The 62,689-nt window shown below is 45.8% G+C and overlaps 1 protein-coding gene and 2 pseudogenes across 1 annotated transcript; 2 read left to right on the forward strand and 1 right to left on the reverse strand.

Annotated features, from left to right (window-relative positions):
- The first annotated feature begins 6,119 nt into the window (after positions 1–6,119).
- On the forward strand, positions 6,120–7,082 carry LOC127033169 (putative olfactory receptor 2B8; annotated as a pseudogene).
- A 23,836-nt stretch (positions 7,083–30,918) lies between these two features.
- Positions 30,919–31,881, reverse strand: LOC127033170 (olfactory receptor 2G3-like; annotated as a pseudogene).
- A 21,815-nt stretch (positions 31,882–53,696) lies between these two features.
- LOC127032843 (putative olfactory receptor 2B3) lies at positions 53,697–54,632 on the forward strand. Its single transcript, XM_050920446.1, has one exon. The coding sequence runs from the start codon at positions 53,697–53,699 to the stop codon at positions 54,630–54,632; it is 936 nt and encodes a 311-aa protein (XP_050776403.1).
- Positions 54,633–62,689: the final 8,057 nt, after the last annotated feature.

A 62,689-nucleotide genomic window follows, 5' to 3' on the forward strand; every position in this document is an offset into this window, starting at 1 on the left:
GACTGGTGATTGGTTCTGCTTTGAGCAGGGGGTTGGACTAGATGGCCTCCTGAGGTCCCTTCCAATCCTGATATTCTATGAATTGCTATCCTCCCTGAAAGGGGCTTTTGAAAACTTTGGGTTATGTTTAGTTCTCAGAACAAGCCAATGGCAGATTCAAACTGATGTATGTCTTGTGTTGAAATTCTTTTTCCACTGGTGCATCTGATTCAATACATTTCCAGACTTTGGCATAAATTTTCTGGTGGTTTGCCCATTGGATTGATCTGGCTGAGGTCTCTATCCTCAAAACCCTGAACGAGGTTTGACTGCTTAGTGTTGTATAAGTGACAGGATCGTGCTAACACCTGTGATCTCTACTGCTGCTCATGAGGATCGCTTGAGTTTGTCTCCCTTTGAATTTATTTAGATTCCCTTCTTAATCTTAAGCAGAAAACTTTTTAATGGCCCCACAAGGGGACACATCAGAGACCATGTCACAAATAGCACATTTTTAATAAGTCCCAATTGCTGGATCCCCCAGCTGGAGCCAGGAGCCAAGACTCTAACAATGCCCAGCATGTCACATTCTGAAGCCTAATGAGGACACTTGCTCTGTGAGGGACAGTTGGCACCAGCCCCAGACTTTCCTCTGTCGCAGACAGGGGCTGAATACCTTGGCATCAGATCCTTGGCCAGCCAGACTGATATTACATATCCTTCTGCATCAGGTCATTGTCCAGTTACTCCAGTACCACGTACTCTTCTTTACCAGGTAACTGTCCAGGTATTCCAGTACCCCATGCCCTTCTGAAAAAAGGTCATTGTCAAGTTTCTGTAGTGTGTAGTGCATGTCTATTCATCAGGTGTAAATGCAGGTATCGGAAGGTTGAAAAGTTTTGTTCTATGTTGTTGGACACTGACGCAATTATTTTCCAGGTTCTGGGTATAAACCAGTGTTCAGCTGTTAATTACCAGCATCCTGGCCTGACCCAGCTATTCTCACACAGCTGTCAACCCTGGTCCCTGAGACTCCGAAAACATCACCAGCTGAGTGCCAGCCCCTTGGGGATGATGCAGGGAGGAAACTCTTCCCATATTCTCTAGTTCTGACAACCATAAAGGTTTGTCTCCCTCCCTGCACACAGCCCTTAGAAGTCTGGGACGGAGATCCTGAGCTGTGTGGGAGAAGACACCTGCAGTCTCAGAGACATGGGGTCCTTCCTGGCCATGCTTTGGACCTCAGTCGACCCAGACACATAGAGATACTATCCCCATAAGCTTGGAGACACAAGGACAGCTGTAGAGGGATCTGGCTAGCCAGCCATCCTTCTAGCCATCCACCATACATTTCTGCATCTATCCAGATCTCTCCTCTTCTGACCATCTATCTCTTTCTTTATTGTTCATCCTTCTCTCTGCCTTTCTCTGTCCTTCTACCAATTCACCTCTGACTTCCTCTCTTTCTCCACATCCATCCTTCTCTCTACCTGACTCCCCCTCTCTATTTCCATCCACCCATGCCTAGCCTCCATCAGCCCACACACACTCAGTAACTCTCTCTCTCATCTCTGGCTTTTCTAATGTTCCCAGCACTGCAGTCGCTGGGTTCTCAGGAGCCCCTTCCCACTGAGACAGGCTTTGGGCATCCCCACCCAGCTCGGGTTTCCAGAGCCAGAGGTGAGTGTGCTGCCCACACAGCAGGTGGACAGAGTTAGCTGATTTCCTTACCTCTCTCCTCTCTAACCCCTTAGACATTCAGCCCCTCGGCCTGGGGTGCCTCATCTCTGGGCTCCACAAGCACAGAGCGGGTTTCAGTGAAGGGGAGCAGGGATTGCAGCTAAGACTCTGCCCTGGTATGGGAGCATATGAACAGCCCGGAGCTGTTCAGGCAGGAGTAGTCTGGGGAGAGCAGATCCGGAGGTGAATGGAGGTGAGTCGGGGAAGAGGGGGCATGAAATAGGCAGAGCAAGGGAGTGGGGAAGGGAACAGCACAATGAATGGAGACAGACAGGCAGGCAGGCTGACCAGGGGAATCATGATGATTAGGATGGATGGATGTCTACTGCCACATCTCCAAAATTAGAGTCGTTATCAGCATAGGCTTATCAATGGCACAGACGCTGTGGTCCCAAGCTGAATTGGCTGGACAGAGTCTTGGTGTGAGTCCAGCAGGTGCATGGATCTCCAGTGATGGATCTCATTGGAGTATCAGGAGCAGTTCTCTTTTTAACCAACCCTCTGTCCCCCCTTACTTCCCTCCTAAAGTTTTCTTTCTCCCTCAGTCTCTCTCTGGAGCAGATCCTCAGTGGGTACCAACAAGTTATATTACAGTTGAACGTAGAAGCTCCCACAGAGATGGGGTAGCCACCGTGACAGGCACTGCATGGATACACAGTGAGAGACAGTCCCTGACCCAGCTGAGATCAGCAGGATGACCAGATGTCCCGATTTTACAGGGATGGTCCTGATTTTAGGGTCTTTTTCTTATATAGGCTTCTATTACTCCCCACTCCATGTCCCAATTTTTCACACTCGCTGTCTAGTCACCCTAGAGATCAAGGGCCTGTTCTTTTGGATGCTGCACAGATTCATAGTAAATGAGGGACACACAATCCATGCCCCAATCTAAGTAGGAAAGACAGATAAATGGAGGGCAAAAAGGAAGATTATTGTTCTCACTTTAGAGATGGGACCCCAGACTGAGAGAGTTGAAGTCACTATCCCAAAATCACCTAGTGACTCTGTTGCAGGGGGGCAACAGTTGGGGTTCGTTTGCCCGGTGTGCGTATCCCCAATGACCACACTGGAGTGACGAAGCAAGTCTCTTTATTTGAATCAAATAAGGCACAGGGAGAAATCAATCTCAAATCCTGCGCAAATCACTATCCTCTTCCCCACCTTATATACCCCACTTGTTTACAAAGATGTTCACAGGTGCCACAATTGATCATTTACAATTCATTAAGTACCGGATCCTTTAATTAAGCTATATCCTTTACCCACACTACAGAGCCCCCTTTTGCTCAATTACATTTTATACCATAAACAAAAGAACAAAAGAAAATGATAAACGATTACATGTACTCATGCTAGCTTCAAAGGAACATATTAATTAATCTAAGGGGCAATTCGAGGGTGATGGCAGGCATGAGAATGTAAACTTTTAACTCCACGCCATATTGCCAGTTATTCGGGGCCTGCCCCCCCCAACAACTCTGTGTCAATGCTGTGTACTGAAGCCAGGTCTCCAGAGTCCTCAGCCAGGACTTACCCCCTGGACCATTCTTGAGGATAAGATCCTCCCCTCCCCTCTCACTCAATCACCTTAATGTCTTCTAGACTCTTCTCATGTCATCATTCCATTCGTATTCCCATAACTCCATGGCCATCACTACATTGTGTGGGACTGCAAGTAAATTGGTCAGAATGAAATTGCCAGAGTCACTTTTGTACACTGTTTTTCCGTCAATCCCGCAGCCACTCCCCAGCTCATCCCAGATTTTTTTTAAACAATAGCCAACGACCCAGCGAGTTTAAGTAATGCCTCTCAACTGTGCTGCTGGGGAGTCTGTTTCCTTTCAACTCATTTTCACTCCTTCTCTTCATCTTTCTGGCCACAAGCCAAATAGCATTGCTCTCTGACAACCATCACCAACTGTATCTTCCTCCCTCTCTTCTTTCTCACTCAGATTTCTCTCCCCCTCTTCTTCATTCCAAGTCTCACATGCATGGATGTACTTATTTGGAGGTATAAAAGCCTCAGTAGGTGCCCATCGTCCTGTCAGGGAGTCCAAAGTATTTGTAACATTCTTAGCCCTTTTGGGTGACACTGATAGAGTTAGAGGAAGGAAGAAGAGAGATGAAAGAACAGGAAAGAAGATGAAAGTTAGGATGAGGAGAAAGTTGAAAATGTGCAAGGTGGGTTGGAGAAGAGACTGAATGAGGATGTGATGAATGCAAGCTACATACAGTGTTTGGTATTGTATTGACCACGGTCTTTGAAATGCAGACAGACAAGGTGGGTGAGCTGATATCTTTCATTGGAGCAACTTCTGATGGTGAGACAGACAAGGTTTTGAGCTTACACAGAGCAGGGAAAGGTGCTCCGAGTATCACAGCTAAGTACAAAGAGGAACAGAAGCCTAAATAGTTAACACATATTTCAAGGGATCGTTCAAGGTAAAGTTGCCAGTGAACTTGTCTTCCATTATAGAGGGGAATGGGCAGGGGGGACAATATGGAGGAGGAGGCTCAGTGGGTCACAGATTTTTATAATAAGGCATATATCCAGTCTCTCTGTTCAATCCGTGATTTTAGTGTCTATCAACATTATGAATTTAGAACACATACATGATGGGATCCACATCCGGAGCCCCTCCTTCTGGCATTCAAACAATCCCTCAAGCTCACTATGCTCCGCATCATAAGCAAGCTCCCCACAGAGCAGGACACATCAATTCAGAGTGGTACCAGACCCTGCCAGAACAACAGACACAAAACCCACAGCCATATTTCCATTTCTATGATGATCAACACCATCCACAACATGGCTTTTAAGATCCATTACTCTAAAACACCCCAATCACAACATGTGGTATATCTCCTCCAGTGCACTAAGTGCCCCAACAACAAATATGTGGGGCACTAAACCAGACAATCGCTATACTCCTGAATGAACTCACACAGGAAAATGATAAGAAGACAAAAACACTCTATCATTGGTGGGTGAAAACTTGACACAAAGCGATCACTGTATTAGTGATTTATCAATCCTCATCCTCAAAGAAAACCTGCACAAAATCTTCAAAAGACCAGCCTAGGAGCTTAAATTCATAACTTTGCTGGACACTGAAAATCATGGACTGAACAGAGACAAAATCTATATCCCACTAACCCCACCCCCATCAGCTTAGTTTTTCCCCTCCTTTCTCCTCTATGACTGGAAGCATGTTACAGACCATTTCACCATGAATGGTCCATTGAAATATGTTTTAAGTACTTGTACTGAAAAATCTGCTTCACTTTGCATTTAGCTATGACACTCTGAGAGCATTTCCCAGACCTGCAGAAATGCTCTGTGTGAGCTCAAAAGCTTCTCTCTTTCACCAATGGAAGCTTGTCTGTTACCCTAGATTTGATGGATGTGTGTACCCCAGAATTCAATCAAGGTAATTGCAACCATATTATGTGCATTGAGAAACCGTGAATTAATAAAATGGAACACCACATAGTTAAGAGTTAATTGGAAAACAGGCTTTCAGAGGCAAGGTGAAAACTAGCTGGGAGTTTCTGCTAATCAGAATGAGAGGAGGAGAAAGAAAAGGTCAACAAGGGAGATTGAAACCTTGGTGGATGGAAGACCTGGAGTCTGAGAAACTCTGATAGATATTTACTGAAAGTTAGGAAAAGTGATGATTTTGTAAAGTTTATTGTGACCTGCGTGTTTTGTAGAAGTTAGTCATAAAAGATCATTGAATACAGTGGATTCTGGAGCAGTCCTCTGAAGCCATATAGAGAGATATTTTTCTGGACATCTTTTCTCCCTGGTAGGTGAACAACTGGCCACTGACAACCTGCTGCTAATTACTCAATACCGTTTCAGTTTTTAGGTAAATATCTGGGATGCTCTAAATCTATTGCTTATGTCTGTGTGCACTTAAATCTAATAAACTGCAGGTTTAGATAGTGTCCTCTTACTTGTATTAATATTTTATCAGGCAGAATTGCTGTGTTCCCACTGTTTTATCCCTGACACCACCTGGAGGGAAACAGTTAAGTTGCCCCTGCTATGGGTTCTGAAAACCATTGGTAACAGGTCCAATAAAAGATATTACCTCATCCGCTTTATCTCTCCAATATCCTGGGACTGACCCGACTACAACAACCCTGCAGACAGACAGATGAGAGATTTCCCTGACCTTTACATAAATGTATGCAGTGCTGCAGGTGGGTCATTCCCAGGTTATTAGAGATTCCTGCCTTTCCCTTATCCATTCACTTAACACTAACCTGTCTCCTAGGACTCAAGGCTACCATTCCTAAAATACCCACTGTCAATCCCAGCACTAGCACCTAGTATTCAAATCTCCTTGCTGTGGGATATTTTTCACCCTTATTCTTTCTGGCCCCTACAGGTGATGTATGGTAAAGGGTCACAGGAAGATGGAAACCAAAGCTCCTTGGGTGAATTCATCCTGCTAGGTGTATCTGACCAGCCACAGTTGGAGCTGCTACTCTTTGTGCTCATTTTAACCTCCTACACCATGACCTTGCTTGGAAACACCACCATCATTCTGGTCTCATGGCTAGACCCCCATCTCCACACATCCATGTATTTCTTCCTCAGCAACCTCTCTTTCCTGGACCTCGGCTACACCACTAGTTTTGGCCCCCTGTTGCTGCTGAATTTCTGAAGAACCCACAAATCCATCTCTTGGGCTGGTTGCTTCGCCCAGCTCTACATCTCCCTCTCGCTGGGTTTAATAGACTGCCTTCTGCTGGCCATCATGGCCTATGACCACTTTGCCGCCATCTGCTACCCGCTGCACTACACAGCCATCATGAGCCACTGCTTCTGCCTGCAGCTGGCGGCCACCGCCTGGTTGTGCAGCTTCGGCAACTCCATTCTGCATACCATTAGCACCATGAGGCTGCCCCGGTGTGGGCGGAACCAAATCGAGCACCTCTTCTGCGAGATACCAGTACTACTCAAACTGGCATGTGTCGACACCTCTGCCAATGAGGCCGAGGTCCTTGCCAGCTCAGTGATTTTCCTGCTGGTTCCACTGGGCTTCATCCTGATGTCCTATGGCTACATAGGCACCACCGTGCTGAAGATTCCCTCAGCGAAAGGCAGGCTCAAGGCCTTCAACACCTGTGCCTCCCACCTGGCTGTGGTGTCGCTCTTTTATGGCGCGGGCATTTCCACATATCTACAGCCTCAATCCAGCAACTCCCAGCACAGGGGCAAGTTGGTATCCCTCTTCTACACCATGGTGATCCCTATGCTCAACCCCCTCATCTACATGCTGAGGAACAAGGAGATGCACAGGGCGCTGCAGAGGGCACTGAGGAGAAACATGACCACCCAGGGGGTCTGAGCTGGGAGAGCAATTGGCACAAAACCATCTCTACCTCTCATGGCTACCGTAACCTCTTCTGTACCCATGTGGAGCCTTCTGCTCTCTCCACAGCCCCGACCCTCTCCACCCACACAAACCCTCTTGCCTCTCCCACTCTGCAGAGCAAGTCTGCCCTAATCTGCACCACAATCTGCCTTCTGTTTCCCACTCCACGCAAACCAACTCTCACCCACACAACACTTCTGCCCTCTGCTTTGCAATTCAACCAAGGGCTATCCTTGGTGGACCTCCAGGAACAATCCCTCTTCTGCCCAAAGAGATTATTCTTATTCCTTTCTGTTGTGGTAGCAAAGAGGCTCCAACTGAGATCAGGGCTGTGCCAAGCAGAGCACAGACACTGAATAAGTTACAGTTCCTTCCCCAGCTGATATCAGGGCCCCATTGTTTTGGGCACTCCACTGACACACAGTGGTAGGCAGTACCTTCTCCACCAGAGACCAGGGACCCATTGTGCTGATCACTGCACAAACACAAAGCAAGGGATGGCCCCTACTCCAGCTGAGATCAGGGCCATCTTCTATGGGACCAGAAGATATCTCAGTTCAGTGGCTTCTCAATGAAAGTAGTGCACATCTGGATAGAAGGCTGGATTATGTCAGTGAAGGCAACTCTACAGGTTTTGAGAGTATCTGAAGAAGACATTGTGGATTTTGTGGAAGAGCATCTCAAATTCCAGGCCAAATCCACAGTGAAGTTCATGGCAACATCTTACAAGCCAGACATAGAGAAGACATTTCAGCTGTATGCAGACAAAGCGGAATCAGACTCAAAGAATTCTATGAGCTGACACAGAATCCAGGTGGGACCATTCAGGTCTACTCATATGAGCTCCAGGAGAGAATGAGCCAGGTGAAACACTGGAACCCACGACATGTTTGGGACATGAATATGGTCCTGAAAGCATAGTTAGCCCTAGGGCCCCAGGATCACTCCCTCCATTATGAAATGAAGAAGAGGTCTAAAGAAGAGTCCAGTAAGAATTTCCATGAACTCGTGCAAGCTGCCATTACATGGTCTGAATTAGAGCAAGTTCCTGTGGAAGAGATGGTCAAGCCCAATTCCCCTACACAAAGTGAAGGCGTAGGTAATGCATCTAACAGGGGATAGGCTTTTCCCCAAACACAGTTAACACTGGAAAGTTTAAATGAAACTGACCAGCAAACAGGAGGTGATGGTGAAAACAATGATTGAGAAAATGAAAGATAAAATCTCCCTTAGTATGCCAAAGGATCCCAAAGATTCCCACTGAAGGATATCCAGGGCAGTTACATTTGCTACACTTGTGAAGGGCCAGGGCGTACTAGTTGAGAATGTCCACTGAGAAAGAGTCCAGAGCCACAGGTACTCAAAACCAAAGGGGCATCAGGAATGAGTGGCTCATCTACAGCAGAAGGCCAAGCACTGGCAGAAGGATTCCTAGACCTGTCTTTGGTGAAAAATCAATCTGCATACAGCGCTGAGAGGAGCTCAGACAGTGCCAGCATATCTATCGACTTGTGTGAGCGAGCATTTGGAGACTAACTGCTGAAGTACTTATAGCCGAGGTGAAGATCCGCTGTTTGTTTGATACTGGCTCAGAAATCACCACTATTACTGAGTTGCATTTTCAAAAATATTTGAAAGATAAGGAACCAATCATGCACCAAATACACAGTTTGTATATGTAACAGGAGCTGATGAAATGGCAACCCCAGAGGTGAGATGCCTTGAAACAGATATAGAGTCTATTGAGTGAGTCTTTTTCTACCAGTAGGGTGGTAGGTGGCTTTGATCTTGGTCCATATGGACCCTCCATTAGAGCTGTTTGAGAATTTTTTAACGCAAAATTCTCTTGCCAGAATATGCTGACTCATCCAACCTAAACATTTTGGGGTGGGGTGTTAGTGGGTGACAACATTTTTTAGAAAAGTAAAAAAGCTTCAAAATTGTGGAAACCTCTCATTTGGACATTTAGTAAATGGAAATGTCCATCTTTATGGTTCGACACAAATTAAAGCTAACTAGAGATTTTTAAAAAATCAAAACATTTTGAAGCTGTCAAAACAAAACAAAACATTTCAATTGACCCAAACTAATTTTTTTTTTTAATTTTTGGTTCAGGCAGATTTTCAAGATTTCAACTCTTCATGCTGATTTCAGATGGGAAATGGTTTAAAATTTCAAAACAACTTCACAAGATGTGAACAGCCTTTCCTACCCATCTCTGCTCTTCATTATTCGAGTGCCCTGCTCAGGATGGCATTTGTCTGTGAGTTATGTGAGTGGAGCAGACAATGAATTCCTGAACAAATATCCCTCACTTTAGTAAACTCTTGCTACATCATCTACTGGCCAACTTGGTAACTAGAGGGCCAGAGCTCTGTGAGTGTAATCACTTATCTCCAAACACAGTATTAGTATTTATTATTTGTGTTAAGCTGACAGTGCCGAGGTGCGCAGTCATAGACCAGGTCCCCACTGTGCCAGGTGCTGAACAACACAGAACAAAGAGACAGTCACTGCCCCAAGGAGCTGACGATCTAAGTATAAGACAAGAGACAACAGCTAGATACAGACAGATGCAGGAGCACAAAGTAACAATGAGACAGGATTGGTCATCAAGGTTAGCAGTGGTCTCAGCACACCAGCAGCTGGTTCTCTGCATCGTGGAAGTACTTAGGAGACCAGACCCCTTTGTGCTAGGCACTGTACAAACACAGAACAAAATGACAATCACAAGGTATCAGGCTGAATGCAGGAGGTCAGGCTGGATTTACCTTGTAGTCTTTTCTGTCAATAAAGGCTATGAATCTATTACTACAATTTTTAAAGGTGGGATGAGGGAAGATTGGCTGGCCTAGGTTGCAGAGTTGAGAATGGAATATAGGGTCTTTCCCTTTTCTGGGGGTGCTGACTCTAATCCAGCTCCAGCACAGATGAACTGGGAAATGTGTTATGAGACCTGCCCTTATTGGCAGTGCCAGCTCCAATCAGGCCGTTAGGCAGGCATAAGGCTGTGTGTGTGAATGGAATATGGGGCTTTTTTATTTTTTATAGCAAATAAAAGACAGAGGGAGCTGAATATAACTCTGAAGTTAGGAATTGTAGAAAATTGATGAGGAAAACAAAGGGACACAAGCAGACTTAAAGACAATAAGAATAAGGTATTTAAAATATGTTGGGTGGTAGGAAGAATCCTAACAATGGTATTGGTTCATTACTAGATGGAAATGGTAAGCTTATCAATAATAATACAGAAAAGACAGAGTTGTTCAATAAATGTTTCTGCTCTGTATTTGGGGGAAAAACAGGTGATATAACCTCATCATATGGTGATAACATATATCTATTCATTTCCATCTGTGTGTACCTGCAGCCCTCATCCCAGGACCAGGACAAAATGGTCTCTCTCTTCGACAGCCTGATTACCCCCATACTCAACCCCCTGATCAACATGCTGAGGAACAAGGAGATGCACAGAGCTCTGCAGAGAGTGCTGAGGAGGAGCCCAACCACTCATAGGACCAAAGCTGGTGCAGTAGTTGGTCATGGAACCATCTGTGCCTCTTTTGGGTTCTGTAGCATCTTCCCTGCCCATATGGACTCTTCTACCCTCTGCCCGTTTCCACCCTTCACAGCTGCCTTTGCCCTCTCCTATCTCAAAGAAAAACTTACCCTCCCCGAGCCATACAAGTCCCCTGCCCTCTTTCAACCCATACAACCCACCATGTCTACACCTGAACCTGGGGCATGTCTACACCTAAAACTCTGCATCAGTGCACCTGTGCTGCTGTAGAGCTTTCATCGGAGAAGCGCTCTACACTAATGCAAGAGAAGTCTCCCTTCAGCATAGTTAATCTACCTCCCTGAGAGGCAGTAGCTATGTCGGCAGGAGAACCTGTCCTGCTGACATAGCGTGGTCTACCCAGGGGGGTTAGGTTGATATAACTACTTTGCTCAGGGGGTGGATTTTTATACCAATATAGGTCTGTAGTGTACACCAGATCTTGGAGTTCTGAGATTGCACCAGGATATCAGATTTCATTAAAAAATATTTTCTCTCTGTCTCACCCCTTATGGTTGGTTAGTACAGCTGGAAAGTTGACACCAGAATGACGTAAAGACTCAGAAAGCAGAAGGAAAAGCAAATTTATTATTTAAAACAAACCTTCTGCTTTTAAGCCAATGTCCTGATTTTTAAAGCCTGACACACCCTTTTGGAATGCTTTGGACTGGCAAGACTGCACACTCCCTATCAAGAAAGGAAGACACAATAGCCCTTCCTCCACTCATGTCTCTGCTTCTCTGGAGGGTTGGAAACTCCATTTACTGAACCACATGTCATGTGTTTGTCTGGGACCCACCAGCCTAATTGTTGATTTTGAACTGCTTTGACTATGGGATATCTCCAAGGTTAATGGAAAGAGGCCTGTTGATTTCAAGGGGCTTCAGATTGGCTCCCAAAAGGCATGTGACAATGTCTATGGTTTGGGAAAGCGACAGATGATTTTGAATGATGAAAATGAGATATCGTAAAGGCACCAGATTTTCAGAAGGCAAGTGCCCAGGGCTTCCTGAAGAGCGACTATTTAAAAACCATGAGTCATGCTCCAAAAATCATGAGATCATCTTTAAAAACATGAGATTTCATTACATTATAACTGTTGGGTTCTTTTTCTTTGCTTTCAAATTTCTAATATTTAGATCGCCCTTGGGTCACATTATATGGTTTTGCTCCATCTCAATGGGGGCTAAAAATGTGTCTTATTAAAATTATTTTTTAATTGTAACCACATTCTTCTAGGAGCTGCACCTTTCAGGAGAAGATCTAGCACTGCCAGACTTTCATTGGCAACACTCTGGTACCCAAACTTGCAAGTCACTTTTCTAAATCTTAGTCTGTGCATCTCTCTAGTGACCTGAACCCATAATTACAACAGTCTGTTACTGAAGCACATCCAAGGGAGTTCCTCTTTTGGTTCAATCTTCACTTTATGCTCTCATGTCTCTTGGTTCAATTGAGGGGGGATATGCTTGCTCTTTATAAATATATCAGAGGGATTAATATTAGGGAGGGAGAAGAATTATTTAAGTTTAGTACCAGTGTAGATACAAGAACGAATGGGTATAAACTGGACACTAGGAAGTTTAGACTTGAAATTAGACGAAGGTTTCTAACCGTTAGAGGAGTGAAGTTCTGGAACAGCCTTCCAAGGTTAGTAGAGGGGGCAAAAGACATATCTGGCTTTAAGAATAAGCTTGATAGGTTTGTGGAAGGGATGGTATGATGGGATAGCTTAATTTTGGCAATTGATCTTTGATTATCAGCAGATAAGTATGCCATGTGGGCGGTGATGGGATGTTGGATGGGATGGGATCTGAGTTACTGCAGAGAATTCTTTCCTGAGTGCTGCCTGGTGAGTCTTGCCCACATGCTCAGGGTTTAGCTGATTGCCATATTTGGGGTCGGGAAGGAATTTTCCTCCAGGGCAGATTGGCAGAGGCCCTGGAGGTTTTTCGCCTTCCCCTGCAGCGTGGGGCATGGGTCACTTGCTGGTGGATTCTCTGCAGCTTAAGGTCTTCAAACCACAATTTGAAGACTTCAATAACTCGGACATAGGTTAGGGGTTTGTTATAGAAGTGGATGGGTAGGGTTCTGTGGCCTGCTTTGTGCAGGAGGTCAGACTAGATAATCACATTGGTACCTTCTGACCTTAAAGTCTATGAGTCTATGACTTTTTCACTGACTTTGCTCTGTAGCTCCTGACCACACCTCTCCAATTTGAAGGCTAAGTGTCTGAGTTAATAAATATGCGTAACCCACACACTTTCTGGGTATGATGTTCTGTTCCATCTAGTGGCACCGAGACATAAGAGAAAGAGAGAGAGACAGATAATGAATCCGCTAAACAGTCTTAGCTAAGTGTTATTTGGCTTTTAGCTCACGCAGTAGAGGCTCATACACTAAGCTCCACCCCTGCTCTACCCCAAGATCCAACCTTCCTTCTGCCTCTTCCTGCCCTGTCTTTGCCCCCTTTCCCAAGGCCCTGCCCTCACTCCATATCTTCCCATCCTGATCTGCTCCCCCTCAAAGCTCCTGCTCTGCGGTCGCTCACTAGTCTCCATCCTTCCCCAAACCCAGAGGTGGGCAAACTTTTTGGCCCCAGGGCCACATCGGTGTTTCACAACTGTATAGAGGGCCAGGTAAGGAAGGCCTGCCTCCCCAAACATTCTGGTCCCCGCCCTCTGTCCGCCCCTCCCACTTCTCTCCCACTGACTTTTCCTCTCAGAACCTCCAACCATCCAACCCCCCTGGTCCCTGTTCCCTGACTGCCCTCCTGACTCCTAACCACTGCCCTCCTGACTACTATCCACATCCCTACCCCCTGACAGGCCCCTCGACAGGCCTGCTGGGATTCCCACTCCCCACCCTCCCTGTTCCCCATCCCCTTACCAGCAGAAGGAGCTCACACTCGCAACACCCAGCCAGACCCAGCCGTGTTCCCCATGCCGTCCAGTGGGAGCGGTGGGCCAGAGTGCGACCCAAACGGTGGCGTGGCTGCAGGGGAGGGGGAATAGCGGGGGGCGGGGATTGTCAGGGACTAGGATCCCCAGCTGGGAACTCATGGCCAGGCAGTACGGTCTCATGGCCCATATGGGGCACACAGGCGGTAGTTTGCTTAATATACTAAAGAAATTGGATATGTGCAGCAAATTCACACCTAAATGTTGTTTAGGCAGATTGCTGAGATTCTTGAGGGCAAACTACACTTGTTTTTAGCTTAAAACCCCACTTATTCCTTTCACAGGCTAGACAACCCTCTAGCCTGGGATCAGCCTACTCCCCTAGTTCAGTCTTTTTGTTTCTCCAGGTGTTTCCAGCAGTCTTCTTTCTTGGGCAGGGAGTCAGTGAAGAATGAACTATGATGATGTCACTCCCTTGCCTTAAATAGCTTTAACATATGGCGTGAACCCTTTGTATCCCAGTTTGATTCCCACACCCGGTCAGTGTAAAACCAAAAGCATTATCATGGACTCCAATGCCAGGTTAATTGGTCACATGTCCCTGAAGGGCCACCACATCCATGACTCAGAGGCTGTTTGCAGCATCCCCAGAATGGCTTCCCAGTGGGAGATTAGCATCTTCTGAGACCTATTGTTCTCTCTAATGACCCTTCCCCCAGGCAGCCATGTAGACTTTTGGCCTTCTGTCTAGTGGGCGTTCCCCAGGTCTAAACACACTTCTAATAGATGCATAGACAATATTCCTGATTTCAGATACCAAAATGATACATGCTTACAAGAAGGATAATCATATTCAGTAGATCATAACCTTTCCAAAGATATCTCACCTGCCTTATCCTGCACAAAATACATCATAGTTATGCCATGTTCATATCATAATAATATTCCTATGAAGAATATGGAGAGTAATGCAACATTGAGCTCCCACTATTTTTATCCATGGATGTTGCCGAACCCCAGAGCACCCTGGAGTCAGAGAGAGGAAATGGGTGAGGTAATATATTTTATTGGACCAACTTCTGTTGGTGAGAGACACAAGCTGTTGATCTACATGAGGCAATTGGTCCATTAGTAGATAGATAGTTAGATAGATAGACAGACATCATCTGGGGTTTCATAGAATCATAGAATATTAGAGTTGGAGGAGACCTGAGGAGGTCATCTAGTCCAATTCTCTGCTCAAAGCAGAAACAACACCAAGTAAATCATCCCAGCCAGGGCTTTGTCAAGCCAGGCTTTAAAAACTTCTAGGGATGAAGATTCCACCACCTCCCTAGGTAACCCCTCCCAGTACTTTGCCACCCTCCTAGTGAAATAGTGTTTCCTAATATCCAACCTAGACTTCCCTCACTGCAACTTGTGACAATTGCTTCTTGTTTTGTCATCTTCTACCACTGAGAACAGCCAAGCTCCATCCTCTTTGGAACCCCCCTTCAGGTAGTTGAAGGCTGCTATCAAATCCTTCCTCATGCTTCTCTTCTGCAGACTAAATAACCACAGTTCCCTCAGCCTTTCTTCGTAAGTCATGTGCCCCAGCCCCCTAACCATTTTTGTTGCCCTCCACTGGACTCTCTCCAATTTGTCCTGTAGAGGAAAATTTACAAAGAGCCTGAGGCTTAGATCAAGTTAGTAGGCCTGAAGTATGAGCTGAGCTTGCTTCTGTGTGTAAGGGGCATGAGGAGGCAAAAGTGGGATGGAAAGTCCCCAAAACAGAACAATGGCCTTCTGTTTACAAGGGGTACGAGGAGGCGAAGTGGAAAGTCCCCAAACACAATTTGCCATAGCCAAGCTTGTTTTTCTATAATCACAACGGAAGCATTAGAAAAGTTAAACAACAGAAGAGCTAGATAGGGAATAACAATAACAGGAAAAGCCAAATAAGGGAGATGATCGTTTCTTTCTGCTTTTAATCTTTATTAAATTTTGCAATTATATTACAAATAAAGTAATCAACATGAAATGTATGTGTAATTTGTCTGTGGTTTTAAGCTTTAAAAGGCTTGTGTTTTTATTTAATCGGGGGCAGCTAGTGAGCGCTGTTACCCTCCGGCGCTTGTAACAATAAAGGAGCCTCAGGCTTATCTGATTCAAACTCAATGTGTGGTTGATTTTCCACAACAGTCCAGATCCCTTCTGTAGTGGTGGACCAAAACTGGATGCAATACGCCATGTGTGGCCTCACCTGCTGAAAAGAGGGTAATAATAACTCGATCTACTGGCAATGCTTCTACTAATACAGCCTGATATGTCATTTGAACTTCTTGGCAACAAGGGCACACTGCTGACTCATATCCAGCTTCTCATCCACTGTAATCCTCAGCTTCTTTTCTGCAGAACTGCTGCTTAGCCGGTTGGTCCCCAGCCTGTAGTGATTCATGGGATTCTTCCTTCCTAAGCGCAGGACTCTGCACTTGTTCTTGTTGAACCACATCAGATTTTTTTTGGCCCAATCCTCCAATTTGCCTAGGTCACTCTGGATCCTATCCCTACATCCAGTTTATCTACTTCTCCTCCACGCTTAGTGTCATCTGCTGAGGGTGCAATTTATCCTATCATCCAGAGGATGCAGGGACCTGCAGCCCGAGCCCCGTGCCCATGACTTCCTGGCAAAACATAAACTTCTGGTAGATCAGTGTACTAAAACAAATATATCTGCACACCAAAAGGACATTGCAAAACATTCAGGCAATACTTTCCAGCTATGGCAGGTTATAATGACTGGATTCGCAACACCTTTGATGATAACACTTTCTCAATGCAAATATTGAGCACTGAGGAAAAAGAGAAATTGAATGAGATCTCCTGTGATTAAGAACTGAAAAGGAGTTTCGGTAATCTCTCATCGATCAACTTTTGGCTGAGTTCAAGAAACGAGTACCCCCTGCAGGCCAAAAAAGCTACTAAAGTGTTGTCACCATTTTCAACAACATACTTATGCGAGAAAACATTTTCCTCTTATGCACATCGGAAAACAAAACACAGAAGAATAAGTTTAAGCTTTGTTGTAGTGGAGTTTTGTTTACCTGGACTGCTCATGACCCGAATGCTTGTGGGAGGAACTCTTTACTTCAGTTGGCATCTTAACTACCTTCATGCTGTTTCACATCTGGTATTCCTTGATGAAATATGTAGGAGGCTTAACTGAAGTGATATGAGCTACAAACGTGAAATCTTGGAAGAGTGTTCTCTTTTTCATAATGTAATAAACTTAATAATGTAATGATAAATAATAATAAGGGTTCACGAGATTTGATATTTTCATGAAAGGGGTTTGCGCATTGTTAAAGTTTGGGAACCACTGATTTAGACAGACAGGCAGTCACTTAGTTTATTTTTAAGTCTAGAAAGTGGCCAGGTATTTGCCCAGAACAGACACCTAAATGGAAGAGAATGCTAGAATATAGACATGTCTCAGCCAGTCCCCTTGACCTGGGGCTGGATTAGACCTTGAGTCCCCAGAGGACAAAAGGCCCCATATCCCATTGCTAAATCACAGCTGACCTCATGGTTTTGAAAATGTCTGAGCATGAGTGTCATGGTATAATTCCCCACTCTGAACCTTAGCGTCCAAAAGATGGGGTACCAGCATGAATTCCTCTAAGCTCAATTACCAGCTTAGTACTTGTAGCGCTGCCACCAACCAGGAATTCCAGTGCCTGGCACACTCTGGTCCCCCGAAAACCTTGCCCAGGGACCCCCAAGACCCAGTCCTTCTGGATCTTAACACAAGGAAAGTAAACCCTTTCCCTCACTGTTGCCTCTCCCAGGCTTCCCCTCCCTGGGTTACCCTGGAAGATTACTGTGATTCAAACTCCTTGAATCGTAAAACAGAAAGGAAAATTCACCTTCCCCCTCCTTCTCTCTCCCCCTCCCAGGCTCTCCCTGAGAGAGAAAGTAATCCTAACACAGAGAGAAAATTTACCTTTCCCTCCTCCTTCCCTCCTTTCTCCCCACCAATTCCCTGGTGAATCCAGACCCCTTTCCTGGGAGCTCACACCAGAATAAAAAACAATCAGGCTCTTAAATAAGAAAAGCTTTTAATTAATGAAAGAAAAACAGTAAAAATTATCTTTGTAAATTTAAGATGGAATATGTTACAGGGTCTTTCAGCTATAGACACTGGGAATACCCTCCCTGCCTAAGTATACAAGTACAAAGTAAAATCCTTTCAGCCAAATACACATTTGAACTCCTTCCAGCCAAATACACATTTGCAAATAAAGAAAGCAAACATAAGCCTAACTCGCCTTATCTACCTAGTACTTACTATTCTGGACATATAAGAGACTGTATCAGAGAGATTGGAGAGAAATCTGGTTGCACGTCTGGTCCCTCTGAGAACCCAGAGAGAACAACAACCAAACACTAACGGCACACACAAAAACTTCCCTCCCTCAAGATTTGAAAGTATCCTGTCCCCTGATTGGTCCTCTGGTCAGGTGACAGCCAGGCTCACTGAACTTGTTAACCCTTTACAGTCAAAAGAGACATGAAGTACTCGTGTTCTATTAACCCTTAACTATCTCTTTATGACAATGAGGAAATTCAGCACCCATGACTGATGGTTTTATCCCTGATTTACACTGGAGATGAGAGAGGGAAAGATCAGTGGCACTGAACAGCATGGACATGTTTTTTGCAGAGGTGTCATAACCTAAGGTGTACATGAAACACAGGCTGACAGGGTGTAGTACGAAATTTCCCAGCTGTCCACTCGGAGTGTATTGACGCTTCCTTTGAGGCTGGGCCACTGTTGGAGAGGGGGGCTAGATGTACTCGGGTGGGATCCAGCCTGGGGACTGGTATGTTCCTGGTAGATGTCTTTGTGCTGCGTTTCTCCCTAGCATGTGGAACGCACCTTGAGGTTGGATTCCTCTTGACATATTTTGTTTCACTTCTCAGTCTGGCACAGAAAAAAATGTCAATGGCCTGTCTGGCCCCGCTGTGAGCTCATCAAGGTTGTTCACAAAGAGCAAACATCTTTAATAAGACCTAGATTTTTCCAGACAGGAGTGGAAGCCGATGTGCTAACAATGCCTGATGTGCTGCATCCTGACGCCTAATGCAGAGACATGGGGCAACAACACCCTGCGTCCGGGTCCTAACTCCTCATGGGGCGCATGGAACCAGGCAGCTCCCAGACCTTTCTCTGTTGCAGGCAGGAGCTGGGTCTGTTTGCACAGAGCTGCCATGGAACTCATTGAGGTGACACAGTGGAGATTCCAGGGCTCAGCAGCTAAGGGCTGGGACAGGAAGGAGTGATGCCTGATTGAGATCACAGAAATGAGCCATTGGGGCAAGTGTCCTGCCCTCTGCCTGTGCCAGACAAATCACTGGCCAGTTATTGCAGAACCCCATACCCCTTTGACCCAGATCACTGGTTAGTTCCCCATGCACACCGTGCCCAAATCACTGAACAGTTGAAAAGAATGAGGAGTCTGCTGGCACCTTAAAGACTAAAGATTTATTTGAGCATAAGTTTTTGTGGGTAAAAAACCCACTTCTTCAGATGCCTGGAGTAAAAATTACAGATACAGGCATAAATATATATTGGCACATGAAGAGAAGGAAGTTACGTTACAAATGGAGAACCAAGTTGAAGGTCTATTCAGTCAGGGTGGATGTGGTCCACTCCCAATAATTGATGAGGAGGTGTCAATACCAAGAGAGGGAAAATTGTTTTTGTAGTGAACCAGCCACTCCCAGTCTCTGTTCAAGCCCAAATTAATGGTGTTAAGTTTGCAAATGAATTGCAGCTCTTCAGTTTCTCTTTGAAGTCTGTTTTTGAAGTTTTTTTTACTGAATAAAGGCTACTTTTATACCTGTTATTGAATGTCCAGGGAGATTGAAGTGTTCTCCCACTGGCTTTTGTATGTTACCATTCCTTATGTCTGATTTGTGTTAATTTATTCTTTTATATAGAGACTGTCCAGTTCAGGGCCACCCAGAGAATTCAGGGGACCTGGGGCAAAGAAATTTTGGGGGCCCCTACTGTAAAAAAAATTGCAGTACTATATTCTCCTGGGGGCCCTTGCAGGGCCCAGGGCAAATTACCCCACTTGCTCCCATCCACGGGCACCCCTGGGAAAAATAAAACCTTCCACATCTCAGCACAAACCCAGTTTTGAGAAAACTTCTTTGTAATTTATCACTGGTTCTCAGCATCAGCTAGTGCTAAAAGACACTAAAGCTCATTAAAAGGGTTGGACAAATATTTTCTATCAAGACTTTTTCTGGATCGAAAACTAGGGGTTTTTTAAAAGCAGAAAAAAATCACGGACAATGTCTGCTTTCCTTCAAAATTTGTTGTGGTTTTCTTAATTGGAAAGCTGAAATTAGTCTTCCAAAACCTGAACGTGGTTTGAGGTTTCAAAAGTGTGTGGCCAAATATTTGCCTCTTGCTGTATTTGATTGTTTAAAGAAACAATAAAAAAATTCTGCTTAAAAAAAATCCAAAACTTTTGAACCACCTCAGCTTGTAACTAAACACCTGAGCCCATCCAGGCAGAGATTTTTCCAGGTTTCTGATACTCTGCTGGCTTCATCATATCAGTCTCCATAACTTTGACAAACAGAGGCTAGGGACACCATTCCTTACCCATCCTGGCTAATAGCCATTAATGGACTTAATCTCCATGAGTTTATCTGTTTCCTAGAGACTGGGTCCATGAGATCCCTCACAAACTGAAGACGGTTATTGTAGGTTTGTCTTTAGTACAGCTTATGTACATAGTCCACAAACTGAGCATTTGAACTTGTTCCAGAATCTGGGATGAGCCTACGTTGTGAAAACTGAAATGCTAAAAATAGCACATACATGTGAATGGACACAGGGTGCTAAAATTAAATTAACCCAGGGGTTCTCAAACTGGGGGTTGGGACCCCTCAGGGGGTCACTAGGTTATTACTGGGGGTCTTGAGCTGTCAGCCTCCACCTCAAACCCCGCTTTGCCTCCAGCATTTATAATAGTGTGAAATATATAAAAAAGTGTTTTCAATTTATAAGGGGGAAGGGGTCGCACTCAGAGGTTTGCTATGTGAATGGGTCACCAGGACAAAAGTTTGTGAACCACTGAATTAACCCCTCTGAAGTCTCAGGGAATGCGAGGGGTGGAGGTCTCCCTTGGTATGGTTGGAAAGGATATTGCTCTTCTCATGTGACTCCTCCCCTCAGTAGCTAATTTTAAATGAAGCTACCTTCCCATGACTTGACTCTCCCTATGGCAGTGAAATTACATATAGACTATAATTTGGCATTTGAGAAGTGAAATGGATGGTAGCCCTAATGGAAAAGCTAACAACTTGGCTCTTCTGCAAGCCCCAAACTTCTGAATGAGCTTTAGGGTAGGGAAGGCTGTTATTCCCAAACAGCCTGGCCCTGCCCCCATCCGACCCCCACCCACTTCCTGCCCCTCGACTGCCCACCCCCCTCAGAATCCCTGACCCATCCTGCTCCTTGTCCCCTCAGCGTTACCCAGAGACAGCACCCCCCCAACCACCACCCCAGGACCCCTCCCCTGCTCCCTGTCCCCTATCCACCCCTCAGATTAGTCCTGACAGACCCCCCAGAATGCCCACGATCCAACCCCCCTGTTCCCTGTCCCCTGACCACCCCCCCAACCTCTGCCCCCTCCCTTCCCTGGGACTCCCTGCCCCTTAGCCAAGCCCCTTGATCCCAGCCTCTTACCCTCGGCTCTCTCCTCATCCAGAGCCTCAGCGCGTCGCTGAACAGCTGAAGCGTGTCTCCAGTGGGGCCTGAGCTCCATCCCGCTCCGAGCCTCGTGATAAGGGGGCAGGGCTGTGAGCTCCACGCCTAGCGGAAGTAGTTGAGCTCAGCCTGGAGCTCGCATCCCCGTCTCCTCACCATGCGGGTATGAGCGGGGTGGGGCTCAGGGGCCCCGCCGGAGCCACGCTGCAGCGGTGTCCGGGGACGCTGTTCGATGCGCTGAGGCTCTAGGGGAGGGGCAGAGGTGGGGGTAAGGGGCTGGGGCGGGAGCCTCAGCTGTTCTCTTGGGGGCCCATGTGGACCCCGGGGTCCAGGGCAAATTGCCCCTCTTGGTCCTCCCTCTCAGCAGCCCTGGTCCAGTTTGGATAATGTACATGGCAGAGAGGCATTGCTGGCACATGATGGCATCTATCACATAAGTGGACGTGCAGGTGAATGAGCCCCTGATGGTGTGGCTGGGTCCTATGAGTACATATTGGGTTGCTAGAGTAGATATGGGGACAGAGATGGCAACAGGGTTTGTTATAGGGATTGGTCTCTGGGTTAGAGTTTCTGTGATGTGGTGTGTAGTTGCTGGTGAGTATTTGCTTCAGGATGGAGGCCTGTCTGTAAGCAAGGACTGGCCTGTCTCCCAAGGCCTGTAGAGTGAGGGATCATTTTCCGGGATAGGTTGTAGGTCATTGATGATGTGCTTCAGAGATCTGAGCTGGGGGCTGTGTGGGATGGGCAGTGGTGATCTGTTATTTTCCTTGTTGGGCCTGTCCTGTAGTAGGTGCAAGAGTCTAGTGGCCAGTTTGGTGGGGGGGGGGGACCCTGGGGCTCCATAAACCTCTCCAGCCGAGTTCCAGCTCCTTGGGGAGGTTTCACGGAGGCACAACCCACCTCCAGGTCTGAAATGCATAAGGGCACTGCCTGCTCCCTCCCCCCACCTATGGCCCTGTGCAATCAGGGATAACTATCGTGATCTGCACAAGGAGGAGCCTCCTACAATCACAGAGACACGGGGCCCTTCTCAGCTGTGCTTCAGAACTAGGGAAGCCCACATACAGTGTGATACTATTCTCAGGAGCCCAGAGACCCCAGGGCTGGGGTAGGATGGGGAGCAGGGACACAGGCTGGGGATCTTACCTCCTTCCATCCATTCTTCCAGCCATCCACTGTACTTCTATCCAGCTCTCTGCATCTCTCACCCACTCGCTATCTGTCTGTTCATCCATCTCTCTTTCTCTCCCTCTATATCCTTCAATCCATCTACCTTTCCCCTCCTCCATCCTGTGATCCATCCATCCCTCTGATCTTATATCCCCTCTTTATTGTTCTTTTTGATCCATCCCTCTGTCTGCCTTTCTTTCTGTCATAACAATTCACCTCTCTCTCTCTCTCCCTTTCTCATCCATCCACTCTCTCTCAATTTCTCTCTCTCTCTCCTTCCCATCTCTGGGATTTCTTTCATTCTATCACTGTAAACTCTGGGCTTCTAGGAGACCCTACCGGTTGAGAGAGGCTCAGGGTATCCCTCCCAGCCGGAGGCAACCTGCCCTCCAGGTGCTTCAGTCACACACCGACTGAGCTTGGTCCCTGGGATGAGGGGTATTCTGTGACCATGTGACTCTGGCTCTTAACATCCAGTTTGCTCCATTCCTCTCCTTTTGAGACCTGCCCCACGACCTCAGAAGAGTGTGGGGCAGCACCTACAGCCTCAGGACTTCCAGAGCCAGATGCAGATGGTGCTGACCCACAGCAGGGGGCAACATCAGCTGGCCTCCCTGACCCCGGAGACTCTTAGACATTCAGTTTCATAGCTCAGGGCTGCTTCATCCCATGCATTGGGGGCTCAGCTCATGGGAGAAGGGACTCCAGACTCTACCCTGGTGTCCAAGCATGTGAGCATCAAGCAGCAGGGATCTGGGGAGAGCAGAGCTTGAGGTGAATGGACGTGTTATTACTGGGGAGGGTCGAGGACCTGGGGAGCATGTGGGATGGTTAGCTTTGTTAGCTCTGTTCTATGGGTATGATAAAACTACCCTAACTCCCAGGGTGATGTGAGGATAAACCCATTAGAGATTGTTAGATGCACAGACAGTGTGGTGCTGAGGACCAGACAACTACCATAGATTGGTAGATTTGGTTAGGGTTGGAATCTGTCTTATCCGGGGCCCCTAATCCACAAATATATGCAGGGATATCTTTGGTTAGGGTTGTAAAGTGCTGTGTAAACCTATTGTCCCTTGAGAGGCCCTGTTCCTGCAAAGATTTATGCATATGCTTAGCTAAAGTCCCACTGCCATCAATTGGATGTGGTTTGGTAAAGGAGATTAAGACATGTAGGCAGCATAGGTCCAATTTATAAAGGGATTTACGTGGCTATAGATGTAGATGGATGCTGGGGGCCTAACTCTTACTGGAATCAGTGGGAGTTAGAAAATCCTTTGGAAAATTCTACTTGGTGCCTATCTCATATTTTGCCTTATCTGAGCTCATAATCCTCCTGAAAATCAGTGAAATTTGGGTGCATTGTTCCTTAAAGTTCTGTTGGAAACCCTAGTTCTGATTGCTGGCAGGATCAGGGTCTAAATTATTATTAGTGGTAGAGGGATTTTCTTATTCCCTCTCTGCATGTTTAGACTATTGTCCTTGTCAGTCGCACATAGTACACACAAAATATAGATTCATGTTTACAGTGGCAGTAGAATTATAGAATCATAGACATGTAGGACTAGAGGGTACTGACAGATGTGATATGGTCCATACCCCTATATAGAGACAGGAATAAGATTCCCTAGACCATACCTGACCAGTATTTGTCCAATCTGCTCTTAAAAAACTCCCAGGATGGTATGACATTCCGTGATGCAATCCAGACTAGCGAGGGGTTGTGTCACCCCTGCATTGCAACCTTGGCTGCCTCACAATGTTTTCCTGTTGTAGATTCCAACATGGGTCGCTCATGGATCAGCATGCGGGTCACACCCTGAGTGTCCGTGTGTAGCCACAGCCTGTTCCTACAACTCTTACCCTAGCAGCTTGTCCGCAAACACCAGCCACACTCTGGCTTCTACCAGCCTGGGTTACTATTTGTGGGGTGACCCCAACACATTCCTAGTCCAGAATTCTCCCCCACCTCCAAGATGTGTGTTCTGCACTGCCCAGATGTCTCCTGGACAGTTCAGATATTTTAGGTCTGTTAGGGGATAAGTATCCAGCAGTTTGCTACTTTAAATTCAGTTACTCACACAATTCAGTTTAAACACAGCAATTGCTGTCTACTTACCTTCCATTGTCTGACAACTGCAGAGGTGTTAACTGCCCACTTCATGTTTATTGCCCACTTCATTTTAAATGGACTCCTGCAACATGTTTAACCATCTGTCCTATCTTGTATTTAACTTGAACACTCTGGTTACCCTCTTCAGAGCTCTGTGAAGCTTGAAAGTTTGTCCCTTCCAGCCACATAAGTTGGGCCAATAAACAATATTATCTCATCTATCTTGTCTCTCAACTTTGTTTCTTGGCATCCAGATGTGTCACAGGGTGGACTGAGCCCTTTATGAGGGAACTACTCCCACTCACCTGTGGCTCATTAACAGCCTTGACAAGGCCTGACAGTGGACATGTGTTCCTGATAAAGAGCCAGCAGGGAAGGGAACAGGAGGTGGAAGCTGTGAAGTTGAGCTCCAGCTCAGAAGGGCTGGGAGTGGTGGCTTTATGAAGTGGTGACTGGGACAGAAGAAGAGCTTTTGTTTTCCCACTGACTGGGTGTGGGAATCAAACTTGGAGACAAAGGGTTCGCGCAATATGTTAATACTATTTAAGGCAGGGGAGTGACATCATCATAGTTCATTCTTCACTGACCCCCTGCCCAAGAAAGAAGACTGCTGGAAACACCTGGAGAGACAAAAAGACTGAACTAAGGGAGCAAGGCTGCACCCAGACTAGAGATTTGTCTAGCCTGTGAAAGGAATAAGTGGGGTTTTAAGCTAAAAACAAGTGAAGCTTGCCTTCAAGAATCTCTGCAATCTGCCTAAACAACATTTAGGTGTGAATTTGCTACACATATCCAGTTTCTTTAGTTTATTAAACTTAGATTGCGTGTTTGTTTTATTTGCTAGGTAATCTGCTTTGATCTGTTTGCTTTTCCTTATAATCACTTAAAATCCATCTTTTGTCATTAAGAAACGTGTTTAGTTCTGTCTAAGACCAGTGTGTGGAAAACATTACTTGGGGGCAATAACTGTTGCATACCTTCTTCCACATTGACAGCAGGGGCAAATTTCATAAATTTACACTGTACAGATCTCTGTGTAGCACAAGATGGTATAATTTTGGGTTTACTCTCGGGGGGCGGGGGGGGTGCACTTGCGTACTGGGCAGTTCCTTAGCTGAGCCTTCCCATGCAGAGTTGATTTCAGCGTCTGTGTGTTTCTGCAGCTGCGTGTCTCCCTACCTCTATGTGTACTGGTAAAGTGAAGTCTGAATCCTGAAGGAGGGCTTGGCAGCCTGCACAGCGGTACAGTGTAAAGAGAACCCAGGCTGGTGGGTAAGACTGACTCAGTGGTACCCCAGTTTCAAGTGGTCCCCCACAGGGGAAGGGAAACCCACATTCAGCACCCACAAGCCACAGCTGTTTGGTGCTGCAGCCAATCAACCAGTTTGGCCATGCCCTAGATCACCTAATCAGGGCTGCCTCCAAACAGCTGATTGGAGATGCCATCAAACAGCTGGTAGGCGGCACCATCAAACAACTGTTTGGCAGCTCAGGGAGGGGTTAGGGCAGACGTGGGCAAATTACAGCCTACCTGCCACATCCGCCCCATGGGACCATCCTGCCTGTCTCCTGAACTCCCAGCCGGGGATCCTAGTCCCCGCTCTCCCCTCGCTGTTTCCCTTCCCCCTCAGCCACACCACCATGTGGGCTGCGCGCTGTGCACTGGTCTGCTGCTCCTGCTGGTCAGTGTGGGGAGTGCAGCTGGCTCTGGCTGGGTATTTCGGCTGTGAGCTTCTTTTCCTGGTAAGGGGGTCGGGAGGGGGGCAATGTATAAGGGAGCGGGCGGTTATGAGGAGCAGTCAGGGAATGGGGAACAGGGAAGGTTGGGAGTGGGAGTTCCAGCAGGCCCTCCATACAGTTGCACAACCTCGATGTGGCCTTTGGGCTAAAAAGTTTGCCCACCCCTAGATTATGGGGAGGATGGAGACCAGTGAGCGACAACAGAGCAGGAGCTTTGATGGGGAGCAGATCAGGGTGGGAAAAGATGGAGTGAGAGTGGGATCTTGGGGGAGGGGTAAGAGACAGAGCAGGAAGAGAAAGAAGGAATGTTGGGCCTTGGGGCAGAGCACGGGTGGAGCTTAGTGTATGAGCCTTTACTGTGTGAGCTAAAAGTCAAATGGCACTTAGCTATGAGATGGGACAGAACATAATACCCAGAAAGCGTGTGGGTTATGCATATTTATTAACTCAGACACTCAGCCTTCACGTTGGAGAGGTCACTCAGTCTTTGTGTTGGAGAGGTGTGATCAGCAGCTACAGAGCAAAGTCAGTGAAAATGCGAATTCAACCAAGAGACATGAGAGCATAAAGTGAAGACTGAACCAAAACAGGAACTCCCTCGGATGTGCTTCAGTAACAGACTGTTGTAATTATGGGTTCAGGTCACTAGAGAGATGCACGGACCAAGATTTACAAAAATGACTCACAATTTTGGGTACCAGAGTGTTGCCAATGAAAGTCTGGCAGTGCTAGGTCTTCTCCTGAAAGGTGCAGCTCGTAGAAGAATGTGGTTACAATTAAAAAATAATTTTAAAAAGAAACATTTCTAGCCCCCATTGAGATGGAGCAAAACCATGTAATGTGACCCAAGGGCAATCTAAATATTAGAAATTTGAAGGCAAAGAAAAAAAAACTAACAGTTATAATTTACTGAAATCTCATGTTTTTAAAGATGATCTCATTATTTTTGTAGCATGACTCATGGTTTTAAAATAGTCGCTTTTCAGGAAGCCCTGGGCACCTGCCTTCGGAAAATCAGGTGCCTTTAAGGTATCTCATTTTCATCAACCAAAATCACTTGTCACTTTCTCAAACCTTAGCCATTGTTATATGCACTTTGGGGGCTGATATGATGCCCCTTGAAATCAACAGCTATCTTTCCATTAACCTTGGACAAATCCCATAGCCAAAGTGGTTCAAAATCAACAATTAGGCTGGTGGGTCCCAGATGAACACATGACATGTGGTCCAGTAAATGGAGTTTCCAACCCTCTAGAGGAGCAGAGATATGAGTGGAAGAAGGGATATTGTGTCTTCTTCTCTCGGTAGGGAGTGTTCAGTCTTGCCAGCCCAGAGCATTCCAAAAGAATATATCAGGCCCTAAAAATCAGGACATTGGCTTATAAGCAGAAGATTTGTTTTAAATAATAAATTTGCTTTTTCCCCTTTTCCTTCTCCTTTCTGAGTCTTTCAGTCATTCTGGTGTCATCTTTCCAGCTGTACTAACCAACCATAAGGGGTGAGACGGAGAGAAACTTTTTTAATGAAAGCTGACATCCTGGTGCAGTCTCAGAACTCCAAGATCTGTTCTACACTACAGGCCTATATTGGTATAAAAATCCAACCCCCTGACCAAAGTAGTTATATCAACCTAACCTCCCTGTGTAGACCGCGCTATGTCAGCAGGACAGGTTCTCCTGCCACATAGCTACTGCTTCTCAGGGTGGTGGATTAACTATGCTGAAGGGAGACTTCTCTTACATTAGTGTAGGGCGCTTCTCCCATCAAAGCTCTACAGCAGCGCAGGTGCACTGATGCAGAGTTTTAGTGTAGACATGCCCCAGGAGCTGGTGAGTTGCATGGGTTGAAAGAGGGCAGGGGACTTGTATGGCTTGGGGAGGGCAGGTTTTTCTTTGAGGTGGGAGAGGGCAAAGGCAGTTGTGAAGGGTGGAAGCGGGCAGAGGATAGAAAATTCCATATGGGCAGGGAAGATGCTACAGAACCCAAAAGAGGTACAGATGATTTCATGCCCAACTACTGCACCAGCTTGGATCCCCTGGGTGGTCGGGCTCCTCCACAGCACTTTCTGCAGAGCTCTGTGCACCTCCTTGTTCCTCAGCATGTTGATCAGGGGGTTGAGTATGGGGGTAACCAGGGTGTAGACGAGAGAGACCATTTTGCCCAGGTCCTGGGATGGGGGCTACAGGTACATGTAGATGGACTGGAAAGAGTGTAATCACCATATGATGAGACTATATCTCCTGTTTTTTCCCCAAATACAGAGCAGAAACATTTAATGAACAACTCTGTCTTTTCTGCATTATTATTGAGAAGCCTACCATTTCCATCTAGTAATGAACCAATACCATTGTCAGGATACTTCCTGCCCACCAACATATTTTAAATACCTTTTTCTTATTGTCTTTAAGTTCGCTTGTGTCCTTTGGCTTCCCTGATCAATTTTCTACAATTCCTAATTTCAGACTTATATTCTTTACTGTCAGCTTCCCGTCTTTTATTTGTTATAAAAAATAAAAAAGCCACATATTCCATTCCCACACACAGCCCTATGCCTGCCCAAGGGCACAATTGGAAGCCTGCACTAATGATTAGGTAAGGTCCCATAACACATTCCCCAGTCCATCTGTGCTGGAGCTGGATTAGAGCAAGCACCCCCATAGAAGGGAAAGATCCCATATTCCATTCCTAGTGCTCCACCCTAGGTCAGCCAATCCCCCTTCTCTCTCTCACACACACACCCTTAAAATTGTAGTAATAGATTCATAGTCTTTAAGGACAGAAAGGATGACAAGGTCCATCCAGCCTGACCTCCTGCATCCCACTTGATACCTTGTGATTGTCATTTTGTTCTGTGTTTGTATAGTGCCTAGCACAAAGGGGTCTGGTCTCCTAAGTACTTGCACAATGCAGAGAACCAGCTGCTGGTGTGCTGAGACCACTGCTAACCTTGATGACCAATCCTGTCTCATTGTTACTTTGTGCTCCTGCATCTGTCTGTATCTAGCTGTTGTCTCTTGTCTTATACTTAGATCGTCAGGTCCTTGGGGCAGTGACTGTCTCTTTGTTCTGTGTTGTTCAGCATCTGGCACAGTGGGGACCTGGTCTATGACTGGGCATCTCGGTGCTGTCAGCTTAACACAAATAATAAATACTAATATTGTGTGTGGAGATAAGTGATTACACTCACAGAGCTCTGGCCCTCTAGTTACCAAGTTGGCCAGTAGATGATGTAGCAAGAATTTACTAGAGTGAGGGATATTTGGGCAGGAATTCATTGTCTGCTCTGCTCACATAACTCATGGACTAATGCCATCTTGAGAGGGGCACTCAAATGATGGAAAACAGAGATGTGTAGGAAAGGCTGTTCACATCTTGTGAAATTGTGTTTTGAGATTTTATATCTTTTCCCATCTGGAATCAGCATGAAGGGTTGAAATCTTGAAAATTTGTATGAACTAATAATTTAAAAAAAAATTAATTTGGGTCAATTGAAATGTTTTGTTTTGTTCTGACAATTTCAAAATGTTTTGATTTTTTAAAAATCTCTAGTTACCTTTCATTTGTGTTGAACCATAAAGATGGAAATTTCCAGTTACTAACTGTCCAAATGGGAGGTTTCCACAGTTTTGAAACTTCTTTATTTTCTCAATAAATTTTGTCACTCACCGACACCCCACCCCAAAATGTTCAGGTTGGATGAATCAGCATATGCTGACAAGAGAATTTTGAGTTGAAAAATTCCCAACCAGCTGTAATGGAGGCTCCACATGGACCAAGATCAAAGCCACCTACCACCCTACTGATAGAGAAAGACTCACTCTATAGACTCTGTAACTGCTTCAAGGCATCCCACCTCTGGTTGCCATTTCATCACCTGTTGTTACATGTACAAACTGTGTATTTGGTGTATGAATGAGTCCTTATCTTTCAAATATTTTTGAAAATGCAACTCAGTAATAGTGGTGATTTCTGAGCCAGTATCAAACAAACAACTGATCTGCACCTCGGCTATAAGTACTTCAGCAGTTAGTCTCCAAATGCTATCTCACACAAGTCGATAGATATGCTGGCACTGTCTGAGCTCCTCTCAGCACTGTATGCAGACTCTTTGTCCACCAAGATCAGGACTAGGAATCCTTCTGCCACTGCTTGGCCTTCTACTGTAGATGGGCCACTCATTCCGTGCCCTGCTTGGCACAGCCCTGATCTCAGTTGCAGCCTCTTTGACACCACAACAGAAAGGAATAAGAATAATCTCTTTGGGCAGGAGAACAGGGATTGTTCCTGGAGGTCCACCAAGGACAGTCCTTGGTTGACTTCCAAAGCGGAGGGCAGGGGTGTTATGTGAGTGAGAGACGGTTTACGTGGAGTGGGAAAGGGAAGGAAGGTTGTGGGACAGATTAGGTCAGGCTTGTTCTGCAGAATGGGAGAGACCAGAGGGTTTGTGTGGGTGGAGAGGGCCGGGGTAGTGGAGAGAGCAGAAGGTTTCACATGGGCACAGAAGAGGTCAAAATAGTCATGAGAGGTAGAGATGGTTTTGTGCCAATTGCTCTCCCAGCTCAGACCCCCTGGGTGGCCATGTTTCTCCTCAGTGCCCTCTGCAGCTCCCTGTGCACGTCCTTGTTCCTCAGTGTGTAGATGAAGGGGTTCAGCATGGGGGTCACCATGGTGTAGAAGAGGGATACCATCTTGCCCAGGTGCTGGGAGTAGCTTGATGAGGCTGTAGATACATGGAAATGCCCGTGCCATAAAATAACGACACCACGACTAGGTGGGAGGCACAGGTGTTGAAGGCCTTGAGCCTGCCCTTCGCAGAGTGAATCTTCAGCACTGTGATGCTGATGTAGCCATAGGAAATCAGGATGAAGCCCAGTGGAACCAGCAGGAAAATCACTGCGCTGACGAGGAGCTTGGCCTCATTGGCAGAGGTTTCGACACATGCTAGTTTGAGCAGGGCTGGCACCTCGCAGAAGAGGTTATTGATTTGGTTCTGCCCACACTGGGGCAGCCTCGGGTCAGGATGGTCTGCAGGAGGGAGTTGCCGAAGCTGCACAACCAGTCGGTGGCTGCCAGCTGCAGGCAGAGGTGGTGGCTCATGATGGCTGTGTAGCGCAGCGGCTGGCAGACAGCGGTATAGCGGTCATAGGCCATGACAGCCAGCAGGAGGCACTTGGTGCGACCAAGCGAGAGGGAGATGTAGAGCTGGGCCACAGCCAGCCCAAGAGATGGATTTGTGGGTGATGCGGAAGTTCACCAGCATCTGGGGGCCAAAGCTGGTGGTGTAGCAGAGGTCCAGGAAAAGAAAGGTTGCTGAGGAAGAAGTACATGGGCGTGTGGAGATGGGGGTCTAGCCATGAGACCAGGATGGTGGTGGTGTTTCCAAGTAAGGTCATGGTTCTCTGGGAGATTAAAATGAGCACAAAGAGCAGCAGCTCCAACTGTGGCTGGTCAGACACACCTAGCAGGATGAATTCCCCCAAGGAGCTTTGGTTTCCATCTTCCCGTGACCCTTTGCCATACATCACCTGTAGGGGCTAGAAAGAACATGGGTGAAAAATATCCCATAGCAAGGAGATTTGTGATATTAGGTGCTAGTGCTGGGATTGACAGAGGATATTTTTGGAGTGGTAGCCTTGAGTCTTAGGAGACAGGTAAGTGTTAAGTGAATGGATTAGGGAAAGGCTGGAAACTCTAATAACCTGGGAATGACCCACCTGCAGCACTGCACACATTTATGCAAAGGTCAGGGAAATCTCTCATCTGTCTGTCTGCAGGGTTGTAGTCGGGTCCATCCCAGGATATTGGAGAGATGAAGCGGGTGAGGTAATATCTTTTATTTGACCTTTTATCAACGGTTTTCAGAACTCACAGCAGGGGCAACTTAACTGTTTCACACCAGATGGTGTCAGGGATAAATCAATGGGAACACAGCAATTCTGCCTGATGAAATATTAATACAAGTAAGCGGACACTATCTAAACCTTTAAGCTCATTTAAGCTCATACAGACATAAGCAATAGACTTAAAGCATCCCAGATATTGACCTAAAAACTGGATGGGTATTGAGTAATTAGCAACAGGTTGTCAGTGGACAGTTGCTCACCTACCAGGGAGAAAAAATGTCAAGAAAAATATCACTCTAACTGGCTTCAGAGGACTGCTCCGGAATCCACAGTATTCACTGATCTTCTATAAGTAACTTTTACAAAACACATAGGACACAATAACCTTTACAAAATCAGCAAAGAATCTTGTGGCACCTTATAGACTAACAGACATTTTGGAGCATGAGCTTTCGTGGTGAATACCCACTTCGTCACCCACGAAAGCTCATGCTCCAAAATGTCTCTTAGTCTATAAGGTGCCACAGGATTCTTTGCTGCTTTTACAGATCCAGATTAACACAGTTACCCCTCTGATACTTTACAAAATCATCACTTTTCCTATTGTTCAATAAACTTCTGTCAGAGGTGCCCAGACTCCAGGTCTTCCATCCACCAAGGTTTTCAATCTCTCTTGTTGACCTTTCTTTTGCCTCCCCCCATTCTGATTAGCAGCAACTCCCAGCTAGTTTTCACCTTGCCTCTAAAAAAGCTCTTTTCCAATTAACTCTTAACTGTCTGGTGTTCCATTTTATTATTTCACGATATCTCAATGCACAGAATATGGTTGCAATTACCTTGATTGCATTCTGGGTTATACAGATCTATCAAATCTAGGGTAACAGGCAAGCTTCCATTGGTGAGAGAGAGAAGCTTTTGAGCTCACACAGAGCATTTCTGCAGGTCTGGGAAATGTACTCAGAGTGTCACAGCTAAATGCAAAGTGAAGCAGATTTTTCAGTAGAAGCACTTAATATGTATTTCAATGGACCATTCATGGTGAAATGGTCTGTAACATGCTTCCAGTCATAGAGGGGAAAGGAGGGGGAAAAATAAGCCGGTGGGGGTGGGGTTAGTGGGATATAGATTCTGTCTCTGTTCAGTCCATGATTTTTAGTGTCCAGTAAAGTTATGAATTTAAGCTTCTAGGTTAGTCTTTTGAAGGTTTTGTGCAGGTTTTCTTTGAAGATGAGGATTGATATGTCATGAATACAATGATCACTTTGTGTCAAGTTTTCACCCACCAGTGATAGAGTATTTTGTCTTTTATCATTTTCCTGTTTGAGTTCAGTGGGATTCTGCCGGTTCCTAGAGCGGGGCGACGAAGGAGTGACAAGATTATGGCGATCAACAGATGGCTCAGGGAGTGGTGTTATAAGGAGGGCTTTGGGATGTACGGTCACTGGGACGCATTTATGGATAGACGACTGTTTGCTCAGGATGGACTTCATCTCAGCAAGGAGGGAAATAGAATTCTAGGATGGAGGCTCGCCGACCTCATCAAGAGGGCTTTAAACTAGAAAGTTGGGGGAGATGGTTGGGAAATGTTCGGGAGATCTCCACGCCAGAACATAAGTCATGGAGAGGGAAGTAAACAAAGTGAGCGGGGATACCCTTGCGGCCCCAAGATTTGATCCAAGGAGGAATAGTGGAGTAGAAACCAGAGTAACGGGTGATGCTGGTGGTAGAAAGTTTATGCACGACGGGGGAAAGAATGTCACTGACGCCAAACGCCGAAAATTAAAAGGTTTGTACACTAATGCGAGGAGCCTAGGTAACAAGATGGAGGAACTGGAGTTACTCGTGCAGGAAGTGAAGCCGGATATTATAGGGATTACCGAAACCTGGTGGAATAGTACTCATGACTGGAGCACGGGTATTGAAGGCTATGTGCTGTTCAGAAAAGACAGGAAGAAAGGCAAAGGTGGGGGAGTAGCCTTGTACATCAATGACGAAATTAAATGTAGCGAAATAAGATGCGATGGAATGGATAAGACAGAGTCCGTCTGGGCAAAAATCACGCTGGGTAAAAAAGCAACTAGAGCTTCCCCTGAGATAGTGCTTGGGGTGTGCTACAGACCGCCGGGATCGGATTGGGATATGGATAGAGACCTCTTTAATGTCTTTAATGAAGTAAACACAAAGGGGAAATGTGTGATTATGGGGGACTTCAACTTCCCGGATATAGACTGGAGGACGAGTACTTGCACGAATAATAGGGGTCAGATTTTTCTGGATGTGATAGCGGATGGATTTCTTCACCAAGTAGTTGAAGCACCTACGAGAGGGGATGCCATTTTAGACTTGGTGTTGGTGAGCAGTGAGGACCTCGTAGAAGAAATGGTGGTAGGGGACAACCTTGGTTCGAGTGATCATGAGCTGATTCAGTTCAAACTAGATGGAAGGATAAACAAATGTAGATCTGCGATTAGGGTTTTTGACTTCTCCAGGGCTAATTTTAAAGAGTTAAGGAAATTAGTTAGGGAAGTGGACTGGATGGAGGAATTAGTGGATTTAAATGTGGAGGAGGCCTGGAATTACTTTAAGTCACAGCTGCGGAGACTGTCGGAAGCCTGCATCCCGAGAAAGGGGAAAAGAACCATGGGCAGGAGTTGTAGGCCAAACTGGATGAGCAAGCAACTCAGAGAGGGGATTAGACAAAAGCAGAAAGCTTACAGGGAGTGGAAGGAAGGCAGGATCAGTAAAGAAAGCTACCTTGCTGAGGTCAGAACATGTAGGGATAAAGTGAGGAAGGCTAAAAGCCATATTGAACTGGAACTTGCAAAGGGAATCAAAACCAATAGTAAAAGGTTCTACAGCCACATAAATAAGAAGAAAACAAAGAAAGAAGAAGTGGGGCCGCTATACACTGAGGATGGAATGGAGGTTAAGGATAACCTAGGCATGGCCCAACATCTAAACAAGTACTTTGCCTCGGTTTTTAATAAGACTAGTGAGGAACCTTGCGATGATGGAGGGATGATAAACGGGAATGTGGATATGGAAGTGGATATTACTGCAACTGAGGTAGAGGCCGTACTTGAACAGCTCGATGGGACGAAGTCGGAGGGCCCGGACAATCTCCACCCGAGGATATTAAAGGAACTGGCGCGTGAAATTGCGAGCCCGTTAGCGAGAATTTTTAAGCAATCGATAAACTCGGGGGTTGTGCCGTATGACTGGAGGATTGCTAATGTAGTTCCTATTTTTAAGAAAGGGAATAAGAGTGATCCGGATAATTATAGGCCTGTTAGCTTGACGTCTGTAGTATGTAAGGTCTTCGAAAAAATTTTAAGGGAGAAAGTAGTTAATGACATAGAGGTCAATGGGAATTGTGACGAATTGCAACACGGATTTACTAAAGGTAGATCGTGCCAAACCAATCTGATCTCCTTCTTTGAGAAGGTGACGGATTACTTAGGTAAAGGAAATGCGGCAGATATAATTTACCTAGATTTCAGTAAGGCGTTCGACACGGTTCCGCACACGGAGCTGTTAGTTAAATTGGAAAAGCTGGGAGTGAATATGAAAGTTGTAAGGTGGATAAGGAACTGGTTAAAGGGGAGACTCCAGAGGGTCGTATTGAAAGGTGAACTGTCGGACTGGAAGGAGGTCACCAGTGGAGTCCCTCAAGGATCGGTTTTGGGACCGATCTTATTTAACCTTTTTATTACTGACCTTGGCACAAAGAGCGGGAATGTGCTAATAAAGTTTGCGGATGACACGAAGCTGGGGGGTATTGCTAACACGGAGAAGGACAGGGATACTATTCAGGAAGATCTGAACCACCTTGTAAACTGGAGTAATAGAAATAGGATGAAATACAATAGTGAAAAGTGCAAGGTCATGCATTTAGGAATTAATAATAAGAATTTTGGATATACGTTGGGGGCGCATCAGTTGGAAGCGACGGAGGAAGAGAAGGACCTTGGGGTACTGGTTGATAGCAGGATGACTATGAGTCGCCAATGTGATACGGCTGTTAAAAAAGCAAATGCGATTTTGGGATGCATCAGGCGGGGTATTTCCTGCAAGGATAAGGATGTGTTAGTACCGTTGTATACGGCGTTGGTGAGACCCCATCTGGAATACTGTGTGCAGTTCTGGTGTCCCATGTTCAAGAAGGATGAATTCAAACTGGAACAGGTTCAGAGACGGGCTACGAGGATGATCCAAGGAATGGAAAAACTGCCTTATGAAAGGAGACTCAAAGAGCTTGGCTTGTTTAGCCTGGCCAAAAGAAGGCTGAGGGGGGATATGCTCGCCCTATATAAATATATCAAGGGGGTTAACGTTAGGGAGGGAGAGGAATTATTTAAGTTTAGTACTAATGTAGCCACGAGGACGAATGGGTATAAACTGGATATTAGGAAGTTTAGACTTGAAATTAGACGAAGGTTTCTGACCATTAGGGGAGTGAAGTTCTGGAATAGCCTTCCGAGGGAAGTAGTAGGGGCAAAAGACTTTCCTGGCTTTAAGACAAAGCTTGATAAGTATATGGAGGGGATGTTATGATAGGATCGCTAATTTGGGCAATTGACCTTGAATTACCACCAGACAGGTCTGCTCAATGGTCTGCGGGGAGATGTTGCATGCGATGGGTACTGAGTTGCTGCGGAGAATTCCTTCTTGGGTGCTAGCTGGTGACTCTTGCCCACATGCTCAGGGTTTAGCTGATCGCCATATTTGGGGTCAGGAAGGAATTTTCCTCCAGGGCGGATTGGCAGGTGCCCTGGAGGTTTTTTCGCCTTCCCCTGCAGCGTGGGGCACGGGTCGCTTGCTGGTGGTGTCTCTGCAGCTTGAGGTCTTCAAACCATTTTTGAGGATTTCAATAACTCGGTCCTGGGATAGGGGTTGTTATAAAATTGGATGGGTGGGGTTCTGTGGCCTGCCTTGTGCAGGAGGTCAGACTAGATGATCAGATTGGTCCCTTCTGACCTACGAGTCTATGAGTCTAAGAGTATAGTGATTGTCTGGTTTCACCCACATATTTGTTGTTGGGGCACTCAGTCCACTGGAGGAGATATGCCACATGTTGTGATTGGTGTGTTTTAGAGTTATGGATCTTGAAAGCCGTGTTGTGGACGGTGTTGATCATCATAGAAATGGAAATATGGCTGCGGGTTTTGTGTCTGTTGTTCTGCTAGGATCTGGTACCACTTTCAGTTGGTGTGTTCTCCTCCGTGTGGAGCTTGCTTATGATGCTGAGCATGGTGAGCTTGGACGGTTGTTTGAACGTCAGAAGAACGGGTTCAGGATGTGGACCCTATCAAGTATGTTTTGTAAATTCATAACATTGCTAGACACTAAAATCATGGTTTTAACGGAGAAGCTGGATATATGGCTTATTATTACAATCTGTGACCCACTGAGCCTCCTTCTACAGGTTCTCCTCCCCATTTCCCTCTATGATGGGAGCCAAGTTCACTGACAATTTTACCTTGAACGATCCCTTGAAATATGTGTTAACTATTTAGCCTTCTGTTCCTCTTTGTACTTTAGCTGTGACACTCGGAGTACCCTTCCCTTCTTTGTGTCAGCTCACCCACCTTGTCTCTCTGCATTTCAAAGACAGTGGTCAATATGATACCAAACACTGTACGTATCTAGCATTCATCACATCCTCATTCAATTTCTTTTCCCCCCAGGTTGTACATTTTCAACTTTCCCCACATCCTTACTTTCATCTTCATTCCTGTTCTTCCATCTCTCTCTTCCCCTCCTCCAACTATATCAATGTCACCGAAAAGGGCTAAGAATGTTACAAATACATTGAACTCCCTGACAGAAAGATGGGCACCTACTGAGGCTCTTATACCTCCGAATAAGTACATCCATGCATGTGAGACTTGGAAGGAAGAAGTGGGGGAGAGAAATCTGAGTGAGAAAGAAGAGAGGGAGGAAGATACAGTTGGTGATGGTTGTCAGAGAGCAATGCTGTTTGGCCATTCTTTCAAAAATGGTTTGTGGCCAGAAAGATGAAGACAAGGAGTGGAGATAAGTTGAAAGGAAATGGACTCCTTAGAAGCACAGTTGAGAGGCGTTAGTTAAACTCGCTGGGTTGTTGGCTATTGTTTAAAAAAAGTTGGGATCAGCTGGGCAGAGGCTGTTGGATTGATGGAAAAACAGTATAAAAAGTGACGCTGTTAATTAATTTCTGTCCAATTTACCTGCAGTCCCACACAATGTGGTGATGGCCATGGGGTGATGGGAGGACGAATGAAATGATGACATGGGAAGAATCTAGAAGACATTAAGGTGAGTGAGTGAGATGGGAGGGGAGGATCTTATCCACAAGAATGGTCCAGAGGATAAATCCTGGCTGAGGACTTCGGAAAGCTGGCTTCAGTATCCAGCACTGACACAGAGTCACTGGGTGATTTTGGGATAGTGACTTCGACTCTCTGAGTTTGGGGTCCCATCTCTAAAGTGAGAACAATAATCTTCTTTTTCGCCCTCCATTATTCTGTCTTGCCTACTGTCATAAACAGATAGCTAAGGGTTAATGTCTCTTTCACCTGAAGCACCTGACCAGAGGACCAATCAGGAAACCGGATTTTTTCAACTTTGGGTGGAGGGAATTTTGTGTCTGAGTCTTTGTGTCTGTCTGCCTGCTTTCTCTGAGCTTTGGAGAAGCAGTTTCTACTTTCTAGTCTTCTGTTTCTCAGTGTAAGGACAAAGAGATCAGATAGTAAGTTATATGGTTTCTTTTCTTTGGTATTTGCATGAATATAAGTGCTGGAGTGTTTTGATTTGTATTCTTTTTGAATAAGGCTGTTTATTCAATATTCTTTTAAGCAATTGACCCTGTATTGTATCATCTTAATACAGAGAGAACATTTGTATGTATTTTTCTTTCTTTTTATATAAAGCTTTCTTTTAAGACCTGTTGGAGTTTTTCTTTACTTCAGGGAAATTGAGTCTGTACTCACCAGGGAATTGGTGGGAGGAAGAAATCGGGGAGATCTGTGTGTTGGATTTGCTAGCCTGATTTTGCATTCCCTCTGGGGGAATAGGAAAGTACTATTTGTTTCCAGGATTGGAAACAGAGAGGGGGAGTCCCTCTGTGTAGTTTCACAGAGCTTGTGTCTGTGTATCTCTTCAGGAGCACCTGGAGGGGGGAAGGGAAAAAGGATTATTTCCCTTTGTTGTGAGACTCAAGGGATTTGGGTCTTGGGGTCCCAGGGAAGGTTTTTCAGGGGGACCAGAGTGCCCCAAAACACTCTAATTTTTTGGGTGGTGGCAGCAGGTACCAGGTCCAAGCTGGTAACCAAGCTTGGAGGTTTTTCATGCTAACCCCCATATTTTGGACGCTAAGGTCCAAATCTGGGACTAAGGTTATGATATACTTAAATAGGGGCATGGATTGTGTGTCCCTCATTTACTGAGAATCTGTGCACAACCCAAAAGAATAGAGCGCTGATCACAGCTGGGGCAGGAGCTGCCTCTCACTGTGTGCCTGGGCAGTGACTGGCATGATGGGGACCCTACCTCTGTGGGAGCTTCTAGGTTCAACTGTAAAATAACTTGTTGGTACCCACTGAGGATCTGCTCCAGAGAGAGACTGAGGGAGGAAGAAAACTTTAGGAGGAAAGTAAGGTGGGGCAGAGGGTTGGTTAAAAAGAGAACTGCTCCTGATACTCCAGTGAGATCCACCACTGGAGATCCATGCACCCACTGGACTCCCACCAAGGATCTGTGCAGCCAGTTCAGATTGGGGCCACAGCATCTGTGCCATTGATAAGCATATGCTGGTAACAACCCTGATTTTGGAGATGTGGGAGTAAACATCCATCCATTCAAATCATCAGAATCCCCTGGTCAGTCTGTCTGCCTATCTGTCTCCATTCACTATGCTGTTCCCTTCCCCACTCCCTCACTCTGCCTATTTCAAACTCCCTCCTCCCCTGACTCACCTCCATTCACCTCCAGATCTGCTCTCCCCAGACTGCTCCTCCCTGAACAGCTCCTGGCTGTTCAGATGCTCCGATACCAGGACAGAGTCTTAGTTGCAATCCCTGTTCCTCTTCATTGAAACCCGCTTTGTGCTTGCAGAACCCGGAGATGAGGCACCCCAGGCTGAGGGGCTGAATGTCTAAGGGATTTGGGAGGAGGGGGGTAAGGAAACCAGCTAACTCTGTCCACCTGCTGTGGCAGCAGCACATCCACTTCTGGTTCTTGAAACAGAGGATGCAGGTGTCATCCCACCTGCTGCTGGGTCCTAGGGGGTCTTACTGGGAGGAGAATGGGGCAAAAGTGGTCATTGGCTGGACATGCCAAGTCAGTGTTGCATGATCATGAGATCCCCCATCTGGGCAACCAAACCTGCTCGGTGTGCGAGTGAGGGGCCTGGAGATGACCAGGAGTCTGAACTACTTGTGCCCCAGCTGGGTGCAGATGCCCAAAGCCTGTCTCAGTGGGAAGGGGCTCCTGAGAACCCAGCGACTGCAGTGCAGGGAACATTAGAGAAGCCAGAGATGAGAGAGAGAGAGTTACTGAGTGTGTGTGGGCTGACGGAGGCTAGGCATGGGTGGATAGAAATAGAGAGGGGGAGTCAGATAGAGAGAAGGATGGATGTGGAGAAAGAGAGGAAGTCAGAGGTGAATTGGTAGATAGACAGAGAAAGGCAGAGAGAAAGCTGGACAATAAAGAAAGAGAGAGATGAACAGAAGAGGAGAGCTGGATAGATGCAGAAATGTACTGCGGATGGCTAGAAGAATGGCTGGCTAGCCAGACCCCTCTACAGACGTCCTTGTGTCTCCAAGCTTACGGACATGGTATCTCTATGTGTCTGGGTGGGCCAAGGTCCGAAACATGGCCAGGAAGGCCCCCATGTCACTGAGACTGCAGGTGTCTTCTCCCACACAGCTCAGGATCTCGGTGCCAGACTTCTAAGGGCCGTATGTGGTGAGGGAGACAAACCTTTGTGGTTGTCAGAGCTGGAGAGTATGGGGAGAGTTTCCTCCCTGCATCATTCCCAAGGGGCTGGCACTCAGATGGTGATGTTTGTGGAGCCCCAGGGACCAGGGTTGACAGTTTTAACAGGGGGCTGGTAAATAACAGGTGAACCCTGATTTATACCCAGAACTTGGAAAAAAGAATTGCATCAGTGTCCAACAGCATAGAACAAATCTTTTCAACCTTCTGATACCTGCATTTACACCTGATGAATAAGTTTCTTCTACACACTACAGAAACTTGACAATGACCTTTTGCAGAAGGGCGTGGGGTACTGGAATAACTGGACAGTTATCTGGTACAGAAGGGTATGTGGTACTGCAGTAACTGGACAATGACCTGATGCAGAAGGATATGTAGTATCATTCTGGCTAGCCAAGGATCTGGTGCCAAGATATTCAGCCCCTCTCTGTGACAGAGAAAAGTCTGGGACTGGTGCCAACTGTCCCTGGCAGAGTAAGTGCCCTCATTAGGCTTCAGAATGCAATGTGCTGGGCATTGTTAGAGTCTTGGCTCCTGGCTGAAGCTAGGGAATCCAGCAATTAAGACTTATTAAAAGCATGCTATTTGTGACATGGCCTCCGATGAGTCCCCTTGTGGGGCCATTAAAAATTTTTCTGCTTCAGATTAAGAAGGGAATCGAAGTGAATCCAAAGGGAGCCAAACTCGAGCGAGCCCCATGAGCAGGAGAGTTTTTGTATTAATTTCCAGTGAACTAAGGGGGCCCAGAGATGACAGATGTTAGCATGATCCTGTCACTTATACAACACTAAGCAGTCAAACCTGGTTCAGTGTTTTGAGGACAGAGACCTCAGCCAGCTCAATCCCGCGGGGAAACCACTAGAAACTTCATGCCAAAGTCTGGAAATGTATTGAATCAGATGCACCAGAGGAAAAAGAATTTCAGCGCAATATATACATCAGTTTGAATCTGCCATTGGCATGTTCTGAGACCCGAATGTAACCCAAACTTTTCAAAAGTCCCTTTCAGAGAGGATAGCAATTAGACTCTCTTCTTTTGTCAGACCATCCTTCATAGTGGGAAAGAAAGGGTTTTAGTTCAGTTGATGGTTGTGACTGGTGGTTTTCTGTCTTTAACAAAAGAGACTGACACAAGAGATAGGATGGCATCAGGGCTGGCTTTAGGCCAATTCCACCAATTCCCCCGAATCGGGCCCCGCACCTAAGAGTGCCCCGCACCCAGTGAGAATCCCGTCCCTGGCTAGGGACACCTTTTTAATTTTACTCACCTGGCGGCGCTCTGGGTCTTTGGCAGCACTTTGGCGGTGGGTCCTTCGCTTGCTCTGGGACTTAGGTGGCAGGTCTTTGGCATGGCCCCAGCTGCAGTCTCCAGAGAAAGCCGCAAGGCTCGGGTGCACAGCCCCGGCCACAGCCTCTGACCTGGCTGCAGCCTCTGGAGGAAGCCACAGGCTGGGGCTGCAGGGTCCTTATTCCAGTCAGGCCCAACTGCAGGGCAGGGCACAGTCCTGCCTCCTCCTCCTGAATCCCTAGAAGTCATGGAGGTCCAGCAAAGCCATGGAATCCATGACTGCTGTGTCTCCATGACTAAACCATAGCCTTAACCATGAGTACATGATGGCCGTCTTCAAATACTTGAAAGGATGCCATAAAAAAGATGGAGAAAACTTGTCGTCTCTTGGCACAGAGGGCAGGACAGGAGATCAAATTCCAGCAGAGCAGTTTAGAGTAAATCTCAGGAAAAACTTCCTAACTGTAAGAACAATAGGCCAGTGGAACAGACACCTCAGGAAGTTGTGGAAGCTCCTTCCCTGGACGTTATCTAAAGGAAGCTGGATAGCCACCTGTCTAACATCTCACAGCACAATGATTGAACAAATATTATTATTTGATCAGCTACCATTGGCTAATAACATAGTAAAAGCATCCCGGTTGGTTAATAACTTAGATTGTTTAATAATTCCATCACACAGCGCTTTTAATATCATGCTGCAAAGAGCCGCAGGAGACACACTGAACAGTCACTTGTGGCTCATGAGCCTCAGTCTGAGTATCACTGGTTTAGACACAACAAACCCTGCTTCTCGGCAGTGGGTTAGACTAGATGACCCTGGCGGTCCCCTCTAACCCAATGATTCTGTGTTTCTATGAGTACCATAGCAACAGCTCCTGCGGCTCCCATCCCATGGGGCTGGCTGGTCTCAACTCCCAGCTCCAGGCACTGTGATCTCCAGGGTTGGAATATGGCTCAGGGGTAGGTAGGCCCAACCTGAGCTGCACTGTGATCCCCATGTACCATTTACAAGGCCTGGATTGGGGAGCCGAGGCCAGTCAGCAGTGTGGGATGGGAGCTGCAGGAGCTGCTGCTGCTGTGGGGTCAGAGCAGATCGAGCCTTCTCTCCAGCTCCCCATGCTATCCTTCGGCATGTTCTAGCAAGCCAGTTTTTGCTCATGACCCACATGGTTGAGAAACTCTGCAGAATCTGTCCTTGGACACTGCAACCTACTGTCCAGTCACTTTGCTGCCCTCATGCTGTACCTTCGCCTAAATCCTTCAACATCAGGGTTCCCCAAACCTGCAATAACACAGACATCTCCAGAGAAGTGCTGTCCTGTGGACTCATTACTCTCCCATTTGTGATGCTGTCCATGGTGGGGCAGTGTGGAGAGGTGATATGTCAAACAGAGGGAAAGATCTCCAAAGTTTCATGATGGATCGGTGCCCTGCCGTGCTGCAATTTCAGTGGACCATTCTACTCCCCTTTTCCCTGTCATCAGATGTTTTTGTGCATGTGTGTTCTTTCTGTGTGCTGTCCCAGCTCTGAGCAGGCAACTAGCACAGTAGGCCTCGAGTGAACCTTCCAATAACCACAAGATCCGTTAAGGTACAAAGGCACCCGGCCAGGTTTATTGCTGACGAAGTGTGGTATAAATATCCTGAAGACTTTACAGGGATACTAAGGCTACGTCTAGACTACTCGCCGTATCGGCGGGTTAAAATCAATTGCTGGGGAATCGATATATCGTGTCTCATCTAGACGCGATATATCGATCCCCGAGCGTGCTTATATTGATTCCGGAATTCCACCAATCCCAACGGAGTTGCGGAATCGACAGGGGAAGCCGCGGACATCGATCCCGCGCGGTGAGGACGAGTGAGTAATCCGATCTTAGATATTCGACTTCAGCTACGTTATTCACGTAGCTGAAGGTGCGTATCTAAGATCGATTTCCCCCCATAGTGTAGACCAGCCCCAAGACATGTATGCTCATGACTATGGATGCAGCTCAGTGAATGATAGGACTCTCCATTTCTCCCTCGGCTGGCCAAGGACACTCCCTCTGAGACCCCTCTTTGTACACTGATACAAACAAGTTACATTTTGCTCCTCTGATGTGGCAAAGTGCCACCCTCAGACGTATTTAGGTGACACCCATTACTTTGTACATGTTGGTTTGAGCAAAACATCTCTATCAATCACACTGTCATCCTGACCTTTTCTTTAGGATGGGGCAGGATGCACCTGTTCTCTTTGGGGAATGTGTTAGTATTGAGGTGTTCTAGTACCACCCTCCTGAAATGTGTTTGCATGTGTGTTTTGTGCCTAGCACCTCTTAGGAGTATGTGTTTCTGCAATATCAGCCCTGTTCTTGACACATTCTGTGAGTAGGGCCTGCCTCTTGCTCACAGCCTGGATTTTCTTTATATCAGCAAGCTTGGACCACTACTTTAGCTAGGGTTTCAGGCCTCATACCAGGCCTCTGAGACAAGGGCTTATGTTTGAGGCCCTCCACCACCTCCTCTTAGCTTGCTGGATATGACTGAGAGACACTTGGTGCAGGACCTGAGAAGGTGCATTGGTCGGTGGTTTGTATCATTCATAGATGCATCTATGCATAGATTCCAAAGCCAGTAGGGATCACTCTGATTATCTAGTCCAGTGGTTCTCAAACTTTGCAATAAGGCCACCCCACAACTGCATTTTCTCTTTTTGGAGGATCCACCTTTACCCTGTTACCCCCTCTCCAGCCCCATATTTCCCCCTCCCCTCCCCAGCCTCCTGCTTCCCCTGACCCAGCCCCCAAGCCCTTTGCTTTCATTCTCCCTAACCTGCCCCTTCTTCCAGCACCAGCCTGCTTCTCTCTCCCCATGGCCAGGCCATGATCCTTATCAGGATGCAGGAATACATCACATCTCTCTATGTGAGACAGATGCATGTATAGCTATCATTCTCGATAGAGATAGAAAGATAGTCATATACACTGAATACATGATGTCAAATAACACACAGACTGAAACAATGCTAATGTCAGTTTTTGCCTTTTGGCCCCGTTCCTCTATCTGGAGCCCCGCAGCCTCGCGGCCCCGGTCCCCCGGCCTGAGAGTGGCAAGTGCGGCTGTCCCGCTCCCGCGTCTGGAGCTCAGCAACCCCGCAGTGCCACTCCTTGGCCAGAGACCCGCAACCCCGCCGTCCCGCTCCCCCGGCTGGAGCCCCGCAAAATCGCATCCCTGCTCCTTTGGCTGGAGCCCTGCAACCCTGCGGCCCCGTTCCCCCAGCCCGAGAGTGGCAAGTGTGGCTACCCCATTCCCGCGGCCGGAGCTCTGCAACCCCGCGGTGGGGTTCTAGCCGGGGGAGCGCAACCGTGGGGTTGCTGATCTCCGGCCGAGAAAGCAGGGCCAGGGGTTGCAGGGCTCCGGTCGTGGGAGCGGGGCTGCGGGGCTCTGGCCGAGATAGCAGGGCCACGGGGCTCTGGTGGGGAGAGCGGGGCTGCTGGTTTGCGGGGCTCCGGCCGCTGGAGCGGGGCCTCTGGGTTGAGGGGCTCCAGCTGGGAGAGCGGGGTTGCGGGACTGCGGGACCAGGGCCAAAAGGCAAACACTGACATTAACATTGTTTCAGTCTCTGTGTTACTTAACATCGTGTATTCAGTGTCGCCATAGAAGGGACGGGCTCTGCATAGACGGATATTTGCCTGGGCATCAGTAGAAAATGTTAAGTAAAATTTGCCTTAAAAATTAAACCTGGTGCTTTGTCATCTGGTGTTATCATTTTTATTTCTTAGCTTTCAGCTATTTAAGTCAACTCTAAAACTTTCCTACTCACTGTTTACTCTCTGACATTGTATCTCTCTAATCTCCTTCATAACCATCATTGACTTTTTTCCATTTTAATACTACCCCATAGTATCAGAGACAGTGAGAAAAATAGCAAATAAAGGTACATGACTGTATTTCTATCTCTATGGAGAATGATAGATATACATGCATCTGTCTCACATAGAGAGATGTGATGTATTCCCTGCAGCCAGGGCCAGCTTTAGGAAGTGCAGGACTGAATTCAAACAATTTTGATGGGGATAACTTAAAAAAAAAACACATAAAAAACACATGGTGCTTGTACTCACTGGACAGTGCTCCGAGCATTCAGTGGCACCCCAGTGACAGGTCCTTCACTCGCTCCAGGTCCTTGGCTGCACTGAAGGACCCGCCGCTGAAGACCCAGAGCAAGGGAAGGACCCACCACCGAAGTGCCACCAAAGACCCAGAACGCCGCCAGGTGAGTAAAAATTAAAAAGGCGCCTCTAGCCGGGGAAGGGATTCTCACTGGGTGCGGGGCCCTCTTAGGTGCGGGGCCCAATTCGAGGGAATTGGTGGAATAGGCCTAAAGCCGGCCCTGGCTAAAGCCGTCCCTGAGGCTGCCAACGGTCCACGTGACTGGCTCCAGCCACTTCCTCCACACTGCGGCAGATTCCACTCCCCAGTCCAGTGCCTGATGCCCAGGGGAGGTGAGAGTGGGGTTCAAGGCAGCCAGAGCCAGTGGGCGGACAACCAGCAGACTGTCCCCCCATGCATGTGCCCCAGTGGTGCTTCCCTCCCGCCCCGATTCACATGCAGCAGGTAGCAGAGTGGGGCATAGGATAGAGCACTACTTCCTGCTTCCCAGGGAAACTGAGATAGCAGAGGAACAGGGGACTGCCCCTGGGGCATGCATGAGCCACCTAGCCCCTTCCTGTGGAACACTGATCTAGTCGGACTTCCTGTTTTGCACAGGCCAGAGAACTTCCCGCAAATAATTCCCAGAGTAGAACTTTCAGAAAAAAAACAAGCCATTTTGATTTTAAAATGGCTCTTTTAACCCTCCCCTTTTGTTATTAGTTTAGCACTTCCTGACATCTCTGGCCAGACTGTCCCTGAGTAGATTAGCTCCCCTTCTACTATTTATCCTGCCTTCGTGCTTCTCCATCCCAGAAGCATACATTAAAATACAAACATTAGAATGGCCTTACTGGGTCAAGACCAAAGGTCCATCTGGCCCCTTAGCCTGTCTTCCAACAGTGGTCAATGGCAGATGCTTCAGAGGGAATGAACAGCACAGGCAATCATCCAGTGATCCATCCCCTGTTGCTCACTCCCAGCTTCTGGCAAACTGAGGCTAGGGACACTATCCCTGCCCATCCTGGCTAATAGCCATTGATGGACCTATCCTTCATGAACTTATCTAATTCTTTTTTGAACCCTGTTATAGTCTTGGCCTTCACAACATCCTCTGGCAAAGAGTTCCACAGGTTCACTGTGCGTCGTGTGAAAAAATACTTCCTTTTGTTTGTTTTAAACCTGCTGCCTATTCACTTCATTTGGTGACCCCTAGTTCTTGTATTATAGAAGGAGTAAATAAAACTTCTTTATTTGCTTTATCCACACCAATCATGATTTTATAGACCTCTGTCATATCCCCCTTACTCGTCATATTCATCCCAACCTTATTCATCTCTCCTCATATGAAAGCTGTTCCATAGCCCTAAGAATTTTTGTTTCCCTTTTCTGAGCCTTTCTCAATTCCAATATATATATTTGGGAGGGGGACAACCAGATCTGCCCACAGTATTCAAGATGTGGGAGTACCAGGGATTTATACAGAGGTAATATGATTATTATTCTTATTACAGCAGCAGCTTCAGGGCTATTCTAACCTATGCCATCTGCTATGCTCCATAGGGCTGGGGAAGGCATTCTAATGGCTAAGATCACCAGAAAACAAAGCATTCCAAACCTGAGACCTCTTAATCCTAAAATATCATAGAATCATAGAATATCAGGGTTGGAAGGGACCTCGGGCGGTCAACTATTTGAACCCCTTGCTCAAAGCAGGACCAATTCCCAACTAAATCATCCCAGCCAAGGCTTTGTCAAGCCTGACCTTAAAAACCTCTAAGGAAGGAGATTCCACCACCTCCATAGGTAACCCATTCCAGTGCTTCACCACCCTCCTAGTGAAAAAGTTGATCCTAATATCCAACCTAAACCTCTCCCACCGCAACTTGAGGCCATTACTCCTTGTTCTGTCATTAGGTACCACTGAGAACAGTCTAGATCCATCCTCTTTGGAACCCCCTTTCAGGTAGTTTAAAGCAGCTATCAAATCCCCTCTCCCCAGTCTTCTTTTCTGCAGACTAAACAGTCCCAGTTCCTTCAGCCTCTCCTCATAAGTCATGTGCTCCAGCCCCCTAATCATTTTTGTTGCCTTCCGCTGGACTCTTTCCAATTTTTCCACATCCTTCTTGTAGTGTGGGGCCCAAAACTGGGCACAGTACCCCAGATGAGGCCTCACCAATGACTAATAGAGGGGAATGATCACGTCCCTCGATCTGCTGGCAATGCCTCTACTTATACAGCCCAAAATGCTGTTAGCCTTCTTGGCAACAAGGACGCACTGTTGACTCACATCCAGCTTCTCTTCCACTGTAACCCAAGGTTCTTTTCTGCAGAACTGCTGCCCAGCCATTCCGTCCCTAGTCTGTAACAGTGAATGGGATTCTTCCATCCTAAGTGCAGGACTCTGCACTTGTCCTTGTTGAACCTCATCAGGTTTCTTTTGGCCCAATCCTCTAATTTGTCTAATTTGTCCCCACTATGGTGGGGAAGAGCGGGAGAGGATGGTTCAGAGTTGGTCAGTTTGGCTTGATGCCACCTGGGGATCCCTGTGCATGAAGACAATTCCAGTGAGAGCTGTAAGTTTTTGTTGTTGTTGTTGTTTGTTTTTTTGGTTCATTGGTCATTTTGAAAGATTGGGGGGAAAACATAGTTTTGGATCATCCCAAAATGATATTTTTTAAAAAATTGGAAAATAAAGTCAAAAAAATTATTATGGGTCAAGCAAATCATTTCATCTTGACCCCAAACCCAAAATGTTTTGTTTTAATTCTGACCTTATTTTTTAACACTAAAATTTTTTGAAAGGAACTTTGAAACAAAATCTCATTTTGAATCAAAAAACAATTTTGAAACCATCAAAACAGAACTTGATTTTTATTCAATTTTTATCTTAATTTTGTAGTCTAGTTTTTGTGGTTTTGAGTGAAACAATTTGGCAAAATTAACATGAATATGCAAACTGTTTCACTTAATCCAAATTGTTTGTTTGGTTTTTTAGTGAAAAAGAGTTTTGTCTGAAAAATGTTGCCTGTGTCTATCACCAGATTGCTATCATGCCATCTCTCTGGCCTTTTGGCAAGCATCTGTTGTGAAATGCTGGCAGTAATGGGAGCTGATATTTCTTATATTTTTGTAAGATCTGTCCCCATAATTTCTTGGCAACTGAAATTAATTAATAATAATCCAGAATAAAAGTAAGTAAAAGTAGATTAAAGAAAAACCTCTTTGAAGCAGGATGGTCTTTTGGTTAAGACACTGGGCTGGAACGCAATAAAGCTGGGTTCAGTAAGGAATATTAGAATTGATGCACTGAGTGAGACCCATGGTCCATCCACTCCTGCATCCTCTCTGCCTGCAAATCTCTGTGCTACACTGAGCAAGTTCCTTCATCTCTTTGTGCCCCATCTCCCATCTGTAAAGTGAGGATTATAGCCATTTCTTTTCCTGCCTTTTCTTTGTCTTGTCTGTGTAGACTCAGATCTTCAGGGCAGAGACTAAAGCAGGGCCCAGCCCAGTGTGCCTTTAGGTGTTACAATAATCCATATAATAAATGGTAACCAGACAATACTCTTGAGTGGTGTCATAATTCAATTTCATCCTTCAACTCTTTCTCCTCTCCCACCTTTTGTCTGTTCTGCTTATTAAACTGTAGTTTCCCAACACAGGGATGCTGCTCAACATCATCATCAGCTGGGTTTGTGCAGTGGCTTTTACAATGGGGGCTTGCTGTTGATAAAGAACCCTGTTCCACTGTCATTCTGTACCTCAGTTTCCCCCATCTGTAAAATGTGGATAATAATCTTTACTTACCGAGCAGGTGATGGTGAAGATAAATGCATTAATGTGTTTTAAGCAGTCATATGCTGGGGACATGGGGTACAGATAAGTAAATTTTGATGTTGTGTATATTTTCAGCTAACAAGTTTGTTTTAATTGAATGGCTAGAGGACAAAACCCCTGAGAGACCTGAATAATAACAAGTTGTTTTTGACTTTGTTGAGTTTATTTAAAAACAAACAAAAGAATGGCTTGGGATTTAAAGCCACCTTTGAAATATCTCAAACCTTTTTGCAGGCAATCCTTGGAACATTTGGGTTTATTCAAAGGGCAGTGGACCTAAGAAATGAACGAATCACTCTTAACCCTTATTCTTTTAGTTGATTGATCTTTTCCCTACAATGTTGTATGGACATTTTTATTCTTTTAGCCTTTGCTTATTTCCAGTGTATTGTATTTACTCTTTTGAACCTGGGATAGTGAATCAGATTCACATCGTGGGACAAACTGCAAATACTCTGTAATCTACTGAAGAAAATAAATGAACAATTGCTATGCATACACACACGACCAAAACTATGGTTCACAACAACTCCAGCCCATTTATAGTCTAACCTAGTGAAAATCTGTAACAACGTAGCATTGTAACTTCATGTCTCCTGTATCATATGAGTTTCAGTTCTGTTACAAACACATTTTCATTAAATTTATCATACACTGGCAAAAGATTTAATTTGTTTGTTTTATTCTTTTTTTTCCCCACTCCTGGAGCCAATGAGAGGTACCCTAGTCTTCTACAATACCTGGCATTGTTCCGCAACTTTGCCTGAGGAATTAGCTTAAGTGATCCTTTTGATTAATAAATCCAGATCCTATACTTTTACAACTGAAGACACTATGCTGTTCCCTCACAAATGAAGGTAAGTGGATTTTATAATGAATGTTGTGGTGATGAAAATACCACACCGAGGAATTTGTATATATATTGTTGAGAATTAATAACCAAATCATTGGAAAAGATATAAACTCTCAAACTTTGGAGCCTAAACTAACTTCTAAATTTTGGGGATTAGGAGGGAAACTTTCCTTGTGTGCTGGTAATTATATAATTAACCACTAGGGGGCTTCTTGCACTTTCCTTTAATTCAAAGCTGTTAGTGGCCACAGCTGAAGATAGGTGATTGAGTGAGATGGACAAGTAGTTTGATACAGTCTAGTAATGCCTATGTTCATAGAAATACGAATTAAGAGACTGGAATAAATGGACTACTGGTTAAATCCAGAATGAGGGGAGGACTAGAGAAGGTTTTATGGCTAAAAGAACGAGGAGTACTTGTGGCACCTTAGAGACGAACACATTTATTTGAGCATAAGCTGTTGTGGGCTAAAACCCACTTCATCAGATGCATGCAGCGGAAAATGTAGTAGGAAGATATATATACACACAAGGCACTGGACAGAGATTCAAAAACAGAGACAGAAAAAACATGCAAAGATGTAGGGAGACCAGAGAGCAAGTTTGAAAAATCGGGACAGAGTGTGGGGGGTAATAGGTGCTCATATAAGAAAAAGCCCCAAATATCAGGACTGTCCCTATAAAATTGGGACATCTGGTCACCCTACATAGATGCAGCCCCTACCCCAAGAGCTGAAATGTGCATATCGATGCCCCACAAACACACACTTTTGGATTGTTTGGGAATCTATATAAAATACTACATAATACCAGGGTGGAACTGATGTCCTTCTTTAGCGATCACTGTTTAAATTGGCAATGTATCAGATTTAGACTGAGATTTAATTTTGAGCTGTTGCATTCTTCTCTGCTCCATCATGGGCCATGTTCATAACTTCCTCTCACTGGTATGTTCCTGGACAAATAAAAGAACAGCGTGCACCAGAATCACTGATACGCCAGGCGTGCTTTACAGCACTCTGCAGCAAAACAGGGAAAGCAGCCAAGGAAGCCAGACACCAGCTTGTTCACCTTTCTGTTTAAGCCAGGTTGATGGCTGCTTTCCACGACTGGACCAATGTAGCTCTGGACCACACAGCACAGCAGTAAATCTGGGGAGGTGATTGTTCCATTCTGTTCAGCACTGGTGGGGCTTTGCCTGGAGTACTGCATCCAGCCTGGGCACCACAGTTAAAGAATTTGTGAGCAAACTGGAGAGAGTCCAGAGGAGAGTTATAACAATGATAGGATGTTTAGCAAACATGAGCTGGGAGGAAAGGTTGAAAGGACTGGGCATGTGTAGTCTAGAGAATAGAAGTCTGAAGTGCAGGGGGAGCATACATAATAATGGCCTTCAAATATGTAAAAGGCTGTTACAAAAAGGACAGCAATCAGTTGTTCTCTGCATCAACCTAGGATAGGACAAGAAGAAATTGGCTTAGCTTGCGGCAGGGGAGATTTGGGTTGGGTATCAAGAAAAGCTTTCTGGGGCTATGGCTACACTAGAGACCCTACGGGGGCAATAGCAGACAGCTAATGACTGCAGAGATAACAGCAGTGGCAGCGGTGTCAAGTGGCACCAGACTACAGCATCATCAGCATTGGTCAATGTCCTTCCCTTCTTGTTTTCAGGGCTGAGAGGTGAACACACCTCCGGATCTTTGCTGACCAAGGACAGCCAACCGTAAGCAGGGTGCAGCGGAGGGAAAGGGAGTGGCATGTTAAAGGGACTTTCATTCATCAGATTTTCTCTCCACACGGTGGGAATCTGAGGCAGAGGACACTGCCCAACGCACAGTGAGGTGAGTGCTTGCTTAGGGTTACATGCTTTGGAATCGTGGTTGTGGGTGTTTCCCAAAATTAACACCAGGTTCCCATTGCCTCGTAATAAAAGTTCTCATTTGTTACACACAGACTCATTGCTTGCTAGTGGGGCAGTTATTGCCTATTAGAAGTGCCCTAGGGTGGTGTTTAGTTTTTTTAGATTACTGGTTGGGGGCTGTTTTGTATTGTTAAGAGGAACCTCTAGATATTACTGCCAACTCCACCTGGTAGAAGGGTTACACAGACAAACAGAGCCTAGTATGATGCTGCCCTGATGTTACCTGATTAAAGAAAAGACGTCTTGAGTAAATGACTTAATCTACCTTTTGCCCAACTGTAAATTGGAGATAGTGTCTGCTTCCTTCATGCACAGGGGTGTCATGAGGCTAAAATCCATTGCTGACTGCTGTGATGACCATCACATATGTGTGGAGATAGATGGAACCTACGAACCTTTTGTGCTTTATCCCCCTTGAATGTGGTTTTTGTCATTTATCTCTTCCCACCCCCATCCCTGTCATGTAAGACATGATGAGAAATCTTACATGGCAGAACAGAAGCTCCTTGTCAGAATTAATCCATCTGGGATTCTCCAGCCAGCCCGGGATGCAGCTGCTGCTCTTTGCGGTCTTCCTGGCCATCTACCTAGCCATCCTCTTTGAGAACAGCCTAATTTTTGTCCTTATCAGGATCGACTCTCATCTCCACATGCCCATGTACTTTTTCCTGGCCAGCCTCTCTTTCCTGGACATCAGCTACACCACCACCACCGTGCCGCAGATGCTGCTCCACCTCCTCTCCAAAGAGAAGAACATCTCTTACATCGGCTGCATCATCCAGATGTACATCTTCCTCTCCCTGGGGATAACTGAGTGCATCCTCTATGCTGTGATGGCCTATGACCGGTACGTGGCCATTTGCCACCCGCTGCACTACACTCTCATCATGAGCAGGTCGGTCTGTGTCAAGATGGCTGCCAGCTCTTGGGTGGGTGGTTTCTTCTTTGCCATGGTGCACACTGGCGTCACTATGAGGCTGCCCTACTGTGACCCAGATGAGTTCAACCACTTCTTCTGTGAGGTGCCAGCCATTTTGAAGCTGGCTTGTGCAGACACACGGGTCACCGAGGTGGTAGTCTTCGTGATGGGAGTGATACTTCTTATGACCCCAGTCTTCTTGATCCTGGTTTCTTACGTGTTCATCCTAATGGCCTCTTTGAGGATCTCCTCAGCTGAGGGGAGGCTAAAGGCCTTCTCCACCTGCACTGCACACATCACCATGGTGACACTCTTCTATGGCACTGCTATGTTCATGTACATGCGTCCTGCCTCCAGCTACTCACCCGAGAGGGACAAATACTTCTCTTTCTTTTACAATGTGGTGTCTGCCCTCCTGAATCCTCTCATCTACAACCTGAGAAACAAGGATGTCAAAGAAGCTCTGATCAAATTGATGGGTAAAAAATGACCCTTCAAGGGAGAAGAAGAATTGTCATGTGGTTCAGGACTCCTGGGTTCTTTCTCCAGCTTTAGGAGGGGAGAAGTGTTCAGTGGCTGGAGCAGGGAGGGGCTGGAACTCAGGACTCCTGGGTTCTATTCACCATTCCAGAAGGGAACTGGGATCTAGTGAGTTAGAACAGTGGGCACTAGGTATCACAAGTCCTGATTTCTATCCCTGGCTGTGGTCCAGGATAACTGTGTGACGCTGGAAAAGTAAGGCATGGAGAAAGGCAATGAGCTGTGTTCAAAACCCAGGACTTCCCCTGACTGCCTGCCATACTGCCTCTCAATTTGGAGTTAAGTTAATAGAGATGCCCTCTATTACATTTTAAGTGAAGGCTCCTTAACTATTGAAATCACTGCTCCATCCATTGCATTTGGATTGACATTCTTAGATGGTTTAAGGCAATATAAAGTGTATCTATTCCCTAAGATGAAATTCACTCCTGTGTAAAGATCTAGCAGAAGACCTATGAAAGATCAGAACTTGCATTGGTTTAAAACTGCTGCAAATACCTGTGTGAACACATTGATGTTGGTTTATAAGGCAGATGTACATTAATAGAATGGTGTCAATACACAAAGTTGCAGAAGTAAACGCTTCATTAAAGTATGTGCCAATCAGAGCATCATTGAACTTCAACTCTCAAAATAGGACGTAAATGGTGCATGGGCATTTTCCTGGTCCTTAGCTTGGCTGTGACTTCCAGTCCAAATCATTGGGAAAAGGTTGATTTTGTGGAGGATAAGTGGACCAGTTATTAGTAGGGCTGGATTGCATGGGCAGGGACACATTCATTAACAATGGACCAATCCAGCTTATGTTTGTTGGTTTGTATGTTTTTGTTAAATATGCATATAGAGACTGAGACACTTTATATAAATAAAAGTAATTAATTAATATAAATGATTAGCTCCAATAGGGATTTTTTCATCCCTACATGTCAAAGCAGGTAGTTATTATTAACCAACTTTTACAGATGGGAAAATTAAGGCACAGGGCCCTGTATTATCTAGCTCTAGGCAAATCCACCAGCCAGACCTATAGCCAAGAATAGAACCCATGGCTGTTGAGACTAAGTTCAATGCTCAATACGCTAGGTGACTTTGCAAGTATTTACTAGTGATGGAACAATTTTGATTTATCACCACACTTACCAAATAATGCCATTTAGCTTTTCTTCAAAATTCCTGATCTCTCTTCAAATCTCTCCCCAGGCATATCTGTGCTGCAGAGTTTACTTGAGTGACTGATATCAGGGTCTGAGCAGAATATGAAAAGTAAAATAATTTTTAAAAAAGTTTAAACGTAACATTTTCTTTTCTTTTTTACAATTTACCATTTGGAACAAATAAAAGAAGTGTGAAGGAGTATGGTTGACCTACTTTCTTATATATTTTATATCTTCTACCTTTTGAAGAAGTAAAAAAAAGCAAGGTAGGAGCTTGAGGAAAATAAGAACATAAGAACGTCAGACCAAAGGTCCATCTAGCCCAATATCCTGTCTATCGACAGTGGCCAATGCCAGGTGCCCCAGAGGGAGTGAATCTAACAGGCAATGATCAAGTGATCTCTCTCCTGCCATCCATCTCCACTCTCTGACAAACAGAGGCTAGGGACACCATTCCTTACCTATTAACCATTTATGGACTTAACCGCCATGAATTTATCCAGTTCCCTTTCAAACTCTGTTATAGTCCTAGCCTTCACAACCTCCTCAGGCAAGGAGTTCCACAAGTTGACTGTGCGCTGCTTGAAGAACATCCTTTTATTTGTTTTAAACCTGCTGCCTATTAATTTCATTTGGTGACCCCTAGTTCTTGTATTATGTATGAAATGAAAATTCAAAATCTGAAAACAGAAAACAAAAATTTGGCAGGTTCCAAAAGTCAAAAGGAAATGATATTTTTAATTCCAAATTTGGAATGTAGGACATTATTCAAAATTCACAGCGGAGCACATATTCTCTTTCAAGAATGTGCATGCTAACAATAAAATAAAAAACATCAAATGTTTAGAAACTCAGGAAATGCAGTTTTAAAGTCGTGTTTCTCCAACAAAGCACCCAAACTGTCTAAATTCTGACCCACTAGAAATGCCTGCTGATTACATTCTCTTTGTAGAATATAAAATGTATGTATAACAGAATATTGGCTTTGCTACTTGTTTAATATAAACTTGTCTCATGCTGAATGTACTGCATGTTCACTGCACTAATCTTTGTTATTTACACACACTTGCTCCACTTTCATGATCTGAATTATCAGCAGTATATGGAGCCAATCTAGCTTTTCCTCATATGACATTTAGACAATTGGAAGCACAGTGCCAGGTGTGATGCAATGAGGTACTTTGTGTCATGAGCACCTTGCAGGACAGATACTTTACTAAGGACTGGATAGTGTGTGCCTTTGTTATGCTGCTTGTCTACGCAATCATTTGTATGCTGTGTACCGTCAATGTCTGTGAGCTTAAACCGGTTGCTCCGGTTCAGCTGCGTCACTGTAACGCTTAGTCAAGATGCTCACTATGCAGACGGGAGAGCTTGTCCCATATGAAACCTCCCTAAATTGGCCAATTTAGGTTGGACATATTCCTGGAGGTTTCATCACGTGACATAATCTTTAATTAAAGCTTCACCTTTAATTCCTGGAGTCTCCAGGATTGACCCTGAGAGGTTGCAGCTGTATTGATGGGAGAAGCCCTCCCACAGACCTAGCGTAGTCTACATCAGGAATTTGGTAGGTATAACTGCATCCACACCCCTGAGTAATGTGGTTATACCGAGATAAATCCATATTGTAGACTAGGCTAAGAAAAAGGTCATAAAGCACCACGACCATTATTCAATTCAGGAAAAATGGCGTAAAAGACTAGAGGGCATGAGGAAATGGTGGGGAAAGTGAATTCTTTTCAAGGAAGAATAGAGGGCAGCCAGATTCAGATGTGTCTGATGGCAGATGAAAGGGGCAGGGCCTCCCAACACCCTGTCACGGCTGTACCAGGTCTCCCTCTGTATCTCTTTACAGCAAGTCCAGCCAAGCTAGATGGGCGTATCTTCTAGTTTCTGATTATTCTGGTCTCCAATCAGCTGTCCAACTTTGTCCCCTCCCTTTGCACTCAGCAAAAATCACCGAAGGAAACTGAGGCACGTGACTCACAAAAATATTGCCAACATTTCCACATTCATCACACAACCATACTTCCTTGTTCCCAAGTCCCAAGTATCGGGAAGTTGTTGACTCCACCCAGAGTGAGACCGGGACTGTGCTCAGCACATCCTAAAATAATGCCAATGATTCAATGTGTCAGCCAATTCCCCATATTTCATCAGACACACAACTAGGACTTCCTTGTAGGAACACCCGCAGTATGTTTGTTCCCAAATCGCATGTACGCTGCACCTGGCCCCTGTTGTATTAATGACAATGGAATAAATGGGTCCAAAGAGCCAGAGGTGTCAACATGACCCTAAAACTGTCCAACATTAAACAGCTTGAAATAAGGTCTAGAGTTTGGTATGTAAAGACCTCAGTTTGCTTAGCACCATGGTAAACACACCATTAAACAGGCTTTTAACTTTTTACAGCAGTATTGCAAAATATATTGTCTAAGCCAGCTAAGCCAGACATTTATAAACAGGAGACAAAAGATGGGTAGGAAAAAGAAGAAAAGAGGTGGAGAAGGTAAAGGACACATGGGAGTGAGGGTGGTCACGGGTCCACAGGATTGGTGCTGCACCCCCAGATTTGGAACAGTCTCTAGGAGGAACCTATGCCAGATCTCAAAGGGTTCTCACTCCTCCCACACAGGGGAGGCCATGCGGCCTCACTACCCCCTTGACAGAACCTCCGATTTTCAGCCCTCCTGTTTCCCACTGTGAGCGCTGTGCAGGGAGTCCAGCTGAGACAGACTCCTCATGGAGACCTGTCCACTCTTTGGGGGTCAATGCACATCATCCAACATTTGCAGTGACACTCACACAGTGGTGTCAAAACAGTCGGGTTTATTAATGAACTAGAACACAGCCTAGGAAGTCTGTAGATTAATTAAGCCAGTGCTTACTTTGTGCCAAGGCTGAACCTAAGAAGAACATAAGAGCGGCCATACTTGGTCAGACCAAAGGTCCATCTAGCCCAGTATCCTTTCTTTCGAGAGAGACCAATGCTGGGTGCATCAGAGGGAGTGAACAGAACAGGGCAGTTATCAAGTGATCCATCCCCTGTCGCCCATTCCCATCTTCTGGCAAACAGAGGCTAGGGACACCATCCCTGCTCATCCTGGCTAATAGCCATTGATCGACCTATCCTGCTGAGCTCCAGCAGCTTTCAGCTTAGCAGTTCATATCTCCGGCTCCTCTGGCATTGCTGCATCAGTTATGAATGTAAAAAAATTGCTTGAGTCCTGGCACCTCTTGCATTACAGATGAAGCACTGATTAAAGCCTAGTCCATTCTGGTTAACTCAGAGCCCAGACAAGCTGTAGCAAACCCCATTTTTCAAACTCTGTCTGTCTCTTCTTCTGACCTCCTTGGTCAGATCCCAGGGGAGAGCCCCAGCTCCTTCCAGGAGCCAACTCATCCTCTCACCTCACACCTTCCCAGTTCTTGAGCTGAGGGATGTTGCTTCATTTCCCTGCTGAAAGGTGGGAAAATCATCTCCTTCTGGGTCCTTGGCTGCAAAGTGTCAATGCACTGGTGACTGGCTTTGCCATTGTCTTCTCAGATTCTCCATTGGCAAGGGGTTGGCCTTGGCCAGTCCTTTGCAATGATTCTTTCAGTCTCAGACAGCTAAGTCTTATTCATACCTATGTCTCTTAGTCTGTCCTGAGAGCAAACCATGCAAAACACAGGGGAAACTGAGGCATGTCTAGGAGTCATAAAAAATATTACAGAAAATTTCCACTTTATTGGTGGGGAAAACACAGGCTCATCTCACAAATGGTTTTCAGGATTTAGCCGGAGCTGGTGGAGGTGGTGGTGTCACCTGGGTCCCTCTCCCTAATCTGGTTTGGTCAGGACATCTCACAGGATCTGACTGACAATGGCCCAGTGATGTTACATCTTTCAATCAACCAGCATCCCTGACCCTGTCTTCTAATTTTCCTCCCAATGTCTCTTTTTCTAAGGACCCCAAAGACGAATGGTGGATGGAATAGCTCATTACTTTGTCCATCAATTGGGCCTAATTTCCAACACATCAATTTTGGTTCATTGATTTCCTGTCCCAAATTTCTCTTGTGTACCAGAAATGATCTTAACACAGTTCTTGAGCTGTATCAGTCTGCCTTTTCATTTGGAATAGTTCAGTCATTCCATCTCCCTTTTTACACTGTTTCCCATCTAATATATGTGATTGGAACATTTTGGAAAGTTGTATCCACTTTTCCACAGCTGAGCTCACAATCACCGTAAATGTGTAGGTGCATTTATTACAACACATCCCCATGTCAGTCTTGGCACATTACGTACAAAGGTATGCAAGACGATTTAGATAATTAGAGTGTAAGCAGAAGACAGTAATTGTTGAGAGCATCAAAGCCTTTCGTTCAATTGCTTGGAGTTCTCACAGTGCCACTGAATATAGATAACATACATTCATCATTGTGCCCAGTTGCCTGCAGTAGCTGCAGCACGGAGAAAAATATTGGCATGGAACTCAAACTGAGATGGAGATGCAAATTAAAACTGGGATGATCAAAATCTGTTAACCCTCTGGAAAAAGAAGGGCTTGGTGAAAATGAAGTTTATCATTTTTTACTAAATATTTCAACTTCTCATTTGAAAAATTCAAAATGGAATGAAACAAAAATATCTTTTCATTTCCAATTGACATTTTAAACGTCAACATTTTTAATATTTCAAGAATTTAGATTAAATTCTCAGTTTGTTTTGGCTTTTAGAAACTAAAATTTTCAGTTTTCTGTCTTTGTTTTGATAGGATTTTAAATTGCTTGCTTGCTTGCTTCCCCCTCCCTCCAGGGAAAAATTGTGGAAAAAATACAAACAATAGAGAGGGAAGGGTAAAACCCAAATGTCTGGAAAACATTTTTTTTAAAAATATAAGAAAGTGGTTGAAATACATTTATCATTTTTTTTTATTAATTGGAAAAATGAAAAAGGTTATTTTTTAAATAATATGTTAAATAATGTTTAAAAGACAACAAATTAAAACAATGTTTTCACATCTTTTCACTTGGAAAACAGTAAAGATGTAGATGTATTTTGACATATTTTTTAAACATTTCCTTCCTTTCGAAAAAATAGGAAAAAAAAGAGAGAATGGGGATTTTTTTTTGGTCAGTTTCCAAAATCCAAAACAAAATTATATTTTAATAAAAAATGTGGTACACTCTTCAAAATTCACCATTTATGGTTCTTGCATATTACCAGGGCCAGAGCAAGGATGTTTCGCGCCCAAGGTGAAACTTCCACCTTGCGCCCTCCCGCCCTTGCGGCAGCTTCCGCCCTGAGGTGCCGCTCCTGCGGCAGCTTCCCACCCTGTGCCCTGAGGCACCCCCCTGCCCCAGCTCACCCCTGCTCCATGCACGAGCAAGAGCATCCAAGCACGCTGTGGCTGCTTCACTTCACCCGCCTCCCAGGCTTGCGGCACCTAAGCTGATTGGGGCTGCAAGCCTGGGAGGTGGGAGAAGTGAAGCAGCCATGGCATGCTCAGGAAGGAGGTGGGGCAGGGGTGAGCTGGGGTGGGGAGTTCCCCTGCATGCCGCCCCCCCCTTACTTGCTGCAGGCGGCCCTCCCTGCACTCCCCTGCCCCAGCTCCCTCCGCCTAAATGCCGGTGGCGACCTGGGCGGCCAAAGATCCAGCCACCGTGGTCGCTGCCAAAGAAAATGGCGCCCCCCAAATCCCAGCGCCCTAAGCGACTGCCTAGATCTCCTGAATGGTTGCACTGGCCTTGCATATTACCTTTCCAGAACATTAGAGTGCAACAGCAAACAAATAACACTTAATATGTGCCTTTGTTATGCTGCTTGTCTGAGCAGTAATTTGTATAGTGTGTACTGTGAATGTCTACAAAGAAGGCTGTAAAACACCACAATCACTATTCAGTTAAGTAGGCATGGCTGGCAGGACAGAGAGACTATAGGTATAGGAAGAGATGGTAGGAAATGTGGGTGATTTCCAGGGAAGAATCATAGAGTTACAGCATTTAAAGCTAGGCGGGCCCACAATATCACCTAGTCTGACCTGTATATCTCAGGCCACCAATATTACCCCACCCCCGCACATTAAACCTCAACAACCAAAATTACACAAAAGTATTACAGCATCAGGACACTAGACTATTATGTGCCGCAGGCAAAGAATAAAGGGACCAAGGTGCACCAATGCAAAGGCAGGGAAATTATTAAGTGAGATACACCCAGGTAACTCTGGGTTATGACCCACACCCACATGCTATCGAGGAAGGTGAAAAAACCCCAGGGTCTCTGCCAACCTGACCTGGGGGAAAATTCCTTCCCAACCCCACATATGGTGATCAGTTAGACCTTGAGCCTGTTCACAAGAACCAGCCAGCCAAGCACCTAAGAGAGAGACAATGCTCAGTGCCAACTCAGATTCCTGGCCCACTCCACTCAAGGCTTCATCTCCAGCCATGACCATCTCTGATTCTTCAGAGGAAGGAGATTTTTAAAAGTCTCTTCCTGACCCCTGCCAGTGGCCATCTGAAACCCTGAAGCCTGAGCTTTGGGAATAGAAGACATAAACCAGAAGTGAGTCCTGGGTTTGCTGAGCCCTGCCTCCACCATCACATGCAACCCCATCATACAACTGCACTCTTAAATTTGGCCAGCTTTCACTTAAAACCAATTAAATTGTTTGCCCCCACAACTTCTATTGGGAGGCTGAAGAACTCCACTAGTAACCCCCCTCCAGTCCAATAATTCACGTTTCAACACCATCCGTTGACTTCTCCCCTTTAATCAATTCCTTATGCTACTTACAATCCTTATACTAATCTCCATTTTCCCTAACTAATAATTCCCCATGTAGTACAGTGTCAAA

The sequence above is a fragment of the Gopherus flavomarginatus genome, chromosome 12, assembly GCF_025201925.1.
Source record: "Gopherus flavomarginatus isolate rGopFla2 chromosome 12, rGopFla2.mat.asm, whole genome shotgun sequence".
Classification (NCBI taxonomy): Eukaryota; Metazoa; Chordata; order Testudines; family Testudinidae; genus Gopherus; species Gopherus flavomarginatus.

Coding starts and splice junctions, on each gene's coding strand:
- LOC127032843 (XM_050920446.1), top strand. CDS start 53,697: ATGAGAAATCTTACATGGCAGAACAGAAGCTCCTTGTCAGAATTAATC.